Source organism: Lactuca serriola, chromosome 7 (assembly GCF_051521515.1).
Source record: "Lactuca serriola cultivar US96UC23 chromosome 7, Lser_US96UC23_V15, whole genome shotgun sequence".
NCBI lineage: Eukaryota > Viridiplantae > Streptophyta > Magnoliopsida > Asterales > Asteraceae > Lactuca > Lactuca serriola.
Genome location: NC_136414.1, coordinates 172,285,989 through 172,358,077, shown reverse-complemented (window position 1 = coordinate 172,358,077; position 72,089 = coordinate 172,285,989). Strand labels below are relative to the sequence as shown.

The window sequence follows — 72,089 nt, the reverse complement described above, 5'->3', positions numbered from 1 at the left end:
GATCATTGCATAAAATGTTAGAATCTGACATATTCTATAAGTGGTAAGAATTTGATGTTCTTTCACTTGTGAAAAGGATTAGGAGTTGTGAAATGAGTATGATTGGAAATGTATTCATTTGATCTATTTCACAAAGTAAGGACCGTAGATAGACATTGTGTGCATGTTAAGAACATGGGACAAGTGTAGTAATAATTCAAGTAAGAAGTGGATTACCCGAAACAACAAATAATGAGTAATCAATATGGTGATAGATAAAAGGTGTTTTATTTATACTCAAAAGTTTGGGGCCATATAGGATTAGTATTATTCTTGTGTTTCACTTTGCATGTTTTGACTTCCTGAATAATTTAATTGGTTCAGAACAGCCAAATTATTCGAACGGACCACAGTCGTTCATATGTTGGAAGTAGGTATGAATGAAGACTGTCGTGAATTGGTGTGTGGATTGTCTAAATTGTATTAGACATAAGCAATTATTTGCTGCAACGTTCATGAGTGCTTATGAATATGATTTGAGCATTGGATTAAACCCACGCTCACTTGGATCGCTTCATGGGTTTTATCACGAGTGATTGGTGAGACGATAACATCTTATATTCTTGAAACCGAGATGTGTGAGTTGTATCTTGCGAGTCGGTTGCACATTGATAATATGTAAACGCAATAGTAACTTGGTGTTATAAAACATATTGTTGTGTGTAATTCGGTAAGTGAGTGCAAGCGAGCATTGAGTCAAAGTTTATCCGTTCCTTTTATCCAAAGTAGGATAAAAGCTATATCTTTGGGCCCCTCAATGATTTAGTGATGGCACCTAAGCGCTTGGTCGAGCCGAGACTAATTTGATGTAATCAATTGTAGTCTGTTGTCAGTCGTCATAAATCGGAAGTCGGGAAAATAGTATAGAGAGAATGATTAGAATTCATGTCTTATATCTATACGATATCTAGAATGGAGGAATATATGATCCCTTATCTAAAGGACACGCATATCTGATAAGATCAGAGTTGACAGCGGCTTTGGAAAGCTATGATTGCAGATCAAGATTTGAAGTCATACGCAGAATAGTTATTAGACTTATCCAAGTGGTAGACTATTGGATTAATGTCTAAGTCCATAACTATTTTGGTATGTATTTGACCCGATGGTGCATGGTCATTTTGGGTTTCCTTCACCAAAGCAACTTGATAGGATGAATTATGGAGAGAAAGGATTAATTATGATTTATTAATATATCATGAGAATAATATATTAAAGGAGAAATCATATTGTTTAATTAATATTAGTCAAGAATTAATAAGAATTAAGTTTGTGGCTAAAAGACATTAATTAAACTTAAGGGACTAGAACTGTCAATTGTGTGATAGTTGAATATTGGGCTAATCGACTCCATATTAGAGGAGTGGACGAATTCTATGGGGAAACCCATTAGAAATCGTCCTAGGCCTCTAAGGAGGGAGTCCATGGGTTGCTTAGGGCCTAAGCATCCAAATTAGGGTTTCCTTGTTAGATAACCCTAGTAGCCTCACTATTTAAAGGACCTTTGAGACTCAAAAACATGCTGAACTTCTTCCTTAGGGTTTCCACATGTTTTGGGCAGCCTCCCCTCTCCTTATTCTTCATCCTCTTGCTCTTGGTGTTTGTGAGCCATTAGAGGAGTGACATTTGTGACTCTAAGCTTTCTAAAGTCATTATAAGGAGGATTTGTGATTGTTATTGCTACATAACAATCAAGGTAAGATCTAAACCTCTTTCACATGTTAATATGATTAACTGTATGCTAGAATTAGGGTTTAAAGTATTGGATGAATTGCATGTACAATAGAGAAACCTAGATCCAAGCATTAGGATTTGCATGAGCATATAGGATGTTCTTATGGCTAAAACCCATCAGAAAAGTGATAGCCTATACCTCAAGACAACTGAAAGATTATGAAAAGAATTATCCCACTCATGATCTCGAACTCGTTGTAGTGGTATTTGTCCAAAAACTTTGGAGGCATTATCTTTTTGGTACAAAGTGCCAATTATTTACCGACCACAAAAGTCTGAAGTACATATTCAGTCAACCAACTTTGAATATGAGACAACAACGAGCCATGGAGCTGATCAAAGATTATGATTGTGAAATCCAATATCATCCTGGAAAAGCTAACGTGGTTGCTGATGCACTTAGCAAAAAGGTTTATCGCAATAGTATGTGTTATGCTATTACTCATACTATAGTAAAATTCACTATTTTAGATGAATTAAAGAAATGGAAAGAAGAGGCCCTAAAGCCAGAAAATGTGAAGAAAGAAGGGATGATACATTATAATGATGCTTTACTTGATGATCTGCGAGGATTAAAAGTATTCAAGAATCGGCTGTGGATTCCAAAGATTGGTGGATTGAGACAGAAGATTTTAGATGAAGCCCATAAATCTAAACTGTCAATCCATCCTGGTATGAGTAAAATGTACTATGACGTAAGAGCTGATTATTGGTGGCCTGGATTAAAGAAAGACATTGGAAGATATGTACATGAATGTTTAGTATGCTTACAAGTCAAAGCAGAGCACCAAAACCCTTATGGAACCCCAGAAAGTCTTAGTGTTCCTGTATGGAAATGGGAAGAACTGTCCATGGATTTCATTACCAAATTGCCAAAGACTGCTAGACAGCATGATAGCATTTGGGTAATCGTCGAACGCCTGACTAAAAGCGCTCATTTTCTTGCCATGCGTGAAACGGCTCCAATGGAGAAATACGCACACGTATACTTGGATGAAATTGTGGCAAGACATGGTGTTCCACTAAAGATCATTTCTGATCGTGATACTCGCTTCACTTCTCACTTTTGGGCGAGTATGCAACGTGAATTAGGATCTCGAGTTGCTTTCATCACAACTTATCATCCCCAGACAGATGGTCAAACGGAGAGAACAATCTAAACAGTAGAAGATATGCTTCGTACATGTGTCTTGGAGTTTGATGGTAACTGGGATAAATACTTACCTCTTGTCGAATTCCCATATAATAATAGTTACCACGCTTCAATTAAAATGACACCATATGAAGCATTATATGGTCACAAGTGTCGTAATCCATTATGTTGGCGAGACATAGGACAGAAGATCCTTGGAGGCCCTAAAATGATTCAAGACACCACCGACAAAATTCAAATCGTATGAGAAAGAATGAAAGCGGCCGAGGATTGACAGAAGTCCTATACAGAAAAGAGAAGACGGCCCATAGAATTCCAAGTGGGTGATTTCGTGATGCTGAAGGTATCCCCATGGAAAGGCCTTATGAGATTTGGGAAGAAAGGAAATTTAAGTCCTAGATTTGTTGGTCCTTTCAAAATCACCCAGAGAATTGGAAAGCAAGCATTCCGCTTAGAATTGCCTGAAGATTTGGTAGGTATTCATGATGTGTTTCATGTGAGCTATCTGCGCAAATGCTTGAGCATCAATGTGTTGGAATAGTGTCTAAGGCTATAACTATATTAGGCAAGTATTTGACCCGGTTGAGCATTGTCCTTTTGGGTTGCCTTCACCATAGCAACTTGACAGGATGATTTATAATGAGAGAAGGAATATTATTAATATATTATAAGAATAATATAAGGAATAATAATATTATTATTTGATTAATATAAGTCATAAATTAATTTGGAATTAATTTGGTGACTTAAAGAGATTAATTAAATAAATGGGTATAAACTGTCAATTGTTTGATAGTTGGAATTTGGGCTATATATCCTTTATGGATAAGGGGTGGACGATTTCTAGGGCTAAGGATAGCCATAAAATCGTCCAAGGCTTATCATGGAAAGGATTTGGATTGCTTAGGGCTTAAGTTATCCAATTAGGGTTTAAGGGTGAAACCCTAGGAGCCTTACTAGTATAAATAGACCCTACGGGTTGACGGAATTCGACACACTTGTCTCTAAGGAAACCCTGGCCGAATTCTTCCTCCCCTCTCATCTCTCCTAAATCATCTTCTTTCTAGTTGGTGTTTGTAAGCCATTAGAGGAGTGACAATTATGACTCTAAAGCCTCAAGGACAAGATGATCAAGCAAGTGATTCAAGGTAAACTTCTAATCTCTGATTTCATATTGTTGTTATTGTATATTAGCCATTAGAAGTCTTGGATTCAATGTATGATCAATTAGAGAAACCTAGATCCAAGCATTAGGGTTCCATGTGCACATAGGGATGTTCATATGGCTAAAACCCATCAGTGGTATCAGAGCCTAGATTGGTTTCTATTGAATTGATACTTTGATTGCTTGTTTGTTGCTGAAAAAATCCTTTTTTTGTCCTCTGCCTGATGCACTCGGCGAGTCCTATGGTGGTACTCGGCGAGTAGGCTCAACTCGGCGACTCCATCTGAGTACTCGGCAAGTTTGAGCATCAGAAACAGCAATATTCGGGATTTCTTGCTGTTTATCTTCGAGATACTTGCCTTAATCATATTAGATCAATATAAATCTGATTTTATGATATATATATATATATATATATATATATATATATATATGAGTATATTCTTGACCTAATTGAAGATATTTATCAATTAATAAAATATTTGTTTCCTCATGTGATAATTGATTAATTATTTTATTAAATTGGTAAATTGTTTTGCAAGAAATCATTAAATAAGTCAAATATGGATAATTATGGAATTAATTGTTAATTGAGAATATTTGTTATTTGATCCTCTATGTTTTTAAAAGTTTAAAACTTGCCCTCAAATTTTGAAATTTATGTTTTGTGATTAATAGTTTAATTTAGACAATTTAAATTTCAAACCCTAGAATTTTACAAGTTTAAAACCCAACCCTATACTAATATAATATTACTAGATTAATATATATATATATATATATATATATATATATATATAATTAAAATGCTAGTCTTACCGTTAGTAGGCCTCATTCACGAAGCCGGTCTATAAGGTGGGTATAAGGTTGCTGCCTATAAAATGGCGCTTAATGGGTGTACACTCACACCCACCGCTTGTTTGATCGGTGGAGGGTCGTTAGCCGAATGGGTAGGATAGGGCAACCTCATCTCTTCATTAAAAGTATAATATGAAATACAAAGTAACTACATGTTTTCAAAATTTCCCAATCTTAGTTACTTTAGGAAAAGTGAATTGATGCAATCCAATGAAATTACACTTTGCACCCTTGCTAAGAAGTTAGCGGAGCGTGTGTGGTTTACCGGCACACTAATTGGTTCTAAGCAAAGGTGGCAAAGGGTGATTCATTGTTTATCATAGTTCGATGGAGCGTGTGTGGTTTACCGGCACATCGAATAGGTGATCGTTACAATGAAGGCACCATGTAAATTTGCATGGTAATTCACACCCACTTTGTGATCCTCGGTATCCCAGTCACAAACAAGAGGGGCATATCGAGATTTAAACATGCCATTGAAAAGTTTTCAATGAATCTCATCCAAACCTAGGAATTCTCAATACATTTAGAACTTAAAGTTATGTGGTGGAGAATTAGTGAATTGTCATTCACTTACCTTCAATTGTTTGCATGTTAGATTACAACATCCCTTTTCTAATATGTAAATATTGTTGTTGGATCCTAGCCCTAATTTTTTCTTATTGGGTGATAATTAGGGATTCATATTCTAATCTATCTTTGTCCTTTCTATTTGTAGATGTCAAACGCAAACAACGCTGCTGCTAGTTCATTCACGTTGATGAGCCTTTGTCAAAAGGTTACTTTCGATGGGACGAATTTTAGCGAATGGATAAGATACATTCGCACAATTGCTCGCTATGAGGACAAGGAGTATGTCCTAGATGAGAAGCTCGAGAAAATCAACCCAAAAATTGCTACTCCGGCTGAAATGACCGCTTTTGAAACTCACGAGCGTGATGCAACGAAGGTACATTGCATCATGATAGCCACCATGAATGCTGAATTCCAAAAGTCCTATGAGGACATGTATCCGTATGAAATGCACCAAGACTTGTTTGAGAGATACCACCTGAACGCGAGGCAAGAGCGCTACGAGATTTTCACTAACATGATTTATGCTAAAATGGGTCATGGAGAATCTCTTACCGTGCACCTGCAAAAGATGCAAAGGTGTGTCGATCGTCTTCGCAAGTTGAATGTTGAATTTAAGGAAGACTTGGCGATCGACATGGTGCTTCACTCTTTGCCTCCGTGTTACAATCAATTTAGGATAACCTACCACATGAACAAGGAAGAGGTCACCCTAAGCAAGCTCCAAGGTCTCCTTAGGGTTGCTGAAAGCAACCTAAAGGACAAGTCTGTTGCACCCACTCCCAATCAACCCATTGGCCCTGTTTTGGCCATTGGGCAAGGAAGAGGAAAGAAGAGGAAGGCTCCGTCTAAGAGCCACCGCAAGGGAAAGTCCCGAGATGGTTCCTCTTCTAGTGGGAACAAAGTTGATCCTGCTAAACCCTGTCCTAACCCTAAGGAGGCAGAGTGCCATCATTGCCATAAAATAGGGCATTGGAAAAGAAGCTGCCCAGACTACCTGCAAGCCATAAGGGATGGAAAGATCAAGCCATCTTTCGCAAGTATTTATACAATTAAATCTAATGATTCATCTCATGCTAATTCTTGGGTCCTTGATACCGGTTGTGGTTACCATATTTGTTCCGATTTGCTGGGACTAAGAACAAATAGGGATGTGGAGCATGGAAGAATAAATCTAATCATGGGGAACAGAAGATCGTCGCCTGTGACCAAGATTGGAGTGTATTCTTTAGTTCTTAGGAATGGTTTGTCTTTAGATTTGAACAATTGTTGCTATTCGCCAGAAATGGCTAGAAACATCATTTCATTTCATGGTTTGTTTAGACAAGGTTTTAGATTTTCTTTTAATAATGAGAATGGTTCTATTCTTGCTTATCTAAATGGTGTCTTATATTTTGAAGCTATACCATGTAATGGAATTTATAAAACTATTATGATTGTAGATAACTTAGGAAATGATGTTTTATGCATTGATTCTTCCAATAGTATGGATAGAGCATCCTTGTGGCATTGTCGTCTTGGACATGTCAACTAGAAGCGCATAGCCCAACTCCAAAAGGATGGAGTGTTGGAGTCATTCGACCTTAGGGAAGATGACACATGCGAGTCTTGTTTGCTTGGAAAGATGACTAAGTCACCCTTCACAAGTACGTATGAAAGGGGTGAAGGTCTATTGGACCTAATACATACCGATGTATGTGGACCGTTTAGATCAACCACGAAGGATGGAAACTGCTTCTATGTGACTTTTACCGATGACTATAGTAGATATGGGTATATCTACTTAATCAAGCAAAAGTCAGAAACCTTTGAAAAGTTCAAAGAATTCAAAAATGAAGTGGAGAATCAATTGGGCAGGAAAATCAAGATGTTTCGATCCGGTCGAGGAGGAGAGTACCTAAGTCTTGAATTCCACGATTATCTCAAGGAGTGTGGAATGGTTTCACAATTGACGCCACCTAGGACACCGTAGTGGAATGGTGTGGCAGAAAGGCGTAATTGAACCTTGTTAGACATGGTTCACTCTATGATGAGTCGTGCTTCACTACCTATCTCTTTTTGGGGGTATGACTTAGAGACTGCCGCCCATATCCTTAACCGAGTCCCTACTAAAAAGGTTGCCAAAACACCTCACGAGATGTGGACAGGGAAAGCTCCCTCGTTGGCACATATCAAGGTTTGGGGTTGCGAGGCTTTCGTAAGACGAGATACTCATGTCAAGCTTGAACCTCGTAGTGAGCGATGTATTTTCATCGGCTACCCGCAGAAATCCTTTGGATATCTCTTCTATAGATCGAAGGACAATGTTGTCTTCGTTGCGAGGAGAGGAGTTTTCCGAGAGCGAGAACTCATAGGCCAAGGAGACAGTGGGAGGCAAATCGAACTTGAAGAGATTCAAGAGTCGATAGATGAAGGAACCTCTAACACTGGCACTCAACCCGAGGAGGAAACTCCGGTTGAACCGATTGACGAGTCATTACCTCTTAGACATTCCGATAGAGTTAGAGTTCATCCCCAGTTTTATGGTTTTCATATTACTATCGAAGGGGACACGTATATTAGTGATGGTACACTAGTAAATCTTGATGAACCTAATAGCTATAAGGAAGCCATGGCAGGCCCGGAGTCTGCAAAATGGAAAGAGGCAATGGATAGCGAGATCCAATCCATGTATGACAACCATGTTTGGAATTTGGTTGATTATGTGCCCGGACGTAAGACCGTCGGGTGCAAATGGATCTTTAAGAAGAAGACCGACGTGGATGGAAATGTACACACATATAAAGCGCGACTGGTTGCGAAGGGCTTTACTCAAACTCCCGGAGTTGACTATGATGAGACCTTCTCACCAGTTGCGAAGATTAAATCTATTAGAGTGATGCTATCTATTGCCGCATTTCATGATTATGAGATTTGGCAAATGGATGTCAAAACCGCTTTCCTTAATGGGAAGTTGGCTGAGGATGTTTACATGGCTCAGTCAGAAGGTTTTGTCGATCCGAAGCATCCGAATAGAGTGTTTAAGCTTGAGAAGTCCAATTATGGACTTAAGCAAGCGTCTCGCAGATGGAATCTTTGCTTCGATGAGAAATTCAAAGAGTTTGGATTTGTACGAAGCGAAGATGAATCGTGTGTATATGTCAAAGCCAATGGGAGTACAGTAAGCTTCCTCGTTCTGTATGTCGACGACATACTACTCATAGGAAACGACGTCCCAACTCTGCAGGAGGTTAAGTCCTGGCTTGGGAAGTGCTTTTCTATGAAGGACCTCGGAGAGGCTTCCTATATTTTGGGAATAAGGATAGTGAGAGAAAGAAGTAAGAGACTAATAGGACTTAGTCTGAACACTTACTTGGATAAAGTACTGAAACGTTTTAGTATGGAAAACTCGAAGAAGGGAGAATTACCGATACAAAGTAATGCCAAGTTGAGTAAGACTCAAAGTCCGAGTACCAAAGCTGAAATAGCAGAAATGAGTCGAGTACCATACGCTTCCGCAGTTGGCTCAATCATGTATGCTATTACTTGTACTCGCCCTGATGTAGCCTTTGCTTTGAGCATGGTTAGCAGATATCAAGGGAATCCTGGTAGAGCCCATTGGATTGCGGTTAAGAATATCCTTAAGTACCTTCGGAGGATGAAGGAATGGTTCTTGGTCCTCGGAGGGAGTGATGACTTGAAGGTGCGAGGGTATATTGACGCCATCTTTGAGACCGATAGGGACGACTACTGTTCGCAGTCGGGCTGGGTCTTTACCTTGAATGGAGGAGTAGTGACTTGGAAAAGTTCCAAGCAGGAAACCGTAACTAATTCAACGTGCGAATCAGAGTACATTGCAGCGAGTGAAGCGTCAAAGGAGGCAATATGGTTAAAGAACTTCATCAGTGATCTTGGAGTTGTACCCGCCATAAAGGAGCCCATGGAGATTTTCTGTGATAATGAAGGAGCGGTTGCCTTGACCAAGGAACCGAGGGATCATGGTAGATCTTGACATATCGACAGAAAATATCACTTTATTAGTCATCGTGTAGAAGAAGGACAACTCGTAGTGAAGAGGATATCATCAGAAGATAACCCAGCAGATCCGCTTACGAAGGGATTGAGTAGGGTTAAGCACTTGCAACATGCTAGGAGTATTGGGCTGAAGGATGATATTAGTATAGATTAGATAGTAGTAGAAACGTGTAATAGATAAATGTAATTAACATTTGATGATTAAATAAAAGAGTATTATTTATAAGTAATGTTACTGTCTTGTGTTAATTGTTTAACTATTGTTTCATTTTTGCATGTTTGGACTTCTAGAATAATTGAGTTTATTAAGAATAATCAAATTATTCAAATTATCCACAATCGTTCATATGTTGGAAGTAGGTATGAATGAAGATAGTCATGAATTGGTGTGTAGATTGTCTAAATGGTATTAGACATAGCAAAAGGTTGCTGCAACGTTCATGAGAGCTTATGGACTAGTTTTGAGCATTGGAACAAACCCGCGCTTGCTGGAATCACCTTATGGAATGTGATAGAAAGGGTGAACGCAAGAAGATAATATCATATGGTCTTAAAACCAAGATATATGGTTTGTTATTTGTTAATTGTTTGTACATTGATAATGCGAAACCGCATCAGTAACTTGATGTTATAAAACGCATTGTTGTGTATAGTTGATTAAGGAATAAGTAAATGCATATAAGTCGAAGTTTATTTGTTACTTTTATCTCAAGAGGGTAAAAGCGATATCTCGGCCGCTCGATGATTTGATTTGACTTATGTGCCGGGCCCGGTCAGAACTAAATTGATGTGTTCGATTAAGTTCTATGTCAAATAAATCGGAGATCGAGAAACCAAATGCTAGACAAATTGTTCCATAGAATTGTCAGCATGATATCTAAACAGAGGAGTGTACGATCCCTTATCTGAAGGACAAGATTGATTAGATCAGAGTTTGACAGCGTCTTTGAGAGCCACAATTGCTAATCGGAATATGCTTGTATAGTTACTAGACTTATCCATGTGGGAGACTGTTGGAATAGTGTTTAAGGCTATAACTATATTAGGCAAGTATTTGACCCGGTTGAGCATGGTCCTTTTGGGTTGCCTTCACCATAGCAACTTGACAGGATGATTTATAATGAGAGAAGGAATATTATTAATATATTATAAGAATAATGTAAGCAATAATAATATTATTATTTGATTAATATAAGTCATAAATTAATTTGGAATTAATTTGGTGAGTTAAAGAGATTAATTAAATAAAGGGGTATAAACTGTCAATTGTTTGATAGTTGGACTTTGGGCTATATATCCTTTATGGATAAGGGGTGGAAGATTTCTAGGGCTAAGGATAGCCATAAAATCGTCCAAGGCTTATCATGGAAAGGATTTGGATTGCTTAGGGCTTAAGTTATCCAATTAGGGTTTAAGGGTGAAACCCTAGGAGCCTTACTAGTATAAATAGACCCTATGGGTTGAGGGAATTCGACACACTTGTCTCTAAGGAAACCCTGGCCGAATTCTTCCTCCCCTCTCCTCTCTCCTAAATCATATTCTTGCTAGTTGGTGTTTGTAAGCCATTAGAGGAGTGACAATTGTGACTCTAAAGCCTCAAGGACAAGAAGATCAAGCAAGTGATTCAAGGTAAACTTCTAATCTCTGATTTCATATTGTTGTTATTGTATATTAGCCATTAGAAGTATTGGATTCAATGTATGATCAATTAGAGAAACCTAGATCCAAGCATTAGGGTTGCATGTGCACATAGGGATGTTCATATGGCTCAAACCCATCACAATGATGAGACAATTCCATTATCCGATGTCAAATTGGATAATAAGTTAAGATATGTAGAAGAGCCGGAAGAGATTGTGAATGAAAGAACAACTAATCTATGTAATAAAGAAGTGGAGTTGGTTCTTGTCAAGTGGAAACACCATCAAGGCCCAAATTAGACTTGGGAAAATAAGAATGAAATAAGAGCAAAATATCCCCATTTATTTTAATCGATGTAATTTCGGGGACGAAATGCTTAAAAGGATGAGCTATTTGTAACATACTGTAACGCCCGCGTTTCCAGGCTAGGCATTATCATTGATGTAATAGTCTAGGTTAACCCTTGTAACTCTTTTTGGAGTATTAATGATGGAATATTTGAATATTATGTGAATTATGTGTTTATTTTCTTAATTATTATAATTTAATGAATTAAGAATAAAATAAGTGTCAAAATTAAAGTATGAGATAAGCCTGATATCTTTGCATAAAGATGTAGTGGTCGAAACAAGGATTCCGAAGATATAAAGAATGCCGAAATCCGAGTTATAACGAAGAAGTTATGACCTGTCGAAGTTTCGCGACAGAACCGGCAACGTTGAATGACGTAAAAAGTGAAATTTACGTTAGAGCGATATTTAGCCTTAGTGATCTAAACGAAAGTCGTAGAGTTCGTTAAACCGAGAGCGTGCATAAAAAGAACGCCCAAATCTGACTTCGCATGAGGAAGTTATGATTTTTCGAAGTTTCGACTTAGCGGTATGAAGCCCGAATACTCGATTTGAGACCGAGCGGTTTTGTATCCGAAACAATCTAAATGAGAATCGAAGATCTCATTAATTGTAGTAAAACGATAAAAAAAGATAGGCGAAAACGGACGTCGGATGAAGAAGTTATGATTTTATAACGGAGTTTTCTTGTCCCGGCCTACTAAAAATAAATAATAAAAATAAATTCAAAATTAGCCAACGGAGTCTAAACGAAAGTTGTAGAGCGTAGTCTCACCTACGCGGGGATATAAAGAACATCGAAAACGGATTTTGTATGAGAAAGACATGAATTTTTGATGTTTATTAAATATTTTCGATATTTAATTTAAATATAAATTCGATATTATCCGGAAGGGGGGGAGTCAGCGTTCTTATCCCCATTACAACCAGCGTAATTTAGAATTACGCCCAGCGTAATTGGGTTTCCATCCCCCTATAAAAGGGTGTCGAGGGCAGCCGAGTTCTTTGCTCATTTCTTCCCTTTCTCTCGCGTTTTTGCATCGTTTTTCGTGCAAGAATTGTCCCGAAGCCTCGGTATCATTCCCGAGCCCCGAAGAAAGTCCCGAGGTCCCAAAGATCCCGAGAAGTGCAATTGTCGAGCCGAAGCTCTGCCCGCGAGGAGTTCGGTTTTTGTGAAGATCTTCCAGATCTGCCGAAGAATATACTACTTCTACATGCCGTAGTGCTGTCCGATCATCTTCTGATCAAGTGAGTGTGTGGTTACTTTCTTGTAACGCATAATTATGAAGTATTTTCTATAAAATACGTGTTATGTGTATATTTTGTTGTTATATGTGTGAATGTGTATTCACTTTTCTTCTATCTCATGGATCTGATTTATTCTCTATGAAATACGTGTTATGTGTATGTGTCTCATCTGTTGTTTGGAATATGTATTGAATGAGAATGCTATACAGGTTTTAAACTATGTATAAAAATATATATTTTTATCTACTAATATGTTGGATAAAACATGGGTAGATAGTTGACGTGTGATAAACAGATGAGATGCCTCGATGTTGTTTTTGATTCAGTCATCTAACGGAGTTTAGATGATGACCACAGACTTTTCTGGACAGTCCTGTGGAACGCTAGCAGGTTCGCCACCTGTAGGTGTTAATGAACTTGGGTGTTCATTCGCTGTACTTCATCCCCCTCATGGTTGCCTTGTTTGACTTATATTGCTGAGGAACCCCCGAAGCATGTGTTGTCGCCCTGATGAAATATTCTTAGACTAGGTCCCTTATGTTAGTTGTCTTAGGGACGTAAAGTGAGAATAACGGGAATGAGTAATTGGGTTATTGTTGGTTGGTGGAAATTAAATATAATTATTTATTGTGGGTTGAAAACCCTATATGCTCACCAGGCTCCCAAGCCTGACCCACTCAGTTTATTTGTATTACAGGAAGTGACGCAAGGGCATAAGATGGATGAATCATCAATTTGTTTTGTTTACAAGTCTGTATATGTATATATTTGTTGAACGACTTGTAATGTTATCGTTTATGCTTTATGGTCTGTATCGGAACATGACATCCCGAGTTTTGATTATATAATGAAAATACATCTCTTTATGAAATGATTTGGTAAATATTATTTTATCATACTTTGTTTTTGGGAACAAATTCCGAAACTCTTTCAAATCAAAAGGATTTACTCTGAAATTATTTTAAAAGCATAAATGAAAATCGGTCTTTTCTGGCCGAGATTTTGGAGATGTCAGACATACACGTTTTGAAATCGTGTTTTAAGTAAATAATATTATGAAATATTATGTGAATTTGAATGTTAAGTTCTAATAGATAGTTTTTACTAGAATTGAAGTAAAACTATGCTTAGAATCATTCAGAAAGTATTGGAAGTCTTATGAGATTCCAATCAAATGTCAAATAGTGAAATTTAACGAAAATATAAATATTAGAATAAGTAAAATTTTATTATTGAAAGTTATAGATAATCTCGTTAAAAACATTTAGGCGAAAACCTCATTGAAATCCGAGTTATAACGAAGAAGTTATGACCAATCGAAGATTCGCGACAAAACTGACATGGCGCCGAATGACGTAAAAAGTGAGTTTTTGATAAACTACTTTTTAGCCTTAGTAATGTAAATGAAAGTCGTAATATTCGTTAAACCGAGAAGATCGATAAAAAGAACGCCAAATCTGACTTCGTATGAGGAAGTTATGATTTTTCGAAGTTTCAGCTTAGCAGTAGACAACTAAAAACTCGAATTTTAGATCGAGTGATTTTTAGCCGACACAACCTAAATGAGAATTGAAGGTTTCGTCATTGGTAGTACAACGGTAAAAATTCTAACGAAAACGGAGGTCGGATGAAGAAGTTATGATTTTTTAACGAATTTTCCTGTCCTGGTCTGTTCAAAATAATAATATAAAAATTAAATCAAAATTAGCCGACGAAGTATAAACGAAAGTTGTAGAGCGTAATTTTACCTACGCGTGAATATAAAGAACGTAAAAAACGGAGCCCGTATGTGAAAGTTATGAATTTTAGAAGATTTTGGCACAATTTTCGAGGAAATTCGCATGGATTGGAGCTGGTCACGTGATCCTTGCATGCCTGCCTCGTTCCGGACTCGCGTGTCGCATGCTGATTCGACCGAGGGTGTGGTCCAATGGCTATCCGACGCGCCTCACATCAGCCTCCACCCCGCGTCCGAACCGAAGACCCAGCCGCCGACGCGCTTGAAGCCGATGACTCCTCGCATCCGAGCCTGGCCGAAGCTGCCATCTGGTCCGAGCCTCGCAGCCACCTGCCCTCTTCCCTTTGCTTCAGATCCGAACGTCGGCCCTATATAAGGGGTGCGAGACCTCCCGGGTAAATGTTAGAAATTTGCCACTTTTTACCCCTAAATTTATATTTCTTCTACTTCCACTTCTACCGAAGCCCCGATACTGATTCCAAAGCCCGAAACACGCCCCGAGACTCCCTAGAAGCCCGAAAATTTATCTTTTCGGTTTTGTAGCTCTACCTTCGTAGAGCCCGGTTTTCAAGAAAACTCCCGGTTTTCAACGACGAAAGTCATATTTATAGCCGAAGTGCTGCCCAAATTAATATTTTAGCCCCCGGTTATTTCACGGTGAGTTTAATATATCGAAATAATTGTATGTTATGTGTTATATGTGCTACATACTTTTCAGTGTTATTATTCCGGGTTATTTTCCAGTGTTATTTTTATTCGCTATATTTAATAGCAAAGCAATACCTTTGACTATGTGATCAGTGAAAGGACTTAGATTCACGTTGGTACTGGTATGTAGCCTCTGGCCATGTAGATTATGTCTCCGTAAGAGAATGATTTCTATTCTATGGTATTGGCAGAAGGTTAGACAGGGCTATAAGCCTGAAATCTACCAAAATGTTAAATCCAAAGTTGTATGTTTTTGTGCGATTTGGGCCAAAGCTTTATTGATGTATATCAAGCATGGAAATGGTTATGTCTCATTGATTGTATATCTTTAAGTCAAATCAATGATTGATATGAAATGTTTGTCACATGATTGACATATGCCCTTATTGTTCCTTGTTCCCCTTTGCTTCTGCCATATTAAAGTGTATATATATATATATATATATATATATATATATATATATATGGCATAACATTATATTGTATCTATTATTGAACTCACTAAGCGTCACCGCTTACCTTCTCAATGTTTAACAAATTGCAGGAGATAAGCATCCAGTATGCTTATATACTGGTAGAAGATTTTTGAATAGTTTCAAACTATTGTATCGATAGAAGCTTTTGAATAGTTTGAAACTATTGTATATTGCACTCCCATATGTATAAAACTATAGAATCCTGGGAAGTTATGTAATATATAACACTTTAAAATAGTCGGTTTGTATCTAGTAGTTTGTAACCTCTTTATCAATGTAAAATATTGTTTTTATGAATATGCAAGTAGCATGTTTTGGAGTAACTATATTGTCGACTATGAAAGTTTGGGTCTTTTATAAATACGAAAGTTAGGGTCTTTCACCGGAAGCCGGTTGAGATTATGGATTGGATCTCCGAGATGGAGATGGTGTTTGAGAGATGCAACTGTAGTGAGAAACAGAAGACTGTCTTCGTAGTAAGACAACTGAAAACTGGAGTCTTGAGCTGGTGGAAGTTAATGGCAGCTAAGATGCCATGAGGAGAAGCCCTAAGGATGTATTGGGAAGAGTTCTTGGAACAGTTGAAAATGCAGTACTTCTCAGAGATAGATCTGATAGACCTAAACAACGAGTTTCAGAACCTAAAGAAAGGGAAGATGAGTATTGATGAGTATGCCACCACATTCACCAAGAGGATGAAGCTATTTCCCTACTTGGTTCCTACTGAAATCTCCAAGATTGATAGGTTTGCTAACGGACTGCCCAAAGACTTCGGCCCAATGGTCAAAATGGCAACTACTTTGAAAACAACTGTTAGAGCAGCTAAGAATGTAGAGACCCAGATAAGAGAAAGGGGTCTAGAAAAAGACAATGCAGGAGAAAAAAGGAAGCATGAAGGATCTTCAAAATCCAACAAAGAAAGGAAATTCTCAAAGACTGAAGAAGGAGGAGGAGGTGAAGCCAAGTGGTGCGAGAAGTGTAAAAAGAAGCACTTCGGGAAATGTAGCGAGAATGTGACTTGCTAGAAATGTGGAAAGACAGGGCATTACGCCAATAAGTGTGTGTGCAATAAGAAGGTATGTTATGGATGTAATAAAGAAGGGCATATTTCTAGGGACTGCCCAAAGAAAAACAAGGCAGCAAGGCCAAACACGCCACCAAGGCCAAGGGCATTCCACATGATCCTTGACGAAGCAGAAAACCATGCGAGGAATCAAGGATAGGAATTCATACCCGAGGATCAAGTTATGAAGTAACCAACGGGATAGAATCATATGGTGTAGCATATTAGATGCATAGTCTAGGGTGAACTTGAACACCTATGTAATAGTTTCAAGAAATAATAAAGCCTTCGTTTTGTTATTTGATGTGTTAAACTGTTATGTGGTTACCTTGTATGGTGACTTGGAAAACTATGAGACAATACTTGGGACGAGAATGAGTAGGTGTGAAATGTAGTAGATGCATATACTACCAGAAGCACAGGACTCACGCTTGGATCAGGGAAAGTCACAAGGTTACCAAGAAGCTAGTAATTGATACCGTTTTATTGAAATATGTCGTTACCATCGTTTCAGTACTGACTAAGAAGATTGTTGTTTTTCCGACCCTAGTGGTCATATTGAATTGAGTCCATCTACGATGAGTATGTTACAAGGTTCAGAGAACCAAGTTCGACGTAGCATCTGACTTAAGCCAGAAGATTGAAGTGAAAGATAATCGGAACGATCAATAGAAGTATCGCGCTCGTTGTTAAAGGAGTTGATAGCTAAAAGTGCTACATGTTGAGATGTGATTATAACACATTAGAACATGAAGGAAGGTGTATTCCATTCTGGAATTTGACTCTAAGATACCTGAGTCTCAACGAGAATTACATGATGATAGGTCATAATTTGGAGTCTAACCTGAGATAGAGAGCAGATGCACGATCAAGTACTGCTTGCAGTCAATAAGTCTAAGAAATAAACTCAAAGGAATATAGAAGTTATAATTACTACCTAGGATGAAGATATGATGTATGGAGTCATTATATGAGCCTTGTTTCGTTGATGATTCTGGGACGTAATCATCCTAAGGGGAGATAATTGTAACGCCCGTAGATCCGGACTAGTCAATTAAGAGATAATAGGGGTCGAAAACAACTTTTCGAAAAAAGATTATTTAGAATAAATAATCTTAACCAAGTGGAAGAATATGACTCAAGGGTTCTGTATATATAAAGAACGCCAAAATCCGATTTATAACGATGAAGTTATGGCCCGTCGAAGTTTTGTGACGGAACCGACACGACACCGGGAAACGTAAATAGTGAATTTACGATAGAGCGATATTCAGCCTTAGCGATCTAAATGAAAGTCATAGAATACGTTAAACCGAGAGCGTCCATAAAAAGAGCGCCCAAATCTGACTTTGTATGAGGAAGTTATGATTTTTCGAAGTTTCGGCTTAGCAGTGTAACGATAAAAAGATAGACGAAAACGGACGTCGGATAAACAAGTTATGGATTTTTTTAACGGACCAATCCTGTCCCGGCCTGTTAAAAATATAAAATTTAAAATAAAGTCAAAATTAGCAGACGGAGTCCAAACGAAAGTTGTAGAGTACATTCCCGGCTTCGCGTGGATATAAAGAACGTCAAAAACGGAGCTTGTATGAGTAAGATACAATTTTTTGAAGTTTGGAATCGAAATCATGAAGTTTGATGCAAGATGGATGATGTGGCCTCATCGCAGAGCACTCTTCGGGTCACGCCACGTCGCCTCGCTTTGCCCTACGCCCCGCGTCCGAGGTTGGTACGCCTAGCGTGCCTTCGGTACTTATCCTCTTCTGGAGTGCGAGACAGCTGGATCCGAGCTGGGCCCTATCTCAAGACTACCCCCCCCCCCCGCGTAGCCAAGGACTACGCCCAGCGTACGTCCGAGGCTCACGGCTATGAATACGTGCGAGGGCTGCCGAGCAAATCACACCAATTCTCTTTCTGTCTCTAGCTCCCCAAACCACCCCTAAACCCTGGATAAAACTCCTAGCACCCGAGGGAAGCCCCGAGGCTCTCAGAGTCCCGAGAAAAAGGGCCTTTCGGTTTCGAAACGCTGCTCCAAGCAAAGCCCGGTTTTTTTAAAACCCGCTTTAAGTGAGCTACGCCTACGCAATTTTTAATATAGCTTTTAAATAATTATAGTAAAGTTATTAGGTCCTTAAAATAATTATTTGCGCTATTATTATGAGTTATATAGAGTGTTGTTTAATGCTTATATCATAATAATAATAGCTAGACTAATAATTATTCATGCTTAACGTTAGACTAAACCCTAGTGGTAATGATACTAGGTTTTGTCGAGAACAATTGTTTTGAGATAACGAAGTGTTGTCCGAGTGTCGAGTCACCACATTATCAAGTTAGTGCATATTCCCTTTCTTCTTACACATAGATATGAAGTATTTTAATATAAATTATGTGCTATGTGTGCATATTGTCTGAATACTTGTCGTCTATGTTGGGTGAAAGATTTTATACGTGTTTTAAATGATTTAAACTGTATATGTATTATATATCTACGATAATGTTGGGGTAAAATATGGGTAGATGTAATAGATGGAATATGAGTTGGATGATAAGTTGAGAGGTGTTATAGACCACGAGGTGAGGGTGAGAGGTTGACGATGTGAGAAGCCTTTCCCCAAATGATGGCCCCGTCATTCAGCAGAGTATGGATGAAAACCACAGACTATTCTAGACAGTCCAATGGAACACTAGCAGGCTCGCAACCTGTAGGTGTTGTGAACGAAGTGTTCACCCGGTGTACTCTAAACCTTAGCGACCTTGTAGACTTGGTTCCTAAACCTTGGCGATCATCCAGACTTGATGCTTAAATCCTGGAGACTTTGTGGACTTAGTGCCAATTGTGTAAACCATGGCAACGATGGACTTCGTGCCGATTCCGTAGGATGATCCTTAGGAATGAATGAACGAGAAATAGTTGATTCATAGGGTAGATCCTTCAGAATAAAGAAGATAACGGGGATGGGTAATTGGGTTGATTGCTTGATTGTTTAAACATCATAATTATATTCTTGTGGGTTGAAAAACCTATGTACTCACCAGGTTTCCCAACCTGACCCACTCAGTTTATTTATATCACAGGTGTTGATATGAAGTCACATTACACTGATAGATTATGGAGATATAAATCACTAGTGATAATGAATATAAGTTCTGTTTATGCTTATGTTTCTGTATTGACAATGACATCCCAAATGTTTTAAAATGAATAAAAATACTTTTCTTCGGAAATACTTTGAAAACGTATTTATCATGGTTTACTGGGAATAAATTCCTCAACCATTTTATTAAAAGATATACTCTGATTTATAAAGCATAAACAAAATCAGTTTTTTCTGGCCGTGAAAATGGGGATGTTACAATAAGAAAATAGAATAAGCGACCTATTCATATCATCGAATACTTGGTAGGTGGCGATGTTTTTGTTGCTCCAAAATACAATTGTTCGTATAGGGGAACAGAGAAGCCAGATAACCTTCAGGTACCCACATATGTGGAGGAGAAGGGCCACCGGGACACTGAGCAAACTAGATAAGTTGATTTATGATCTGTGAATACAAAAACGATAAACGGAAAGAGTTCAGAAAATTGTAACGAAATCAAACCCGATTAGGTCCGATTAAGTCCGATTAGGCCCGATTAGGTCCGATTAATTCTGACTTTGACCTGTATTGACCAAACCCGATTATAGTGACCGATTAGCAATAAATCTCATCGGTTGAGGTCCGATTAGCGATTAATCGCCGATTAGGCCGATTTCTGCAACACTGATATATATATATATATATATATATAAATAGAGAGAGACAGAGAGAGAGAGAGCTAAGTTCAAATGTTTCTAGCATCTATTGTGTGCATGTATGCACCAATCAGAATTAAGCAAAAACAAATTCAGTAATAAATCATAAAAGGGTATAATGGTAATCTTGGCTACACTTAATTATGGTAAATATTTAAAACATTTAATACTATGGGAATTTGTTTGTTACCCTACAAAAACATTGATCCTTCATCACCACACACTCATCATATTCCTTGTTTCCTCTTGGAGGAAACCCTACCCCTTTCTTATGTGTACGTTTCTGAAATTTAAAGACACTTGCATCCTAATAGCAACAAGAAGGATGAGATACAATGCTCTACACTTCAAACTCAATTTGGTAAAGAAACTAATAATCCTTTTGTCTTCTTACCAAATCGAGTCTGAAGTGTAGAGCACCATAACTCTTCCTTCTTGTTCTCTCCTTGATAAAGACGAGAGATTGAAAGTGGTTGTCTGTTGCTCTTAGTATCTGCATCCTCAGGTGTCTTTAAATTTTAGAACTGTACACATAAGAAAGGGGTAGGGTTTCCTCCTAGAGGAAACAAGGAATATGATGAGTGTATGGTGATGAAGGATCGATGTTTTTGTAGGGTTAACAAACAAATTCTCCTAGTATTAAATGTTTTAAATATTTACCATAATTAAGTGTCGCCAAGATTACCATTATACCCTTTATGATTTATTATTGAATTTGTTTTTGCTTAATTCTGATTGGTGCATACATGCACACAATAGTTGCTAGAAACATTTGAACATAGCTCTGTGTGTGTGTGTGTGTGTGTGTATATATATATATATATATATATATATATACAGAGAGAGAGAGAGAGAGTCAAGATCAAATAAGAAAGAAATTTTGGTAGGAAGGTAAGAAATTTTTTATATACATATTTTCTTAAGAAAAAAATGAAATGAATCATTAGATGATTCAAAAGTAAGATGATTCATAAGAAAAAAAATTAAAAAAGAACACTTTCATGATTCATTTTTAAGTAAATCAAAAAAAAAAAAAATTCACTTTTATGACAATTTTAGTTAATATCAACAAAATCATCGTAAAAATAAATCATCGAAATGTTTTTTCGGGATTTTTTTTTGTGAATCATGTTATTATTGATTCATCTAATGATTCATTTATTTTGTTCGCTAAAAAAATAAATCGAAAAAAAATTTCTTACCGGATATATATATATTATTTTAAAGGTGGTTTTGTTTAACTTGCTAACATGAAAAACAAGATTTTAGAGGATAGCCATCCAACCCATTTATGGAGATGCTTTTTTGGTGCTTTACTTTACGTGGTTTATCATTTAGTACTTCTTAGAATCTACGTGGTTTATCATTTAGTACTTCTTAGAATCGTAACTCATATTTAAGCAATATTTTAAAAACCATTTTTTTTAGTTTAACCGGTATGGTGACCGTTTCCCGGTTCGACCGATGGGTTAACCGTTTTCTATAATTTTCATCTTTTTTCCTATACTTAGATACATATATCAATCATGAATTTGACGTTTATAAGTTTAAAAATTAAAAATACATATAAAAATAAGTTGTGGATCCATCCAAATACATTAAAATTACAAATAAGCATAAGTTTTAGTGTTTTATATCAATTCATATACGTCAAAAAAATAATAAAGTATAATATCGGAACAAAATATAGTTTTAGATGAATACAAACACATCAAAAAACTTTAAAACATTATCATATGTTTTTATTTAGAGAAAACAAAATAAACTTTATAACATAACCATGTATTTTTATTTGGTTTAACCGGTTTATTTTGACCGGTTCAACCGGGTTTTTTCTAAAAACCGGCCGGTTCAACCCGGTTAAGAAATCAACGTATAATCGGTGATAGTTGAACCGCTTCCTTCCCAGTTTCCGGTCCAACCGGTTTGACCGACCGGTTCAAACCAGTTTTTAAAACATTAGTTTTAAGTTTTCATTAATTAATTATTATTTAAAACCCGATCCAGCTTGTCATTGAGACTAGTTTTCTAAAATTTGGTGAAAAATGATCTAATAATACGATATGAAATGCTTGCCAAAAATGTTTGGTAAAAATAATGAAAAGTTAGTCCCGTAAATGAACTTGTTACCAACAACTTAGGTAATCATATCTATATAAATTCCGTAAATGATCTTGTTACCTACAACTTAGGTATATAAATTCCGTAAATGAACTTGTTCTCTACAACTTAGGTAATCGTATCTCCTATATATAAATTGTCTCCCTTGACATCTGTCATTACTTCTTTAGAGGACAGCCGAAAAATAAAGCCCACAAAGCAAATAACAAGAGCTTCAATAAAATGCATACAGAAAACTCGATCCGACAAGCAATATGTTGCTTGTTTCTTATAGCATACATTGCAAGAAGCCATGCTGCTGTTGTCAACATTAAAACCAAAGGTGCTAAGGGCGATGCCAAAACCGATGATGGCAAGGTAATAATGATATACATCAATTAACTTTATACGTTTCTTATTTGTATATATAGATCTGCAAATCGTCTTACTTCAAACTTGTGTTAGATAATATCACCGACACTTTAGTCCTTGATCATATTCAATAGTAAAGAACAATAAGAAAACGGAGTCAACACTGTAAATCCTTATAATGATAACTCTGGGCAATTTAATCTTTAGAGAGAAACACTTAAAGTGCAAGTGTTCTTTAGTGGGTTGGTTTAGTTTCCCAATTTCGGTCCATTTTATTAAACTTTCTCCGATTTTGGCCGAAATTTGTTTTGTCCGAAGGGAAAATGATTTATAGGCCCAAAGAAGTTTCCAAACCCTTCAAAAAAGACCAATTATGTTTTGTATGTCCAAGAAAACCAACGAACTTAACATTTTGTCTAAAAAACCCTAACCAACGCTTTTGTTCAACTCTTATTATGGTTAACCGGCTAATGAAAGTCAACAAAAGACATGGCTTATGACGTGATATTAAATATCAGGGAAATGACTTGTAAGACCAACAATGATCATTAGTCGGTTGACCGTAATAAGAGTTGAACAAAAGCGTAAGTTAGTTGGGCCTTTTTAGACAAATATTAAGTTTGTTGGCTTTTCTTGAACAGACAAAACATAATTGAGGTTTTTTGAATAGTTTGGAAACTTTGTTGGGCTTATAAGTCATTATCCTTTGTCTGGAAATTCTTTTCTTGAAAGACCATAAAAGAGGTTTGGTTATAAGGAATCTGAATGTATATTTTTGAAATTTTTATGCTATTAGAAGGTCCTAAAAAGATTAGTAAAAGTTTCTCTTTAACATTCAAAGCTGGCGGCAAACTCTGGTCCAGCCAGTAGCTATCCGAAGAAGACGAGCACGATATCTACAACGTTATCATCTACATCGGCAAGTTGACTACATTTTAGAAAGTTGGAGATAGTTCCTGTAGTTCTAAAACGTTGTATAATGATCCTATTCGTTTTGAAAACACCATATTGCTCTGTGAAATCTTCGATATTGGTCATTTGTGATTATTACTTATACATTGGTCCATTTGAAAATGTATAGTTTGGTACCTGTAGCTTAAAAGCTTCTGTTTTGATCCCTAAACTTCTGAAATTTCCATATTGGCTCCTGGTATTTTAAAAAATTTACGGTTTGGTCTTTGTAGTTTTGGAAAGTTACAGATGGACCTATCATTTTTCATGAAATGTTTTTTTTGACCCTTAGAGGTATCCAACAGTAGGCACGAGCCTAGTTCCAAAGCCACCCCAAAACGGACTGAGAACCGGATTAAACGATTGAATGAGAAAGGAAGAATCAGGAACTATCGTGTATAATGAAATTTGGTTTCAGTTCAACTTCGGTTTTGGTTCCATATAAATGTTCATTCTTACACTTTTTCTTTAGCGTGGTTTGAAAAGCATCGTGAAATGTACCAGGAACTGATTGAGGAACTGATTGAATGAGAGAGGAAGAATTGAGAATTGCCTTGTAGAGTGAAAATCTCGTCCCGTCCAGTGTCGTTTCCAGTTCGGTTTGTTCCGGTCAGTCCAAATGCTCATTCTATCTTACAGTCTTCGACCCTTCCGGATCCTAGCATGTGCTTAATTTTTTTTCTAATTCTTCCCCAACTTTTTGTTAGCATCCGTTTTTCATGGAATCTACATGTTCATATATGATGGTCCGACTTATGCCCACAAATTATAATATATGGAAAACAACGACGAAGACTTATTGATTCAAAAGATTTAACAGAGCTATTAGAGAAAAACATGGTAAAACTTGACACAAACACATAAAATGTTTAGAAGTGAATAAACATGAAAATTGTGGCACAAATTCAAATAAACATCAAGGCCTCTCTTGCCCTTTCTAATGTATTAAGCGAAAGAAGTGTAGCTGAAAGTCCAGTAAATTCCAATTTTAATCGATCAATATAGCTCACAACTCAACACGTAAGAATATCTATAATGGTAGATATTTATGGATATATCAACAGGGAAATTCCATTCATGTCGTAGTCTCAATCAAATAGTCAATATGACGTCTCCACTCTGTTTGACCCCGTCAATATATCTTCTGGACTGAGTTAGGCATTGATCTCTAAATTAAAGAAACTTGGCTATGGAAAACAACTCAATATTTTTAACTGAAGTGACCTCTCATAATGCTTTTTTTGGGTGACTCACCAACCTACCCCCACAAAATGATAAGAACAAATTAAAGTCACTAAATTTGGTAGTTCTTGTCACACCCCTGGACCTGACGGCGGAAACGTCCGGATCCGGGTGACATCATTGTGCAGTATCATAACAATTGAATATAAGTGAAACGGACCAATCCAAACATCATACATTCAGATAACAAACTTACATTGTTTACATATTGTATTTGTTCTTCGAGTTACACAAAAGTTACATAAGTAGAAAACTTCAACTACAGCTAAATGATCTTGCATTAGCGTCCCTTGTTTCTTGCTTACTAGATCCCTGAGAATACAAGTCGTTTTGAAAAGCGTCAACTAAAAAGTTGGTGAGTTCATAAGCGTTTTTGTAAAAAATCTTTTTCACTTGTTTAGAATCGTTCTCGTTGTACTTTTAGAAAATCAGATATTTTCTATGAAATCGTTTGGAGTCTTGCCTTGAAAATCATGGTTATATGTGTGCATGGCATTACTTTTGTTCATCCTTATACGGAGTGATTTTGAAAAGTCCGATAATAGTTCTTTTAAATAGTAACAATCAACCGTCTTAAGACAAATCCCTTATTTTCAAAAAGGAAATACGGTTGAAAAATCATGCTCCTCTTATCGAGTAAAATTGACTGTGTGCGTTCTAGTTTATCGTTATCGAAATCGTAAAAGAATCGTTTTCCCCAGAAAATCCTATATTTTCTGCTACAAAATAATCGTAAGTTCTGGTTTATCGTTATCGAAATCGTAAAAGAATCATTTTCTCCAGAAAATGCTATATTTTCTGCTATAAAATATTCGTAAGTTCTATTTTGTCGTTATCGAAATCGTAGAAATTTTTTTTCTATAGAGTCCTACGCTTTTTAATTTGTAAAATAGCAGTATTACGACTCTATACTTGTTAGGAGAAAGAATCCACATGGCTATTGTGGATATTCTACACGATGAAGAAAGACAGTCAACACAACAAATGCGGACCATCACCTATCACATGTAGGACGGTCAACACAACGTGCCAAAATTTATTTATGAGGGTTTCCTTACGTATATTTCTAGTTTATATAACATATTCTAGTGAGTCGTTATAATCATACTAATCATGACGGAGTGCCTGTTTTGGCATTTCTCTGGCGCCGTCGGTTTGGAAAAGACATTTGTCATCCTAGACTGGCCTGTCTAGCTATAGCGAACAGCGAAGGTACGGGGTGTCAACCCCGTATAGATCTACACACAATTTCCCGCTCTCCCTCCAAGAGACTCTGGCTATAACTCCTTACAGGACTTAGACGTACAATAATATTTTTATATTTAGGCACTGTTGAGATTTGTCTGAGTAGAATATTAACAATCTTTTGACAATCGTTAGAGATCCATTATTTGTTAGATAAATAATGAAACTCGTACTTATTGAATAGAAATATCGTTCTCGTTTCATATCGTTGATTGTGCTCCTTAACTGGGTGCTCGTGTTCGTTCCTTTTTGTTTATTGAAAAATGAGTCGTTTTAGTCAAGAGAAAAAGTGTCAAGTTATAATTTATATAAATTTATAACTGCCGGTTATGACACAAATTTTCTGTTTTATGACATATAGAACATTGCTTGTGTTCTCGGAGGTTTTATGACATCAGCTTATGACATGCAAATATTTCTGTCATAAAGGCTCTACTTGTATATTTTCTTGACGCAAACTTTTATGTTGAATATTTATAAAATACTCCCTGATAGTTTGCAAAATAGTCAAAAAGTTCCTATTTTCGAAAATCACTAGAAATGGTGTCCACTTAGTAAGGTCTCTTTTTATAACTTTTGTCTTTAGACATGAAAGCATAGATAAAGGGGTTAAGTTGGACACACCCAATAGTTGGGAGGCTCTTTTGTACAAAGTATCATCTGTTCTTTAGGAAATTTAGAAATCATTCGTTCATGAGTATATTACTAAATAATAATTTAATAATATTTCACACACACATACAAACATACGTATATATGCAATCATTTAAGAATCTAGGCAAGATTTGACTTGTACTCTCCCCCAAAAACATTAAAACATTGAAAAAGGTGGGTTATGAAGCTCACCTTGAGTTAGTTGAGGAGTTGTTTGCAGTTCTGGAGTGAAGATCTCAAACTTAAACTCTTGCTGAGATGAGGAACTTCCCTGGGATGGATGTTTTCCTAAGGATGATCATCACATGTTATTATGAATAAAATAATATGGATTCATCTCGAAATATAATAAAATATTAGATGAGTGGAGGAATTTTCCTAAAATTTTCTCAGGAAGAAGTTGAGAAATTTCCTTTCAGCAAGATCCTTTGTTCTTGCTTCAAGATGAGTTTTTGAGAGAAAATAGGGAAAAGTGAGAGAGAAAGTGGAGTCTAAACTCTCTCAATGTCGTTGCTTTGGAGTATAAGGAAAAGGGAGGAATCTTTGGTACATGGGTATCTGGTGGTCCATGCATGGGTATTTGATAGGTAAAGCTTGGAATACCGTGATTTGCATGGGAAATGAGGAATTACATCAAATCACAAGGTCAATCCCTTTGTCTTTTTCTTGAGTTAGGATAAGGTTTTCCTAAATCCCAAACATTTATTTTTATGAAGAATATGCTTAAAATAATTAATTTTAGCATAAAATAGGGGTCTAAGGGGTTTAGGATAGGAAAAATACAAGTTTGGTGTAATTTCCGACTTCAAAATGCCTTAAAATGGTGAAAAAGTCTGAAAATAATGAAAATCCGAAGTGGGATCATGCTCATGCGAAGGTCCGAAGGGCTTAGGAGAAGTTCCGGATTCGGCTTCTAATTTTTGGAGTCATTTGGGTCATTTCTGAAGCTGCTGAGTGAGTTCCGAAGCTCTTCTCCTGATTCCGGAGTCCACAGGCGAGATCCGGAGTAACCTTCTCGGTGCGAAGCCGACTATAGCTTCCGAAGCGAGGCGAGGCAAGAGGCTTCCTGAGCTGCGAGATTTCGGAATGGGTGGTCCGGATGATAGGTTTCCGAAGTGGTGAGTCCTCTTGGTTCCTTAAGAGGCATTCCGGACTAAGAGGGTTCCGGACCAAGAGGTTCAAGACCAAGAGGAGTCCGGACCAAGAGGTTCCGGACCAAGAGGATCCTTTTGGGGGTTTCCTCTTCCAGTTTTGAGCTGTTTTCGACTGAGGAAGGTACTTACAGAGATTTGAGATCCGTGGAGAGATTTGGGAGAGATTTCACATACTTGGTGACATTTGGGAGAGATTCACTATTCTTGTATAGATTTCACATACATAGAGAGATTTGGGAGAGATTCAATATTCTTGGAGAGATTCCGCATACTTAGAGAGATTTGGGAGGGATGCACTATTCTTGGAGAGATTTGGGAGAGATTCACTATTCTAGAAGAGATTTCGCATACTTAGAGAGATTTGGGAGAGATTTCACATACTTGGGGAGATTTGGGAGTGATTCACTATACTTGGAGAGATTTGGGAGAGATTCACTATACTTTGAGAGATTTACATTCTAACACTATATGGCTCCTTAGGAACTTATATTGAACACTTAGGTGTGTTAGCACAAGTCTCACAAGAGTCCTTGCTTACTTAAGAATGAAATTTCCTAGCCAAAAAGGCCAGTTGTGACATCATCCCCCCGTTAGAGGGAATTTCGTCCCGAAATTCTTTTGAAAGATAGGGTCATGAAAGCGAAAATAGGTAAGAGTACTTTCGAGTTATTTGGTATTTGTGTTCCCAGGTGGATACCGGCTCACGCCTACCGTTCCCTAGAACCTTCACCATTGGGATGTGGCTTTGTTTGGTGTTCTTAACTTTCCTTTTCAATGTCTCTATAGGCGGATCAATGATTAGGAGGTTCTAATTCTCCTTAGTCTTTTCCGGTGGGACTGGGAGGGTTGTCCGATAGACACTTTCTAGGTTCGATACATGGACTCTAGGGTGTGCGTTACTAAATTCGGAGGGTAATTGGAGTTGGTAGGCTATCGGCCGATCTGTGCGAGGATCTCGAAGGGTCTGGTGCATCGAGAGTTTAGTTCACTTTTCCATTTTGATTCGAGTTACTCTTCCCCGAGGGGTGTTCTTAAATTAATACCCCGATTCCCTACTTGGGACTTCAAGGTTTTAAGATGTTATCAACATAGCTCTTTCATTGGCGTTACTATAGTTGGGGTCGTGTTCGGGTTTGAACTATCTTTTTTCGTGGTTTATCGAATAATCTCGGGTCTAATGAGTGTGCTATTAGGCATTTGTCATCTTGTCGGTTGGGTATCTCCCATATCAGCCTAATAGAGGATGATCTACACCTCTGGCCACACAGGGCTTCGAAGGGTGCAACTCCTATGCTAGAGTAGTAGTTGTTGTCATATGAATACTCGATTAGAAGCAAGTGGGCATTCAAATTTGTCAATGTGTACTACACATGCTTGTCTTCGAGGTGTGGGTTTAGTTTTACCTTGACCTCGACAGGTGGAATTTCTATAGTTTCGGTGGTCTGACACTCATGAGCGCTGAGCACATGGAAGGGGAAATGTCCAAAACTAGTTCCTTATGTTAATCAGAGACTATGAGTTATCGGGCCCTTTCTTGGCGAGGCCTTTTTAATGGTCTTCTAGGGATCGGGATCCTGGTGTCCTAGAAGTAGAGTTTTCTGTGCCTTAAGAGTTGGTACTATGGTCACGAAGGTTGATTTTGCGTGATATAGTTGACCTTATGAGTCTTAGATTATCTTGGGAGTTTTCTCCTTACGGTCTTTCCAACTAATGGTAGGTCGGCCTTGGCCCTTCCTTGCCGTTGATTAATCGTGTCTCCGATTCGGGGTAGGGAGTATCGATCCTTGAGGATGGGTTTTGTTTGGCTTAATCATAGCTGGTGGTGCCTATGATGATTTCGTTTTTCTCCCCTTATGAGTTAGACAGGTGCCCCTGCGTTTAGGGACTGGGTCTAATGTTTCCTTTATATAATATGTTGATCTTATGATCAGACACTATTCATTCTTGTGACTGTGCTAAGTGGCATCGGGTGTTAGGTCATTGAAGTGATTCTAGGAGTCGAGGTGATTGTACCTCTTCTTAGCACATGGTTGAGGTTTTCTAAGAGAATTTAGGAATCTATGGAGGAATGTTGGAAGCTTTTTGGATTCCCTTTTTTATGCCCATTGCTCCTTGATTTTTAATCTTTGCTGGGGCTAGGGAAGGGCGTGGTATTCCTTACGCCAGAACTTAGGCGTCTGGTTGATAGGGATCTCGTCATTACCGACTGAACAAGTTTTGTTATTCGATTGCACAAGACAAAAGTCTATTTGCAAAGCTCGAGGTTATAAGGTGAGAATCAAGCCTATCAGTGTCAACTGATGACGTCGGACTCCTTGTTGTTACATCAATTTGAGGAGTATTGGTTGTTAGGAATGACAGGGTGTTTTATATTCAAGCTCCTGTCATTACTAGTTTTGTTTTCGTTGTTACCATTGGGTCTATCTCATTTCTGCTTGTTAGGAGTTCTAGTGTTTGTGTTCTTAACGTTACCAGATTCGTTTTCGTTGTTACCATTGGGTCTATCTCGTTTCTACTAGTTAGGTGTTCTTGGCGACACGAGGGTGCTGTTATAAGGCAATGGAATTCGTAATGTAAGTCCCTAATCTGCCTGTGTATCAATCAGATCCGTTTGATGGTGCAGAATCCTAATCAAACGGATGATGCCAGATCAAATAGAAGAGAAGGAGAAGAAGAATATGATGAATCTTGATTGTATTGATTAGAATGAAGTTCCGGATACAAGATTGACACACAACACACACTTGTTCTTCTCTCTACCGTACACTCTCTAATGTTCATCAATCTATACTCCTCACCCTAACAGCTATATATATATACAAGGGGAACATGGGCTGGAGAACATGGGACGTAAATGGGTTTACGGTCATAAACCTGTTTACGGCCATAAACACAGACCGTAAACACTCAAATGGCCGTAAACACTAAGCTATTTACGTTCCAAGACACAAAAATATATTTTTCTGGAAAAGTAAAGTATAAACCATATTTTTGACCCAACAATCTCCCCCTTGGTTTGTAACTTTCTTTTCTTAATTGACCCAACAAGCTCCCCCTAAAAAGTAGCTGGCTTTTCTTGTTAATCTTCACTGGGAGATTGGCTTCAGCATTTATCTTCAAATTCTTCACAACTTCAAGATGTACTTGATGAATCTTCAATGAATCACTTCATCTTGAGCACTTGAGCTTTTCTTCAAGATTTGACTCTGAACGCACATTGGGTGAGGAGGCTTCTTGTACTGATTCTTGAAAGATGGCGCTTTCAGCTTGAGAATCTTCAGAGAGAACATCAGAGAGAACAAATCTTTTGGATCACTTCAGCAGGTTTAAGATAGCAGCAGACTGATTGAGGAGGCTTCAATGCAACCTGTCACATAATCTTCGATTTCAGCTTCACCTTGCTTATGAGGTTGAAAGATTGAATGTTGAAAGAATAATCTTCATTTCTTGCTCCTTCGAATGAGAATTCTTTTATGCTCGGGGATGAAGCCTTGGCTCAGAAATATTCAACACAAACTCCATGAGTCTTATCTATACCTGAAATCACTTTTCAAGACAAAACAAAACTAAAAGAAAATTTAGCACACAATATTTTTGGTTTTTTTTTCATATTTTCTGAACAAAAATAAAACATAAATAACACTATTTTTTATTTTTTATTTTCTGATTTTTGTTTGTTTTTTTTAATTCTTTAATTTTTTTTTAATTTTATTTTTTTGAATTCTCCCCTAATATTTAAATTAGAAGGACACTATGAACAAACTTAACAAAAACAAAAATAATAGCTAACTTTAAGAGTGATTTGGGATCAAAGTTTTTGGACAGCCTTATTCCACTTGTCGGTACCCTTATCTTCACATCTTCGTCTGATCGATCGCCAGTATTGTGGTCCACTTAAACACGAAAAATTTGTAACAATATTTTGGACAATTTACCAATGACATGATACACATACATATAGATGATTATAATTTTATTATCATGATTGGCCCTAATTCTTAAATAAAATTTTCTTATGACCATTTAACTAACTACGACCAGGGATATTGTTGTCCACCTAAATTGAGCAACGAGATCTAAAGACAATCTGTATATGTTCTGTTTTAATTGTACTAGAACGTGTTTCCCGCTTCCTGGCATGCCCCAGCCATCAAGGACTTCCAAAATACTCCTTACACCGGGTGAGCAGACAATTATTAAGAGAAAGGTAGATTTAGAATGCATATGTTGTACATCCAGGTCGGATCTCTTCCAATCACGCAAAGGATGAAACCTATGACTAACTGAAGTTTTAAAGGGATTGAGAAGAGAACGTTGCATATACTGTGTACCAGGTCGGATTTTGAGTCATGCAAAGGAGACAATATATGGCTAACAGATGGAAAGAATTGCATAGAGAGAAGATGCAGAGAGATAGAGTTGCATATCTTACAGTCCACGTCGGATCTCTCTATCAAGCAAAGGAGGCAACATATGTCTAACAGAAAGAAATAAAGAAAATAACCTTCTACAGACCTAATTTATCGGAATTCCCCAGTCACCCCATCTAACCGGAATTAAGGATAGAATCCGCACATCGAGGAAAAGTGAATCCACAGTTCTAGATACAGGTTCTTTAGTGTGACCAGTAGATTCCCATGTATATCTCTCTGCTCAACCTATCCGAGCGTCGTGATGTCAGGCTAAACGGATCTAACTAGGTCAAAGTTTGTCAAGTCCTTAAATTCATTAAGTTCAACTCTCCTTAGTCAAGTTCATTTAAAATTTTTCATGCCTACTAGCGCATCGAGCACAGAGCGTAGACAATTCAACTTAGGTACGTTACATAGATTCAGATTGCCCGTTATCAGTTGCTAATTTCACTTCCCAAAACATCTCCTGCAAGCACATTCCATTAACACCATATTTTGATTTTCTGATTTTCTAATGTTTTTGGATTTTTTAATATTTTCTAATTTTCGTTTTGTTTTTTTTTATTTTTATTTCTCCCCCTAAATTTGTGCATAGGAGAGAAGCGAAAGTAAATGTGCAAATTTAAACTATCTTAAAACAAAAATTAGTCTTTAAAGCGAATCAACTTAAGAAAAACTCAGGAGTATAGAGAAGAAAATTCAAACTGTAAGTCAGTGATTGAATCTGCACCCAGAAGGTTTGAGAATAGCACGCGTAATCTCATAACAGATCCAAAAATTCTTCACATCGTTAAGCAATAACCCCATGAGTGATCCCTTCCTTTCTTCCCTTCCCACAAAGGACACGTACTCTCAAGCAAAGGTCAAAATGTTGCACAGTTGAGAGATGCCTCCTATCATGTGCCTGGAACAGTCACTATCAACAAACTGAAATCTGATGATATGCCTCCATAGCTGCTCCAACACAGAGCGGGATCAGTTGGTCTTTGGAACCCAGTCCATTTTGAAACTGGGTCGACCTTTGTCATGAACGCACGATACCCTCTCCCATGACATATCCTGCTTGTCACAAACAGAAGACGATGAAATATTAGAGTCATTAGATGATTTGGGAGTTTTCACCTTTGGTACCCATCTATATTCGGGTTTAACCCATTTCTTGTTCGATCCGATGGGTGCCTCGACCCTTGACTTGGAACTTAAAGCCGGCTGCTGAGATAACTTTGACCTAACCGGTCTTGGCTTCACTGGAGCATCTCTTGAACTAGACTTCTAGGCCAGCATTCCCTTCTTGTTCTTAGGAGTTGGATGCTTGGCCATGGGATTTGAATTCTTGGCCTTCATGGCATTCCAGTCGGAATTGTCTGAACATAACCTTGAGGGGTTTCCTTTGAAAAATCTCCCTCTTGGCGCGTTCTGCCAGCCTTGTGCATAGTAGGGAACGTATGCGCAATTAGGACAATTTCTGGCGATGTGTCCAGGTGTTCCACAGTGAAAACAAGTCTTTTTCGTCATTGTGAAGTTGTTTCTTCCTGCCCCTGGTGGCGTATCCTTGCCTTGTCTCTTATTGTTCCCACAAGCACAATTGTAACAAGTACTCTGTTGCGCTGGAATTGGTGGCCTATATTTCTCAACGACGGGTTTGTTAGGAGTAACAAAATTCGAAGCAACAGATTCTGAGTTCAAGGAGTCATTGGTTTGTTCAGTAGTGTTTTCCTTGTTCTCATCTTCTGCTACTTTACCCGCACATAAAGTAGAACCATTAGAATCTTCAACCTGAATACCTCCTGACACAAATCCAGCTGGTTTGCCATATTGAAGATGTGCCTCCCTGGCAATTTCTTCCCGAGTCATAGAGATGGATGTGTAGTTATGATTGAAAGGTGGAGGAACACTATCATACCCTAGACCCTTGTTTTGACTATCTTTAAATTTTAATTGGGTTTCAAATAAGGACTCGACTGTCTGACTTGACGCAGTATAATTTTTGAAACTGACATCTGTTTTTCCACACTTAATTTTCAATGTGTCAAGTTCTTCAGTTACAGCAGCAAGTTATCTCATAATATAGTCATAATTTTCACACTTGTTGCTATACTCTTCCTGAAGCTTCCTAAAGTCTTTGGTTTTTGCTTCTAATTCAACCTTCAGGGGTTTTTCTCCTTTCCTGAGTTGATATCCTTCATATCTCAGGTCCTCAACTTCTCTTTTTAATAAATCAATTTGTTCCCGAAGAAATTCAATCGTAGTTTCACAAGCTGGATTACATGTAACTTCAGTGACCGGAATGTTTTCAGAACTCATTTTTTTTTCTACACTTCAAAGCATCAAGTTCTTCAATTACATCAGCAAGACTAAGATGATTGAGATCTTTTGTGTTCTTGATGGTAGCCATGTTCATATCCCACGATTTCGGAAGTGAATTCAGTAGCTTTTTGTTTATCTCAAACTTAGACAAGAAGATCCCAGCTATATTCATCTGAGTAGTAAGTATACTAAATCGCTGCAACTGAGTTTCGAGGGTTTCTCCAGGGATATAATCAAAAATGTTGAAATTTTGTCTTAACATATCCTGACGACTATCTTTCATGTTTTCAACTCCCTCATAGACCTTCAAATCAATTAAAAAGCACAACTAGAAGCCAAAATCAAACTTAAAAGTCAAGTTTAACAAGTTAAACTCAAAAGTGAAACTTAAAAGTCAAACTGAAAAGCTAAATTTGAAAATTTAAAAGTTAAACGAAAAAGTCAAAGTTTAAAGTCAAAGATCAAACTTGAAAGTCAAAGTCAAAATTTTAAATAAAAAATCAAAAATAAAAGTCAAAAATAAAAAAAAAAATTATTATTATTTTATTATTATTATTATTATTATTATTATTATTTATTTTTATTTTTATTTTTACTTTATTTTTTTAATTTTGGATGAAAAAGGAATTTAAAATTAAAAGAAATTGAATATTGGGCTGAAAGTGTGAAATTTGCGAAACTTGGAAGTGGCAGGGAGTGGTTAAGTTTAAAATTTCCAAAGGAAATCACAAGGGTTTGGCTAGCCGAGATGGTTAGGCGCTTGGTTGAAGACTTTGAGGTCCTGGGTTTGATCCCCAGCAACCTCAAATTCGCGTGGATATTTTTTAATGCGAAGCACTGATGCGAGGCTGCTGCGATGCGAGGCCGTAAATCGAAGACCGCAAACTTGGACCGGCCATAAACTCCAAGGCCGCAAGCTCGGACCGTGAACATTGGGCCGCAACCTCCGGGCCGTGAACACCGAAACCCTAGCCGCCGGCCGCAAACTCCGCCACACCCTCGCAGGTTTCGACCAAAAACATCGATTTTTCGACTTTGAAGCTCCAAAACTTGATCAAAAACCCTTTTTTATGAAAAACACGAAGAACAAACCCCCCTTATTTTTCAGAGATCTATCCAAAAACGCAAGAATATTTCGAAAATAAGATCAAATTATGCTCCAAATCTGACAAAATTGACTGATACAACCAAGCTCTAATACCAATTGTAAGTCGCTAATTTGCATGTGTATCAATCAGATCCGTTTGATGGTGCGGAATCCCAATCAAACGGATGATTTCAGATCAAATAGAAGAGAAAGAGAAGAAGAATATGATGAATCTTGATTGTATTGATTAGAATGAAGTTCCGGATACAAGATTCACACACAACATACACTTGTTCTTCTCTCTACTGTACACTCTCTAATGTTCATCAATCTCTACTCCTCACCCTAACACCTATATATATACAAGGGGAACATGGGCCGGAGAACATGGGCCGTAAAAGGGTTTACAGTCGTAAACCTGTTTACGCCCGTAAACACAGACCGTAAACACTAAGCTGTTTACATTCCAAGACACAAAAATATATTTTTCTGGAAAAGTAAAGTATAAACCATATTTTTGACCCAACACGTAATATGAATTCTGCCAGGTCCTTCCACTGTAGATGGATGTGACCTAACCGCATCTACTTAGGATTGTAAAAGGTAATTGACTTGGGGTTCTGTAACGCCCGTAGATTAGGGCTAGTCAATTTAGAGACGATAAGCGTCAAAAATGACTTTTTTGGGAAAGGTTATTTAGAAGGAGTAATCTTAACTAAGATGTAGTTTATGTTACGGGGTTTCCGAATATATAAAGAACGTCGAAATCCGAGTTATCACGAAGAAGTTTTGACCTGTCGAAGTTTCGCGACAGAACCGGCACGACACAGCCCAACGTAAATAGTGAATTTACATTTGAGTGATATTTATCCAAAACAATCTAAATGAGAATTGAACATCTCATTGATAGTAGTGCAATGACGGAAAGACGGATGAAAACGGACGTCAAACGAAGGAGTTATGAGTTTATAACGGAGTTTTCCTGTCCCGGCCTACTAAAAATAATATATAAGTAATATAATTATAATATATTAAAAATAAAGTCAAATATAGCCAATGGAATCTAAACGAGAGTTGTAGAGCATAATCTCACCTTCGCGTCGATATAAAGAACGTCGAAAACAGAGTTCGTATGCAAAAGTTATGAATTTCTGAAGTTCGGGGCGTGAAACCCCAAAACTATTAGATACCACGACGTGGCCAGTCTTCTGACACCTCCGGGAGTCCCACAGATGCAACTTGCAATGACGCATGCAGTGACGACCAAGCCCACGACGTGGAAAAAGGTGCCACGACATGGCAAGGGCCAATTTTGCCCTATGAATAGATTTGAAGGGCCAGCCGAATTTGGTTGCTCATTCTCTCATCTCTCACCCATATTACCTCGATTTACATGTAAAGAAGTACCCCTGAAGCCCCGGTATCATCCCGAGACCCGAAGCGAGTCCTGAAGCTCGAAGATTCTGAGAAGTGCAATTCCCGAGCCGAAGCTCTGCCCGCGAGGAGCCCGGTTTTTGTGAAGATCTTCCAGATCTACCGAAGAATACTACTTCTGCAAGTCGTAGTGCTGTCTGATCATCTTCTGATCAAGTGAGTGTATAGTCCCTTTCACAAACACGTTTTTAATACAAGTATTGTTTGAATGTATTAAGTATATGTTTTGTGTGAGTGTGTAGTTACTTTCTTCTAACTCATAGATAATAGTTATTCTTTATGAGATATGTGTTATGTGTATGTGTCTCATCTATTATTTGGAATGTGTATTGGATGAACATGCTATACAGGTTTTAAACTATGTATAAAAGTGTATATTTATATCTACAAAAATGTTGGGTAGAACATGGGTAGATGGGATAGTTGGTGACTATGGAGTTAGCGCCTATTGTATAAACCTTGGTGACTATGGAGTTAGTGCCTACTATTAAGTAAACCTTGGTGACTATGGAGTTAGTGCCTACTGTTAAGTAAACCTTGGTGACTATGGAGTTAGCGCCTATTGTATAAACCTTGGTGACTATGGAGTTAGCGCCTACTGTTAAGTAAACCTTGGTGACTATGGAGTTAGCGTCTATTGTATAAACCTTGGTGACTATGGAGTTAGCGCCTATTGTATAAGCCTTGGTGACTATGGAGTTAGCGCCTACTGTATAAACCTTGGTGACTATGGAGTTAGCGCCTATTGTATAAGCCTTGGTTACTATGGAGTTAGTGCCTATTGTATAAACCTTGGTGACTATGGAGTTAGCGCCTATTGTATAAGCCTTGGTGACTATGGAGTTAGCGCCTATTGTATAAGCCTTGGTGACTATGGAGTTAGCGCCTATTGTATAAACCTTGGTGACTATGGAGTTAGCGCCTATTGAGTAAACCCTGGCAACGATGTGACTTCGTGCCTATACCTCAGGTCAATCCTTAAGAATGAAGGATAGATGATTCTTAGGGTAGATCCTTAAGATAAATGGAGATAATGAGGATGGGTAATTGGGTTGATTGTTTGATGTCTAAATATAATAAATATATTATTGTGGGTTGAAAACCCCATATGCTCACCAGGCTCCCAAGCCTGACCCACTTAGTTTTCTTTGCATTACAGGTAATGGCGCAAGAGTATAAGTTGGTGGACTTGACGAGAGATTTTGGATTATAGATCAGTATTATAAATAAATATTGTAAGGTCTATTTTATACTGTTTATGCTTTTGGTCTGTATTGGAAGATGACATCCAGATATTTTGTTATTTAATGAAAATACATTTCTTTAAAGAAATGCTTTGATAAATTTTTATCACATTTTGTTTTGGGAACAAATTCCACAACCGTTTTCTTTAAACGATTACTCTGATTTATTAAACCAAGCATAAACAAATCGGTCTTTTCTGGCCGTGAAATTGGGGATGTCACAGGTTCTGTCCTAATCAACATTCAGGCCAGGATCAGGAAAATGATGCAGGATCACACGTTCTTAGTTTATAGAATCCTAACTATATACAATACCAATGTTCATATGGAACCATTCATGGTCCATTAGTAAGGATTATCTAGCTTCTCCGCAATTTACAGATTCGCTCGAATGGGGAAATAGTTTTCGATTATGTTTTCAATTTTCAAGACCTTTCTTTGAAAATTCATTACATAAAGTTGATCGTTCGAAACGTACCAGATATCTCGGTAGGGTTTCTTGTCATCAACTCCATTCTAGTCATTGACTGCTTTGTTAGTCATCTCTATTGGACAATCTATCTTGAGATGTCCTATTGCGCCGCACTTGTGGCAAACTGGGCTTACTTCTGCGTTGAGGGTTGGGGTGACGCATGGGGCCGGGGCCTTACAATAGCGGGAGATGTACCCCATCTTGTTGCAACCTTTTGCAACCAAATGTCTGGTAGGCTCCCCAATGATCGTAATTGCACTTGTTGCAGGGTGGATTGTTCCCAAGGTATGATTGTCTCCATGGGGGAGGAGTAGGGTTAGTGGGGGTAGGGACTGGTCCCACTTGTTGCCTTTTAGTAAAAATCTGAGTCGAACTACCTCCTTTTTGGTTCCCGAACTTTTGTTTCTTGCTTTTAGGCTTAGGTTTTCGAGTGCATGGGTAAGTTGTTTTTCATTGGTTTCCTTGGTTGTTGTTACGGTTGAAGTTACCGACACTGCTTCCAACTTCGTTTGTGTCATTAGTATTGGAGTATGCCATGACGACTGCTACAGCAAATGCTACAGTGGCTTGGGAAGTGGTGGAGTTTATTCGTAGGACCGGCATGGTCAGGGTGCTAGTTACCTTCATGAGAAGACGTAACTCTGTTGCACATGAAAAGTGAGCTTGTGAGTACTCGTAGTTAGTTCCAAGTGAGTTTACTCATATAATCCTAACGTACTGGTGTTAATCGGTTCAACCTACATCCCCATGATGCAGTTATGGTGGAGGGTGGGAACATGCATTGTCTGACGTAAAGTCCGTCGTCATAGCACATAGCTAGCAATATGGTAGCAGGTTTGGTTGTATGGATTTTTGGAGGATGTACTCCTCTTGGTTCACTATTACTGGTTGCGACTAAGGGCATTATGAACCTAAGGCGAGTAGTGTGGCGATCCTCTTTTGGCGCACAAAGTGCTTGGTCATTTCACTTATATTAAGGGTGCCCTTTTTTTGTTCCTTACGCTGCTAAGGCTGTCCTAGCCTTGATTGCTATGAGTTGTGGTCTCCAAATGACCATTTTATATTTTAAGGAGTGTATATGGTCTACGTAGTTCTCTGGTCCTACTGGTGGGTTTCGTAAGGCATTTGGAATGGTGTTCTTGTTACTTGTGGGGGATCGGATTTCCACTGTTGCACACCGGGTTTTGCATATGGTCTCCATTACTCCATGACGGAGGGTTGGAAACTGGGAGTCAATTTGGGTTACTCGTGACCCAAATGGGCATCTGATTCGTGAGGGTGTTAGTTATCGGAGTTCGGTGCGCGTCAATTGTGGATCGGATTGTCTTTTGTGGAGATGCGCCCTGAACCGGGTAGGAGTCAATTGCTCAACTCATTTTTGCGTGGGTATTGTTTTGTTCTGGGTATGTCTATTCCAGGAGTACCTACATAGGATATTTAGGTATCTGGGAAGAGAAAGGTGAAAGGGTCTTTCGTCTGCTCCCAATCGGGTAAAGCTCATCGAGGGTTTCCTTGGCGCTTTCATCCTTGCTGGTTTCTTAGTCAGGATTCTCCCTTTCACAATTCATCTCTAGGTATCCCTTAGGATCCATTTTTGGATTTTCCTCTTGGTCTTCTTTTGTTCTCTCCTTGTCCTATCCACAAATCATCGTGATAGGGTTGTAGAAGTGTAGGTGAGGAATTTCAATTACGTCGTTTGTGCAAGAGTCGCGACTCGAGATATACGGGGATAATTTAGGTATGAGGGGTTTATAGTATCCTAAAATACTCCTGTAGTATTTTAAACTTCATGTTCGAATTCTAGTATTCTCTTGTGCGCATAGTTGTTAGGTTTTAGGTTTGTTGCAACACCACCATCGCTCCCAAGCACATGTTGGTCATATCTCAAATAAATATAGTTGATCAGGCTATATTGATCCCAGATATGATTACATAATTGCCCAGGTTTGACAGTAGTGTTCAACCTTTAGTTACTTTTGGTCTCTTCTCGTTATGAGACTAGGTTAGTAATTTTGTATACTTTTATAAATACTTATCTTCTTAAAGTATACTTTTAGACAGAGTTTGTTTTAGTCCTATTGTATTTATAGTTGTATATCTCGTATGGCTAGATATACCAGTTCACTATAAACAATGCTCTTATACCAATCTGTCACACCCCCGGACCAAACAGCGGAAACGTCCGGAGGCGGGTGATTTCATTGCGCAGTATCATAGCAATTGAATATAATTGAAATGAAGCAATCCAAACATCATACATTGAGATAACAAACTTACATTGTTTACATATTGTATTTGTTCTTTGAGTTACACAAAAGTTACATAAGTAGAAAACTTCAACTACAGCTAAATGATCTTGCATCAGCGTCCCTTATTTCCTGCTTACTAGATCCCTGAGAATACAAGTCGTTTTGAAAAGCATCAACTAAAAACTTGGTGAGTTCATAAGCATTTTTGTACAAAATCGTTTACACTTGTTTAGAATCATTCTCGTTGTACTTTTAGAAAATCAGATATTTTGTATGAAATCGTTTGGAGTCTTGCCTTGAAAATCATGGTTATATGTGTGCATGACATTACTTTTGTTCATCCTTATAAGGAGTGATTTTGAAAAGTAGTGTGATTTGTAAATTAAAAGCGAGCTGTGTCCGAGAATAATTCTTTTGAATAGTAACAATCAACCGTCTCAAGACAAATCCCTTATTTTCAAAAAGGATATATGGTTGAAAAATCATGTTCCTCTTATCGAGTAAAATTGAGTGTGTGCGTTCTAGTTTATCGTTATCGAAATCGTAAAAGAATCGTTTTCCCCAGAAAATCCTATATTTTCTGCTACAAAATAATCGTAAGTTCTGGTTTATCATTATCGAAATCGTGAAAGAATCGTTTTCTCCAGAAAATCCTATATTTTCTGCTATAAAATATTTGTAAGTTCTAGTTTATCGTTATCGAAATCGTAGAAATTTATTTTCTATAGAGTCCTATGCTTTTTAATTTGTAAAATAGCAGTATTACGACTCTATACTTGTTAGGAGAAAGAATCCACATGGCTATTGTGGACATTCTACACGATGAAGAAAGACAGTCAATACAACAAATGCGGACCATCACCTATCACATGTAGGACGGCCAACACAACGTGCGAAAATTTATTTATGAGGTTTTCCTTACATAAATTTCTAGTTAATATAACATATTCTAGTGGGTCGTTATAACCATACTAATCATGACAGATTGCCTGTTTTGGCGTTTCTCAAGCGCCCTCGGTTTGGAAAAGACATTTGTCATCCTAGAATGGCCTGTCTAGCTGTACCGAAAAACGAAGGTTCAGGCTGTCAACCCCGTATAGATCTACACACTATTTCCCGCTCTCCCTCCAAGAGACTCTGGCTATAACTCCTTATAGGACTTAGACGTACACTAATATTTTTATATTTAGGTACTGTTGAGATTTGTCTGACTAGAATATTAACAATCTTTTGACAATTGTTAAGATCCATTATTTGTTAGATAAATAAAGAAACTCGTACTTATTGAATAGAAATATCGTTCTCGTTTCATATCGTTGATTGTGCTCGTTAACTGGGTGCTCGTGTTCTTTCCTTTTCGTTTTTTGAAAAATGAGTTGTTTTAGAGAAGAGAAAAAGTGTCAAGTTATAATTTATATAAATTTATAACTGCCGGTTATGACACAAATTTTCTGTTTTATGACATATAGAACATTGCTTGTGTTCTCGGAGGTTTTATGACATCAGCTTATGACATGCAAATATTTCTGTCATAAAGGCTCTACTTGTATATTTTCTTGACGCAAACTTTTATGTTGAATATTTATAAAATACTCCCTGATAGTTTGCAAAATAGTCACAAAGTTCCTATTGTCGAAAATGACTAGAAATGGTGTCCACTTAGTAAGGTCTCTTTTTATAACTTTTGTCTTTAGACATGAAAGCATAGATAAAGGGGTTAAGTTGGACACACCCAATAGTTGGGAGGCTCTTTTGTACAAAGTATCATCTGTTCTTTAGGAAATTTAGAAATCATTCGTTCATGAGTATATTACTAAATAATAATTTAATAATATTTCACACACACATACAAAAATACATATATATGAAATAATTTAAGAATCTAGGGAAGATTTGACTTGTACTCTCCCCCAAAAACATTAAAACATTGAAAAAGGTGGGGTATGAAGCTCACCTTGTGTTAGTTGAGCAGTTGTTTGGAGTTATGGAGTGAAGATCTCAAGCTTAAACTCTTGCTGAGATAAGGAACTTCCATGGGAGGGATATTTTCCTAAGGATGATCATCACATATTATTATGAATAAAATAATATGGATTCATCTTGAAATATAATAAAATATTAGATGAGTGGAGGAATTTGCCTTAAATTTTCTTAGGAAGAAGTTGAGAAATTTCCTTTCAGCAAGATCCTTTGTTCTTGCTTCAAGATGAGTTTTTGAGAGAAAATGGGGAAAAGTGGAGTCTAAACTCTCTTAGTGTCGTTGCTTTGGAGTATAAGGAAAAGGGAGGAATCTTTGGTACATGGGTAGATGGTGGTCCATGCATGGGTATTTGATGGGTAAAGCTTGGAATATTGTGATTTGCATGGGAAATGAGGAATTTCATCAAATCACAAGGTTAATCCCTTTGTCATTTTCTTGAGTCTAAGGGGTTTAGGATAGGAATTTCATGAAATAGGGGTCTAAGGGGTTTAGGATAGGAATTACACCAAACCCCTTAGACCCCTATTATTTTCGAAGCTGTTGGGTGAGTTCCGAAGCTCTTCTCCTGATTCCGGAGTCCACAGGCAAGATCCGGAGTGACCTTCTCGAATCCGAAGTCGCGTGCAAGCCAATAGTCCAGACCGAGGTGTGAAGCTTGCTACAACTTCCGAAGCGAGGCGAGGCAAGAGGCTTCCTGAGCTGCGAGATTTCGGAATGGGTGGTCCGGATGAGAGGTTTCCGAAGTGGTGAGTCCTCTTGGTTCCTTAAGAGGCATTCCAGACAAAGAGGGTTCCGGACCAAGAGGTTCAGGACAAAGAGGAGTCCGGACCAAGAGGGTCCTTTTGGGGTTTTCCTCTTCCGGTTTTGAGTTGTTTTCGACTGAGGAACGTACTTAGGGAGATTTGAGAGAGATTTGAGATTTGTGGAGAGATTTGGGAGAGATTTCACATACTTGGAGAGATTTAGGAGAGATTCACTATTCTTGGAGAGATTTTGCATACTTAGAGAGATTTGGGAGAGATTCATTATTCTTGGAGAGATTTCACATACATAGAGAGATTTGGGAGAGATTCGCTATTCTTGGAGAGATTTGGGAGAGATTCACTATTCTTGGAGAGATTTTGCATATTTAGAGAGATTTGGGAGAGATTTCACATATTTAGGGAGATTTAGGAGAGTTTCAGTATACATGGAGAGATTTGGGAGAGATTCATTATACTTGGAGAGATTTGCATTCTAACACTATATGGCTCCTTAGGAACTCTTATTGAACACTTAGGTGAGTTAGCACAAGTCTCAAAAGAGTCCTTGCGTACTTAAGAATGAAATTTCCTAGCCAAAAAGGCCAGTTGTGATAGTTCTATATAGATTTCTCTCTTTATCCCTTTGTATACGTTCATAAAGGGGTGTGTACCTCTAGATAGGTAGGGGTTAGCAATCAAGAAGAGGCAAGTATAATGAAAGTATTTTCGTTGGTCAAACAAAAAGAGGTTGCGGCACAAACTTCAAATGAATTCATTGATTCAAGAATCACTAGTAAAATTTTTGATTAACTGGAGAGGTACCTCAGCTTGACGTTAACAAAAAAGAAGTCCATATAGTGGTAGTAGCTAGAACTTCTTCCTTTTAGGCTTACTAGCTCAACATATGCTAAGAGTACCTATGCTAGTTTAGAATCTAATACCAAACTCTAAAATTAAATAATAGTGACATATGAATAAGCTTATCTTGAGAGTATTGCTAGTGTAAACACCAACCCTATCATGGTAGGATACAACCATAAACATGCATGTGTTATGGTCTAAAAGAGCTTATGTGACTACTAGTGTTGGCAATGTCATGCAACCTAGGATAAATTAAAAGAAATTGATGGTTAATTGCTTTATAGGATTTAAAAATTGTTTTTCTTTCTAGTATGTGATTAAACAAATAAAAACTCGGCCTCTCTACTATCTCGTAGTTAATATGAGGTAAATATATGTATGTCATTTACACTTCAATTGTCTAGACTGCAACAAATTCTTGGGAATTTTATTTTAACAATATGTTTGTATTTGATTGAGAATTTATCTTATATTCAACCAACTGTGTGATATGAGAATATTTAGATGACTAATAGCAACTACCTAACTCATAATAAGTGTAGACGCATCCCACTGGTTAAAGCTCTTAAGCCTGAATTTTTAGGGTTGATGGACTTGACTTTCTAGTTGGAAATTATAAGTGGAAAGTGAGTAATCCTAATTAGGATAGGTAGAGCTTGACTAAAAATGTGATGAAGGGTCAAATTTGCAGGAAAGAAATTGACTAAAAATATGTCGACTTAGTAAGAGACAGATCTCCTACTTCCATTAAGGCCAGTTATATGCCTCATAATAACTACCTTATAAGTGTTTCTCAATCATATTTTCATTAGAACTAGATGCCTCTTCCAATGGTTTGTTTAGTATTGTCTTCTATAAATGGATGAAAAAATGTTGAGAAGCTTGTTGAATAGGCTAAATTTGTTCTTTAAATCATACTGGTTAATCTATGATTTCATCATGAATCTTCCTTTGTGCTGATAAACAAAGATAATTCACACTAATGTAATTCACTTAAGAACTACCTGGAATTCATTTACATTATGTATGTTTTTTCACCATTCTAGTGACATCCTTTTTCATTGTTCATGATTTGTGTGAATTTGATTATGAAACTTTCAAGTAACTATAGTTAACCCTTCCCTTTCTCTTCCTTTTTCCCTAAAGATATTGACTTATTTCACTTTCTTTAGATAAGAGTACAAGGAGTTAAATCATTTCGTATGTCATTTTTAGTTGTTTAAATATGCCTTATGGTCATATAGAGAACATTAATCTATTTGTCCTTTATTCATGATACCTACCTTTTGAATAGAAAATTTTACATAGCTGGTCCTTGTGATTTAGAAAGGTTACAACTTTAATCCCTATTAATTATTTTGAACCACATTGTCCTTGTGGTCTCTAAAAATTATATGGTTGGCCCTTAAGCCATATAAAATGACGTTTTTACCCTTTTAATTTCTTTTATCCTTTTTAATTCATTTAAGTTTTGTAAAAAAACAAATAGGTTATTAAACCCCAAACACCCCACCTCACCCCCAAATTAAAACCCAAATTCTCCCATATTCCATTTTTGTTCATTAACATAGGAAACTGAAGGGTTTTCTACGCATCTTTACACTAGAGTTAGGTAATGGAAGCATTAAATATAATCCTACGGGTACATGAATCTAGATCTACTATGATGGAAACATACTTTCGTATGTATACTAGCCTTTCATGTATAATTGTATATACTTGTGATTCCTTGAATATCTCGAACTTTTTGCAATGATTTGGAAGCACTAGCACCCAAAGTATATTACCTCTAATGGATCACACCCAAAAGTATAAGGCTTTATAAATCAAGGAGAGAAGAGAGAGCACTTTGAGAAATCTGATTTCTCTAGCTAAGTGTATGGAGAATTAGGAATTAAGGCCAAAGGGTCTATTTATAGCTGAGGTAACTTGCAAATAATGCTGATTTAAATAAGTTAAATAATCAAATTTAATTCAGATTAAAATCCTTATCCTTATCTGCTATTAAGACTGGTTCTAGAACCCTTATAGCTCCCAAAACCGTCCATCCCTTTAAGGGGTTCACAAATGTGCCTCTTGCTCAAGTATTGAAGAATTAACATTAAGTCCCTGCAGCTTTAATCAAATTTTGATTAATCTAATTAATTCCAGTTAATTTAAAATAAATTTTAACAAGTCTCTAATTAATTTATCAAGTTATGATAAATTAATAAACTATTTATCTTGCTCTCTCAAATTTATTTCTAGCTATTTTAACTCTTGAGAACAACCCAAAAAGGACTATGTTATTATTCCCAAAGTTATACCAAGTTGGTTATGACAGTGGACACCTATTTCCAACAGTCTCCTGCTTAGACAATTAATTAACTAATATTGGTAAAATAATCTTCCAATAACCAACAAAGCGTGCCTTCCACAGCAACTACTGAACTCAGATCTTATCAAGTATCAACCCTTAGATAAGTGATCAATGATTCCTCTTTTCCTACATTATATCATTGTGAACTGATTCATGGATTATGAATCAAACTAACAATACAATATTATTGTTCTTAATTTTTGATTTATTATGATCAAATCAGACTACTAATTGTACTCATCAATTTAGTCCAGACCTGGCTAGGCACATTAGATATCAATGCAAAATCATCAAGGGGCCCATGGATATCAATTCTCATGTTAAGGTAAAAGGAAAAGATAAACTTTGACTACGTAGTTTTTGTGTACTTGTCAAATCATACATGGACTTACTCGTTATGACCACTAGTTACGGATAACGTTAGAGCAAGACCAATGCATAACCAACTTGTATGAAAAGAACTCAATGTCTTTCCATTTTAAGAATAAAATATATTATCATCTTAAAATTACTAGTGATTGAATATGAGCGTGGGTTGTTCTAATACTTAAAATCACCATTTCAAATACTTATGAGTGTAAACACAATCTCCATTATATGTCTAATATCAATGGACAATCCACCAAACCCATAACAGTCTTAATTCCTATACCCATTATATGTCTAGTATCAATGGACAATCCACCAACCCCATAACAGTCTTAATTCCTATACCCATTCCCAAACTATGAGCTTATATGGAGTTTTGAATAAATTAATATTCCAGAAGTGGGTTCTAAACATGAAAATGGAGAGCACAATGCTAAACTAATTGAAATGACTTATCCCCATCATATATTAAGACCACTACTTAATAACTGTCATATCAAATTAAGACTTTATACTACTTAGGTTACCAAATTTAAAATAAACTATTCAAAGTGGGTATAAATCAAATCATTTGCAAATAAAATGCCTCGTGGAAAAGTTTTACTGTCAGACTTGTTACCTTAGCGAATGGATCAACAAGATATCTATCGGTATGAATCTATTGACTATGATGTTTTCACATTTCAACAACTATCAAACACGATAGTACTTACCGAGTATACACTTTGTGTGATTGCATGACATTGGGATCCACACTCGAGGTAAATTTACCCTTTGAATAGCAAGAATTTTTCATAAGGATCATCATTGATTGAACTTCAACAAAGGTGCCGCTAATGAATCTCTTTCAGTCACATATCTTCCTTTTCAATTTAACTAATTACAATATACTCTAAGTTTATTGTTAAATCTATTATGCTATATTACTTATTATTCTCAAAGAAAATAACCATTCAGTAAAAGATATGAATTCCGATTATAAACTTAATCATCTTTATTAATATTGAACTCAATGTAACTTTTACAATGATCTCTTCCATACCATCAACATATCCTTTTTTTCTTTTAGGACACTAAGGAATGAACTTGATTTTGATTCATTTATTTTCGATAAATTGATCTTATTTGACATGTCATGCTCGAGAGGCTTTCGAATAATCAGATCTTGTATATGTCATGTCTCACATGATCCATTAAATAAACAAAATCATGTAGGACACAAATAATTTTGTCTAGCTTAATACTAGAACTAGGACATTAGCTCAATGTCTTGCGACACATTTTGCACTATTTTGAATTACTTTTAGACTTCATGGACTTTAACTTATCCTAATGAATTACCTAGATCTATTTCCATAGATCAGTATATTCAGTATGTCTACTTTTTCTCCCACTAACATTGGCATACACATGGCTCATCTTTGTTTCTCCAAAATTCAAAACTCTTTGAATTTTTTAATTGAAACAAAGATCCTTGTTTTACCCACTAGCTTAGATTATCATCGCTTTCCTAAAATTCAAACTCTTGGAACTTTCTCAATGGAAAAAAGAATCCTAATTGCTCCCACTATCATTAACATAAATGTATATGACTTATTTTCATATCTTAAAATTCAAACTCCTTAAATTTTCTCATTAAAACAAGAATCCCACTAACTCCAACTGTCTTCATCATACCTTATGATCCATATTTCTTTCTTGGAATTCAAAATCCTTGAATTTTGTCATTGAAGTAATGACCTGCATAAGCTTACACATTCTTCACAACCTATCTTGGTTTGACTATGTGTTATTCTCTTCCATGTTTGTCATTTTTCTTGAAGATTCACTAACACTTAGAATTTTAATGTGAATTGTTTAGTCAATAAACTTTTCAAAATTTCATGGGTTAAATCTTGCTATCCATGTTCTTCTCCTATTTAGTAGCATTATAGGGTATGCTATAGCTTTCGATAACTGGCATGCTCTGATTATTGTCTTCAAGTAAACTCATATTATCTCAATCTTTATGATTAGGTATATGATGTTCTCTATAAAGTCTATTAGGAAGAGTTGGAAGTATGTCATTTCCAGAATACCTCTACAATATCGAATTGAATGTCAGGACCAACTTTAGGTTCTTTGTTAGTTACCTCTTGAATCTTATCAAGATCAATGTGACTCCCACTAACTCTTTTGGATGTCATCTCCCACTCTTGGAAGACTACTCTTCGAGTAATAAACATTTTATTATTAGAATTTGTGTTAAAAATTATCCAAAGTGCTTGTTGGGATGTCCAATGACATAACACATCTTTAATCCAAGTATTAGATTGTCGAGCACTTCATGAAGAACATGAACCTCATAATCATAGAACTCTAAATGTACTTAGTGAGGGATGAACCCTTACTCCACATCTAAGAGAGTGTTTCAAAACCTACTTGGTTGGTATAATACCAAGGACTCTTGAAACACTATTCATGGTACAATCCATGAACTATTCTGTTAAGCACAATATGACCCATCAAGCAACAACTCAAACGATGTTTTATTTCTCTTCTCCAGCAACACTCACCGTGACATTATTTTGGGTAGAGACAACTTATGGAAAACTTTTCATAATTCTTTAGATTATCGATATGGTTTTTGACTAAGATGCTCACAAATCTTATTGGATCTGAGTATCTTATCCTTTTGTCCAGTTAATTGACAACCTTGTTTTATAAAAAACTATGAATACCTAGAAGGTTCCAATCTTAATGTTTATTCAGAGAAACATTTTCACACGAAGTCAATTTTACTATGTATTGTAGTTTATCCAAATGGCCAATTAGTCCAAACTAATTCCAACATATACATTCATCACCCAATGACGCAAATTTCATCTATCTAGACAAACAAGATCTGCATTTATCATAAGATTTATAATCTAATGATATCCATCCAACATGATACTTGTTAATGCATTTTATGTTTACATTTTCAAGACAACAATTCGACAAATGCATTTTATCCAAACTTTTGGATGTATTCGAGTAAGTACATCTTTTTGATAGTCTAAATGGGTTGTTAGTTAAAACTAATTCCAAAAGATATTCACACTATCACATAGATCTTTTATCATTTTTCTTGATAAATAAGACTTTCATTTATCGTAAGACTTATGGTCAAACGAATACCAAAGTCCTATCTAACTAGATCTTTGACAATGTAATTCTTATTCAAGAAAATGATTCCACAATATTACATCCTGTTCAAATATTTGAATCAATGTTTTGAATTGTTCCTTACATATCAGTTTCATATATTTCATGACTTTTCTGTTAAATACAGAGCATATTAAATGTTCTACATTTAAACGAGTCAGAATGATCTCATAAAATTTGTATAAACAGTTTTAAACCATAAGACCATATACGAAACATTTATGAGTGATGTCTTTTGATCCAATGAATAGTTGCAGGTGCCCGATATTCATGATATATTTTACTTCTCCTAGTTTTAATCATCTTTACTCCTTTACAGTCACTACACTTTCATATGAATGTCAGCACAATATCCGTAGTTAAAATTAAGGTTCTAAAAGGCGTGAGGTGTAGCGTGTCGATAAGGCCAAGCCTCAAGGCTTACGAGCCATGTTGAGCCATTTTTTTTCGAAGCATGATATCAGATGGGTATTCTGTATTATTTATAATTATTTTACCATATAAATATGGCTTTATGTCAAATATTGCCACTTTTTAGAAGTGTTATATTAATAACTAATAACAAAAAGTAAAAAAAAAAAAAAACACAATACTTGTGTGTCTGATCAGAAAAGGCATAAGAAAGAGCAAAAAAATGTGCCTCAACCGAAAAAACTCATGCCATAACATGCATAATGCACCATGCCAAACAGGAATGCCATGGGGCTTTTCGTACGATGGAGTCACGCCTTGGCGTGCGCCATTGCGCGCCTTTTAGAACACTGGTTAAAAATACTTAAGTATTAGAAGTAATGTTCCAATAATATTACGAATTATCATATTTGAAAATAAACTAAATGTTCACGAGTTGCCGTTTGATCCTAAGGATAGTAGCATGGGCTTGTAATCTATGATCAAATTATCATTTCTATGTTTCAATCTTATCCATCGGACATATTAGGCTAGAATGCTTTTAAAATCCTTTTTTTTATTTCGGAAATGATAGTTTATCAGAACAAGTCTCAAAATAAGCCATCCTATTTTCCTTGGTGTGTTGGGGACAAATTAGGTATTTCAACATTAATCACCTTTTACGTACGACGACTTTCTTCTTCTTGAAACTTCTACTTATAATAGGAAATATGAGATTATTTAAAGTGCGTGTTTCTATAATTAGCTATGTTAGTCACAAAGGGTCTCCACATCCATTCAACTCCTTAATAGGTATTTCTAAGTTGTTCATATCAAAAACAGAGTGAACTGATTATATGTACATGGTTAGCTTAGTTGATAACCATAGAGAACTCCTAACTAAATGAAATTCCATTTCACTTCAATATGTTTATTTAATAACTTTTCTTAATAGTTTTGGAATGTAATGGGCAGAGAAAACTTAGGAAGAGCTTTAAGAAAGACATGATCTTTCTATTCATAAATGAGAATTATTCCCAAAATACAAATTTGATCATCCTTCAAGCTAATCATTATGAGAGGTTTTTATTGAAGTAGATTTTAGTGGATTATCATATAGACAACATCCAATTTTAATTCCATTCTTGTTTGTATTATTGATCCTTTAAATAAAATTTCAATCCAAATTATTATTTACAAAGGCTAGGATCCATACTTGGCTTTGCGATGTGTAACAGATGTCATAAACACACTGTTAAGTTATTTAGGCAGGTAATGCTCTTTACCAATTTGAATCATGATTAAATGTCTAGATCTTTTGAGATTCATTAAAACTACTCAATGAAATATTAATATCAGATTTTCACATCCTCTATTTGTGTCAGTAATAACGTGGTCTCTCAATAAGATGGTGAACCAACCATGCAAAACCGTGTCATCCTTGATTATGTCATGGCTCTCAAAATTGACTTGTTGATTAACCATATACACTTCGCCAACAATCCATAACCATAAGTACCACATCACTTCTTTTTATGTCTAACATTTATGTGTCGATTAACCACACACGCTCAATAAGTAGACAATAAGCAATAATGTGTGTTATTCATGGGTTAGAAGCTTTTCACATTTTCTAATATAACTAAGAAAGTGAATTTTGTTTTTAGGACTTTATATGCTATACTTTTAACGAGACGTCGTCCTATCAAACCCTTTCAACTAACGGCTATAAACCATACAAAGAAGTGGCGAGTGAAGAGGATACTCATTCAACGGTCATTTTATAGATCGTTTCCTTATATATCTCACGTATAGCATGGTCTCATAAACGAGGCCTACTCTTGATTTGACTAACGATATTTAATTAAACATGCGAGGACACATGTTGTATTATTATTTACATATAGTAATCGTATTACATATAAAAATGTGTTTGGTATTTACATATTTTTTATAAATTTTTATAATTATATGAAAGGTATATTTTAAACAATTTAAAATTATATGATTTAAACAAATTATCTTTAATTAAATTTTAATTAATTAATTTAAAATCATTATCTATAATTTCAAATTACTTAGGCATATTTCTCTTTTTAGTTTAATTATCCAATTTTAACAGATTAAAATAATATTTAAAACTAAAGATAAACCATAAAATTCGAAATTATGGCAAAAATTTTGAAATCTACTAATTAGCAGAAAGCACACCGCGCCCTGTGACCAACAACCTTCTTGTGTTTTTCTCAGATTTTTTTTCAAATAGTGTATAATTAAAATCTAATCGCTTTGATACCACTGAAGGGTTTTCTATGATTTTACACTAGATTTAGGCTAGATAAGCATTTAAATATAATCGTAAGTATACATGTACCATAGATCTATATTTTACTATCATTGCAACCTACTTTCGAAACTATAGAATTAAACTAACAAGAGAGATAGGTTTACTAACCTTTTAGGTATAATCATATGTACTTGTGATTCATTAAAGATCTCAAACTCTTTTTCAATCACTTGGAAGGACTAGCACCCAAAATCGAATGTCCCTAAGGACTCACGCCAACAAGACTAAAACTCTACAAATCATGGAAAGCGGAGAGACTACTTCGAAAAATTGGATTATCTAAGGGTGTGGGGAATTAGCAATGATAATTATGAAAGCCAAAGGGTATATTTATAGTTGAGGTAACTTGTAGCTAAAGCTTATTTGAACCAATTAAATAATTATTGTTTATCCATATTCAAATCCTTATCTTTTTAAACCATTAGGATCGATTCTAGAACTCTTCTAGAGCTCCCAAAACCGTCCATCCCCATAAAGGGTTCCATAATGTTCCTCTTGCTCAACTATTGAACAATTAACATTAAGTCGCTGCACTTTTAATCAATTCTTGATTAATTCTAATTAATTCCAATTAATTCCAAATTAATTCTAAATTAATTTTAACAAGTTTCTAATTAATTTTTAAAGCTATGAGAAATTAATAAACTAGTTATCTTACTCTCTCAACTTTATTTCTAGCTATTTTAGCTCTTGAGGGTAACATAAAAAGGACTTTGTTATTGTTCTCGAAGTTATCCAATTTTGTTATGACATTAGACACCTATTTCCAACAACTACCTCCTTAGTTCTTTGTTTCCATCTTGTTCCAAACTAAGATTTGTGATTTGTCGATCATCCTTAGTTCTTCACTTCCATCTTGTTCCAAACGAAGATTTGTGATTTATCGATCAGGAAAAGTCAAGTATTGAAGGTTGTTGGTTTTTTCCAACACATTGAACTGGAAGTCTAAGCATCAGGTTCACTGTTGATTGTTGGTTTGTCATCATGTTGTCAGATTGGTTTCCAAGGTTCAAGCCACCGGCTCTCTGGTTCTCTAGCATTGACATGGACAGTGACCTTATTTAAATTGGGGATGAGCTTCTACAAGGCCTTCTTCTTCTCATTTATCTTTCTTCTCCTCTTCTGTCTTAAACAAAATTTGATTATCAAGGTCGACAATCACATAGAGGACCAACAATCTATGGCTGATTATAGATTTATGATCAATGGTTGTTACATTTTCGGATAAATTATGAACAAAATATGCTAAGGGGGAATGCGATTTGAGGAGAGAGAAGAGGGAAACCATACTTTCAACATTTTATTCTTTCACCTGTAAGGATGTTGTCCATCTATAAAGTTACGGATCATGAAAATTTCTAGTTGAAAATTCCAATAGTCACTTGCGATTTCTGAATTTCTCACCGGATAAGAGCGGGGTCAATGGTTAATTTGATTCTTTTGATTGAACTCCACAAGACATCGACATCATCAAGAAAAAGACAAACCTAATTCAGTTTCTTGTATTTATGTTTTTGTATCTTGAATCCCCCTTAAAGCAAATTGGAATTTTTTATTTTGATTTCTAGAACAAGGATCGACCCCCCTTGGATCCTTATTAGTGTGTTTGTGTGTTTCTTTGTATCTTGAATCGATTAGCATCAAGGAAATGATTCTTAAATTTCTTAAATTTATCTTTGGTATTAAGTTTTGCTTTAAGTATTTAGGCCTTTTAGATAGGGATGAGCATCGAAACTGGGTACCCGTTTTCAGAACCAGAACCACCTCAGAACTGCTGGTTCTGGAACAGGAACCGCCTTAAGCGGTTGTGGTTCCGGTTCCGGTTCTCATTTTTTAGGAACTGCTACCCGCTTGGTACCCGTCGGAATCGATATATATATATATATATATATATATATATATATATATATATATATATATATATATGTGTGTGTGTGTGTGTGTGTGTGTGTGCGTGTGTGTGTGTGTGTGTATTAGTATTTGGTGTGAATATGTGTATGTTATTTAGACTGGTTTAGAATTTATTGGGTTGATTTTTTCCGTCTTTGGTCCGAATTGATTCCATTTGGATCAAACTTAATTGCAATTTTATTGACAAACGTTAATAAAATTGATCTAACCGGGTTACCCGCTCTTGGAACCGAAACCGCCGGTTTCAAAATTGGTTCCAAAAAATTAAGAACTGCTTAGAACGGTTCCGGTTGCAGTTCTAATTTTCTAGGAACCGCAGGTTCCGGTTCCGGTTCTCGCCAAATGAGGCGGGTACCCGCCTATGCTCATCCCTACTTTTAGAGCCCCTGTTCTCCAATTTTTATGGAAAAACTCAACGACACTTTGAACCTTATTATTATGTTTGTGTGTTACTTTAATGGACATCAAGTATTTTGAAGATATTGAAATAAATTTTCATTAGCGTACATCACTCAATCCCACAAAAATCTTTTGGTTGGCTTCGAAAAACATTTTGTCACCCATTAATCCAGCTGGCCTTGGAATTGGTAGGTTGCACACCTCGAATCTATTGTTGCTAGACAAATGGCAATGGAGATACAAAATGGAAAAGAAGTCTATTATTTTTAAAATTTTAGAGGTATTCATAGTAGTAGCGATACATTTTTCTTATTTGGGGTGCGTGCACATTATGTGAAATAGACCTTATCTTAAACAAATATGATAAAAGGGTTTAATAATATTTATTAACCATTTACATAAATCCTTATTGATTACATTTATAAGTTATTTGACATTTTATATATATAGATAATATAAATGTTTAGAGTCTTTTATTTATTGTCTTGTGGTCCATAAGGCCGCAAGGAGTGGTTCCATGCTTGTCATGATCACCTAAGCTACACATAATCTATATTTGTATTTACCATTGTAAGGAAAAAGAAATGGAGTGGTGTCATGACAATGGAGAACATCAGAATACCCCACCAGGTTCGTGAGTTGGGGCTTGGAAAACGTGAGTACAAAGGAAAGAGTGCCTTTGAGTTATCGAATAAGACGTTTGATGGCCTGGTAGTGATGAACCGCTGAAGCTTGCAAGAACTGACTGACTTGATTAATTGCATAGGAGATATTCGGTTGAGTGATGGTCAAATACTGAAGCGCCCCAACAAGAGATCGATAATGAGTGGGATCCCCATAAAGCTCCCCAAAAGCAAAAAACGAGGTGTTGGCCGCAAGGGGCGTTGAGACCGGCTTAGAATCAATAAGTCCAACACGATCAACAATGGAGTGAGCATATTTGGATTGACTACGAAAAAGCCCAGAGGGGAGATGCTTGGCCTCAAGACCGAGGAAGTAGTTGAGTTGCCCTAGATCCTTGATCTTGAATTCTGCGTAGAGCTTGTGAATAAACGAATGAATGACCGACGAATCCAAGCCAGTAAGGATGAGATCATCAACGAAAACAAGCAGGTACAAGACGCAGGCACCCCGTTTGAAAATAAACAATGAGGGATCAACGCGACTACAAACAAATCCATTAGCCACAAAAAAAGAATTTAGCCAATGAAACCACGCCCGAGGGACCTATTTGTGACCATAGATGGCCTTATGGAGTTTGCAAATGTGATCGGGGTAGCGAGGATCAATAAAACCAGGCAGTTGCTTCATATACACAGTGTCCGTAAGATTTCCATGTAAGAAGGCATTATTGACATCTAACTGATGTAGCTTCCATTTGTTAATAACCACAAGAGTCTTGACGATGCGAATGATGGACGCTTTCACCACCGGGCTAAATGTATTAGAACAATCCAGCCGAGGAACTTGACTGAATCCCTGAGCAACAAGTCGAGCTTTGTGCCGATCAATAGAGCCATCAGCAAGGTACTTGGTGGGAAAACGCCAATGACACCCAACAACATTAGTGTTGAGGGGACATGGAACCAAAGACCAAGTAGCATTATGAGAGAGAGCATGCATTTCAGAGCGCATGGCGGCCACCCACTTTGGATATTGAAGAGCATCATGATGAGTAGATGGATCAGTCGAGGCAAACAATGCATAGTACAACCCATGGTTCGACGTATGCGCCAAATCATCCTGATGACGGGGCTTAAAAATCCTTGCTTTTGCCCTAGTAATCATGGGGTGACCGGCGGGAGATGGATTAAGGGGCGTAGGGATCGAAACACTAGGTGCATGGTTTGGTGATGTGGGTGGATCATCATCACTATCCGATCCAGCTGCCGAGCCAACGGGATCGGATGAGGCGTCAGAATCAAAGGGTATAGGGTCAACAGGTGCAGCAGTCGGAGTGTCAGTTGCAGGAGTGGTCACCGGAGCGGGGCAAGAGCTGGGTTCAACACATACACCACAGGAGAAGGGATGCGACTGACAACGAGATAAGGCAGGAGGTTTTGAACAGGCCCTGGAGACAGGCATAGATTGAGAGGTATCTTCAAAAAATGAATGTAAAGGCAAATCATCCAACGAGACCTGCGAAGTGGCACCGTCAAAGGGAAAACACATCTCGACAAAACGAGCATGACGTGTAATGTAAACACGAGCTATGCATGGGTCAAGACAAAGATAGCCCTTGTATTCTAAGTGATAACCAAGAAACACACAGAATGCTCGCGAAGATAGCTTATGTGCCGAATAATCAAGTAGATAAGGATAGAACCGGCACCCAAATGGGCGAAAATTATCATATGACGGAACTTGCTCTAGTAGTAACTCGAACGGCAATTTGGAGGTAAGAACCTTTGAAGGTAAGCGATTAATAATATAAACCGCATAGCTAAAATCATGGACTCAAAATTTAGCGGGAACATGACCATGAAACATCATAGCAAGCCTAGTTTCAATGATGTGACGGTGCTTACGCTCGGCCCAACCATTTTGTTGCGGGGTGTAGGGACACGACACCCGATGAAATATGCCATGCAAATTTAGCAAACTTTTGACCCAATTATTCAGAAACTCCGATCCACCATCACTTTGGAGAACCTTAAGTTTGGTAGAAAACTGGTTTTCCATAAATTTAATAAAGGATAAAAAAAACGTCAAAAAAGTCTGATTTAGCCTGCATAGGATAAAGCTAAGTGAAACGAGAGTAGTCATCCACAAATGACACATAATATCGAAATCCATCAACCGAGGCAACTGGCGAGGATCCCCAAAGATCATAGTGCACCAAATCCAATACATGTAAAGCACGCTTATTATTAATAGAAAACGACAACCTTCGAGACTTAGCAAGTTCACAAGAAGCACACAAAACTGGTTTCGGCAAAACACTAGAAACCATTAATAGTCCAAGTTTATTTAACATAAAAATTGTGTTAAATGACACATGTCCCAAACAGCAATGCCAAAGTTCAAATGAAGCATGCAGCTTGGCCCAGACAACAAACGCATAAGCTTTAGGAGTGGTGTCCGACATGTAAAGGCCGTGGTCACATTTTCCTTGTGCTAGAGCTTTCCTCGTTGTTCGATCCTGAATAAAAAATACGGATTTGTAAAAAAGAACATCCACAAGATTGTCCCGAGTCACTTTGCTAATAGATAATAAGTTGTTGGTGAGGCATGGAACCACCAACACATCATGTAAGTGAATATTCGGAGCAATTTTTGATGAACCAATGGAAGAAATTTTAAGAGTGTTACCATTGCCAAATTTAATGGAAGTATCACCACCATAGGGCTCGGAATTAGTGACCGAACCAATCGAGGATACCATGTGATCGGAGGCCCCGGAATCAACAAACCAATCCGTGCCGTCGGTGGAAATATTGCACTTGGCTAAGAAAGCCTTGGCGAGATGGACTTCATTGGAAGACCCCGACGAGTCAAGAGGCATGTTGGGGACAATGGTTAGCAAAATGACCATTTTGCCTACAAAGTTGACAGTGAGGTGACCGGTGACCACGACCTCGACCACCACCATGGGCCGCACGACCGTTGCGACCACGTCCAGATGCCAACCCAGCAGAAGCTGCTCTAGCAGAAAACGCAACAGTAGGGGGTGAAGAAGCTTCGCCATGTATAGCCTTCAAGAAAAATTCATGACCTTCGGCCTTGGCCAGAAGATCACGCAACTAGTAGGAGGCACCGAAGGTCCGAACGGCTGTGGAAATGGTTTCAAACCACGCACCGAGGCCACACAAGAACCAATAGGTCTTATCAGAATCATCGACAACTTGGCCGATAGCAGCAATTTGATCACACAACAACTTAAATTTGCGACCAAAGTCAGAGAAGGAGTCGCTGCCTTTGGTAAGATGGCGAAGGTGGTCACAAAGGTTTTGAGCATGCTCCAATGAGAAGTTACCGTAGCCAGCCTCCAGAGCATTCCAAATCTCATGAGCGGTGGAGAGTCCCACGATCTCAGAAAAAGCCTCTTCAGTAAGCGAAGCTTGAAGGAGAATGGAAGCCTTTTGATTGGATGAGACCCACTGAGAAAAGGCGGGGTTAACAGTGGGCTTATTGTCTACCAGAATAGACGACGATAGGCACGGATTGGAGCCGTCAACATGGTCGTAAAGTTGTTGATAGTTCAAGAGAGGAATCATTTGATTTCGCCATAAAAGATAATTTGAGGAGGACAACCGAATGGTGATTAGATGGAGGATTGTGTTCATTGATAAAGAGGAGGAGTCGGCTGCCATGGAGGGGTGGTGAAAAAATGGACGAAATCCGATGGGTGGGGGTTAAGGGAAGGAGAAGAGGAAAAAAAGGAGGTTATGGGAGGGAAAGGGATGGGATTTAATGGCTCTATGATACCATGAGTGAATGTAAAACTCAATGCCAACAATGACACAAGTAACTCTATATATAGGGAAAAGAATTACATTTACAACCCCTCAAATAATATATGATTATACAGTAAACACAAAATTTACATAAGTCTAATAGAAGATATGAAGAAGAGAGTGAAAAAGTAGGATTTAATACAACCACATATAAATGGAAAATGGGTTTCTCTTTTTGACAATGCAATGACAAGAATGATTAATTTTCACAACATGTTGAGGTGGAAGGGCATTCTACCCACAAGGTGTTGAGCTCCACATTAGTTTTGTCTAAGACTTTTGCTATCCTATCCCTAATGATATCTCAAGTAGCCACATTAGGAATGAAATCTTCATCATGATACATGATAACACTAGCAAGAAATATAAATTGGGTTCTTCACAAAAACAAATTCTTTGCAGATGAGATGTCATAAAGAAAAAAAAAATATTTATCATGAGTTCAAACAACTCGCGTATCTCTTCTGGGGCGGATGCAGGTAATGGTGAGGGGTGGCAGGTGCCCCCAAGGGTTGGGATTTTTTTGCATGTGATACATATGAAACTAAATATATATATAAAAAAAATTTAATTGGTTAGGCCCAAACAATTTAGGCTATGTCTACTTGATTATTTGGAAAAAAAAAATTTGAAGCGTGCGAAATGGACAGCAAACAAAACAATAAAGAATAGAGTAAATTACAAATATGGTCTTTATATTCTACTCATAGTTGCAACTTTAGTCCGTTTTTGGAAATTTCGATAATCATCCCTAACTTTGGTTTTATTTGGCCATTGCCCCAACTCAAATAAAACGATTTTTGTACCTTTATCTAAAACTTGCAATTTGATAACAAGTGATTAAATATGGCTAATATGTCGTGAACCATTTGACCCGACCCATTTTTCTTATTAAATATATTTTTGTGCACCCAACCATTATAAATCCTAAATCCGCGGTTGATCTCATCAATTATACTTTATTGGGAACATAAAATTAAACCCATAGTTAACTAGTGATTTATGTTATTATGACTTTGTTATATCTCTTTTAAATAGATAAGATAGTTCCAATAAGGTGAAGAAATGATTCATCTACACTATGTGCTTAATATAACTTTACCAAAGGTTGTGACAAGTTGACCTTAAATTGTTTGTTTATATTGTAGGCGATAATGAGTGCTTGGAAAGAAGCCTGTGGAATGGCACCACCAAGCTCGATGTTGATTCCACCAGGGACCTATATGGTATTTCCTCCTATTGATCTCATTGGCCCATGCAAGGGTCCAATTGAGATCAAAGCCACCGGAGCCATCATCAAGGCCCCACCCGAGCTTAAAAAGTTCACAACCGCGTATTGGATCTCCATAAGGAATGTTAATAAGTTGACTATGATCGGTGGTACGTACAACGGCCAAGGCGAACAAACTTGGAAGCAAAATTTATGCCCCGACGGGGGGCCAGGACCTTGCCCACTTCCAGTCGTATGTGTTTTCTTTTCTAACTAAAAACTTGGTTAATCATTTCAATATTATCATATGCCATCTTTAACCAATATTCTCCTCTCCCTTTTCTCAGAATCTTCAATTCAATAATGTCACAAATTCAATGTTGCAACACATAACATCTACCGATAGCAAATTCTTTCACATGTATATAACTTCATGTAACAATACAAGACTTGATAATATCACCATTTTATCACCAGCAAACAGTGTCAACACAGATGGAATTCAAATCGGGCGCTTAAGTGGTGTCAACATCACAAACTCAGTAATGAGAACGAACGATGATTGCATTTCTATTGGTCAAGGATCCAAGAACATCCATATTAACAATATTATGTGTGGACCTGGAGATGGCATAGGTATTGGGAGTTTGGGAAGACGCGAAAAGGAAGAACCTGTACAAGGAATCTGGATCAAGAATGTCACCATGAAAGGCACAGAAAATGGACTCAGGATAAAGACTTGGCCTACATCTTTCCCAGGAAGTGTTAGTGACTTGCATTATGAAGATATCATCATGGACAATGTGTCATTTCCCATATTCATCGATCAACAATTTTGCCCTATGAATAACTGCAAGGTATCATGCATAAATTAGATAATTTAGTGTTTGAACTTAAATGAATTAGTACAAAGTAGAAAATTTAATATAGTTTTTTTTTTGTTTACGAGTACTAGAATGGAACTCCATCAAAGGTGCAGATATCGAATGTGAGCTATAGGAATATTAGGGGAACATCAGCAACTAAGGTGGCATTGAAGTTTGTTTGCAGCGCAGGTGTACCATGCAAGGACGTAAATGTGGCTGATATTAATTTGACATTAAAAGGACCTAAAGGAGGACCTGCCACCTCTGAGTGTGCTAACATTAAACCCAAAGTAGTCGGTAAAGTTGTCCCTTCGGCTTGTCCAGGGTTAAAAATAATATGATTTTCTCCATCGACCGGCAAAGCATATATATGGGCGGGTAATGGTTGTGGAATTCTCTGTGGAAATAAGTAAATGAAATTTTTTCACACAATTCCGACGACATTTCTACATAGATGTAACATTACATCTGCTGGATTTTTCGTATTCTATATTACTAGCTATTCATTGGTTATTAAATGATTGTTAAATGGGATTTGCAAATTCTTGAAAACTTCATCCATAAAAGTTACTTTTATTTATAGAGGATTTTAATTGATGTTTCTTGTTTTAGAGTATATGCTAGGGTGTAGAAAGAAAAAAGTGAAACCGAATAAAAGGTCGGAACCAAATAAGATTTGGTTTATTTAATTTGATTCAACTTAATTGGTTTCTGGTTTGATTTGGATTTGGGTTTAATAGATTAAATCAAATCTTAATTGGTTTAGCTTTTTCGGATATATATTTATCATAATTTGTGTTTCAATTTTGGTTTTATAATGCTAATTGTCATTTGGTTAACGTTCTTAGTTATACCATTCATTTTTACGTTTTAATTCGACATTTGCTAATGCGAATAATTGCTATATGATAAATGTTTTAGAGTTCTTTGTTTTCTTTGATTAACAATAAAACGTTTTTTGTATTGACTAATTATTTACAATTTGTTTTAGAGAAAAGACCAATGGAAGTGATAGTTGAGAAACTTCAAATCTTGAAACGAGTTCTACTTTTCTAGATCTCCAAATATTGTTGAATAATATAGGAGTACCCCGAACATTAAGGGCTCAACCCAAGTAAGAGATTAAAGAGCCATTCAATCCAGATATGAAGTTTTAGTTCCTTAATTCATTAAAAAAACTAAGTACTTCTATATTCAATGGAATAGAAGGGGTGCTAGAAACACAACAAAACAAAGGATATGAACAACTTACCAACATCGAAAAAAAATCCTTAATGAGTCAATTGGGGCGTTTTTGAGCCAATCAATTCAAGTAGAATTAAACTTGAAAGAATCCACTTAAAATCACTACAAGAAAAATGGACAGCTAAAAAGGCTAAAGGACTAAAGAATAGAGAGAGAACAATGCTCCCAAACTCTAGGGATTGGACTGAAGTCCGACGGAAGAAAACAAAGGTGACCCACCAAGGGAACAACGGGCTAACTACTTTATATGTGGCTAGATTTCCAGGAGGAACCAAGAAGTCTGAACTATGGAAAATCTTTTCAAAATTTTGGACAGGAAGCAAATGTATATTTTGGATGGAACAAAGACTCCAGGAAGATGAACTTTGCCTTCGTAAGAGATACGGGGGAGTAGAAGATGAAAAATCTTTGGAAGATAGAGTGCAGGGTACCAGAGATGTCACACTGCATATCAACCTGACATTACACAAAAGGAAACCAAATCGAACCATAAACCAATCTGTTCATCAACAAAGGATCATACCGCCCCCACCGCCCCCAAACTCAAACAAAAGATCGACTAACCATGTTAGTGAAGGAAAGAGAGATCAACATTCTTTCGCTCAAGTATTGGGTGAACTTAGAGGGACCCCGACATCCGACATCCTCACTATACCCCTAAATCCCAGAACATATATGAAGGACTGAATTTTTAAAAGAACCTTGACCGGTGAACCCTAGAGCGTTGACCATATTAGGAACCTTCCGACCATGGAAAAGACTTATAAGTCCAACGATGTTTCCAAACCGTTCAAAAAAAGTCAATTATATTTTCTTTGTTCAAGAAAACCTAATGAACTTAACATTTTGTCTAAAAAATCCCAAGTAACTTATACTTTTGTTCAACTTTAAGATCATACGGCTAATGAAAGTCAACGAATGACATGGCTTATGACTTGGAATTAAATATTGGGAAATGACTTGTAAGACCAACGAAGTTTCAAAACCATTCAAAAGACCCCAATTCTACGGTTTTGAACAAACAAAACATAATTGAAGTTCTTTTGAACATTTTCAAAACTTCGTAGGCCTTACAAGTCATTTTTCTGATATTTAATTCCACTTCATAAGCCATATCATTCGATGACTTTCATTAGTCAGTTGACCATAATGAGAGTTGAACAAAAGTGTAAGTTAGTTGGGCTTTGTTAGACAAAAGGTTAAGTTCGTTGGCTTTTCTTGAACATACAAAACATAATTGAGGTTTTTTTGAACAGTTTGAAAACTTGTTGAGCTTACACGTCATTTTCGCTTCCATCTACTACGCTAATGAACGAGGATATCAAAGACTTAGGTGGCATGAACATAGCTTTAGGTTTTGGCAATTCGGTGCTAGCAAGAGAATTCCACGAGGATAACAATAGGTGGAAGGATTGGGTTCACTGGATGACTGTTGCGAAATATAATGAGTTACCATACGAAAGTGTTGGATTAGGTGTCTAAGCCCATAACTATAATTGGTATGTCCCTAAATTGATAGTAGCATAGTCCTTTTGGGTTGCCTTCACACTAACAGCTAGACAGTATGATTTATTGAGGAAGATGTTGAATTTAATATTTAGAATAATAAAGCCGTATATAAAATCATTTATTAATATGTTATGAAACAAATATATTAATTAGAAATCATGTTGTTTAATTAATATTTAATCAGAAATTAATTTGGAATTAATTTTGGGATTAAAGGGATTAATTAAAAGTTCAGGGGCTGTTTTGCAATTAATTAATAGTTGTGGTTTGGGCTCTTGGATCAACCTAAGAAGGGTTGGCTGAAAATCTTAGGCAGGCTTTAAGGATTTTCGTCCATTGCCTAAGGAAGGGAGATCCATGGGCTGCTTAGGCCTTAAGTTGGAAATTAGGGTTTCTACCTTAAAACCCTAGCTTTGGGACTAAGCAACCTTGACTATAAAAGGAGCATCACCCCTTTAGATTTCGGCCATCCTAAGAAACCCTAGAAGAGCCAAAATTTTCAGCAACTATCTCCTCTCTCCTCTCTCTCATAATCATCCTCTTGCTTTGGTGTGTTTGTGAGCCATTAGAGGTGTTATATTTATGGCACTTCTTCTCAAAGTCAAGATCTTGAAGGAAATCATTGTTATTACTACATAACAATAAAGGTGTGTATCTAAACCCTAGTTTTATGTTAATTTCAATAATCATACATTCCTCTAAGGGTTTCTAGTTTTTTATGTTCAATGCTTGTATGTCTAATAGAGAAAACATAGATCCAACAATTAGGGTTGCATGCACACATATGATTGTTTGTTATGTATAAAACCCATCAATGGTATCAGATCGTATTGTTTTTGTTTTCAATTATATTCGATACAATTGATCGAACTTGAAAAAATTAGGGTTTATGGCAATTAAACCCTAGGCCTTGGATTTATCACAAATTAGGGTTTCATAACCCTTTTTTCCCGAAATTGCTAAGGGTTTTTTAAACCCTTTCCTTTGGCCTCCATATTTTCGAGATCTCGAGTTCCTAACCATTGGGTTTTCGAAAATTAGGCAAGGTTAAAAGCCTTGCCTTCCACTCCATGTCATGGATTTCGAAATCTATGGTTTTTGGATAGGGTAGTTATATTTGGTAATTATCTTTAAATTGTTAACTAGATAATCATAGAATCTTTTAATTATCTCTCCTCATTTTTGAAATCTAGGAGGTAAGAGATTAGGTTAAATTAATTTGTTTAATTTAATGGATAACCCTTAGTTGATTTAATAATTTAACTAAAGGTTTAATTAAAGGATAATTTTAAATCAAAGTTTTTAAATTTTTAAAATTTAAATTAAAATTGTATTTAATTTTGAAATTTTAAATGAATTTAAAAACACTAGTATTTTGAAATGTTTAAAATACACTCTTATACTATATGTAATATTAAAAGTTTAAATATATACTACACGTATAAAACAAGTCATTCGAACCCCTAATATGCCTCATTCACGAAGCCAATCTATAACAGGGTATAAGGAATCTACGTATAAAATGATAGCTGAATGTGTGTCCACTCTCACCCACCGCTTCCTTGGTTGGTGGAGGGTCGTTAGCCAAACTAGTTTGATAGGACACTAAATTATCATTAATAAGTATAACTGAATAAATAAAGTAACTTAACGTTTTTATCAAATTCCCAATCTCAGTTACTTTAGGAAAATGTGAATTTGATGCTAATCCATGAAATTGCACATTACACTTTATAAAAGTCGTTAGTGGAGTGTGTCTGCTTAACCGGCATACTAATATGGACTAATAAAAGGTGGAAATGAGTGTCTAGTACATTATCATTGATTGATAGAGGGTATGTGGTTAACCGACACATTATTTAGGGGATAAATGACATCAAGAGTACCAAGCTAATTTGCATGGTTATTCACACCTATTTTGTGATCCTCGGTATCCCAATAACAAATGGAAAAGGCATAATCGAGATTAAACATGTCATTAAATAGTTCAATGAATCTCAAAAGATCTAGGAATTTCATTTAAAACCTAATTTGTTTAAATTTCATTTTTCGTGGTGAAATTAGTAAATCGTCATTTACCTATCCTTAAATAATTTGCAATTAGATTACGGCATCCCTCTTCTGAATTGTGAATTATTTAGTTGGTTCCTAGCCTTAATATTTCATTTGGGTGTCATATTAAGGATTTTATTATCTAATCAAAACTTGTCTTTCTTCTTTTGTACATGTCAACTTCCAACAAAGCTTTTGGTTCCTCCAACAACAACTCCAACCACTTCTCGCTCTTGAGCATGTGCTCAAAAATCACTTTTGATGGATCCAATTATAATGATTGGATTCACAACATCAAGATGGCTTTATGCTTCGAGGACAAGGAATATGTTTTCGAAAAAGAGCATAACGAGATTGATGAAACAAAAGCTACTCCTGAAGAAATAGTTGAGTATAGGAGACACTGCAATGATGCGATCAAAGTGTCTTGCATCATGTTGGCTACTATGACTCCTGAGTTACAAAGGTTCTATGAGGACTTCTGGCCATATGAGATGAAACAGGTGTAATGCCCCGAACCTAGCAGGTGTATTTTGAAACCCGCCTTCTTTTGATTATTCTCTTTGACAACCTTGAAGAAGTTATGTTGAGTCCTGGGGAGTTTAAGGGCTAAAGTTGAAACTTTGGGCCAAAGAGGGAGTACGCTAAGCATACATAAGAGTACGCTGGGTGTAAGCTTATGTATGTTGGGCGTACTCGCGTCAGCTAAAAACCCTAATGTTTGAGGTTGGGACTATATAAACACCCTTATCGCTCATTATTTTTCCTTACCTTAGCCTCCACACCTCAGAGAACGCCCCAAAACCCTAGTTTGTGGGTGTATAGTGTGTTAGTGTGCATTTTGAGCCTTGGAGAGTGGAGTTATTGCACCAAGAAGCTAGAGGAGGAAAGCAAGGCCTTAGATCTGAAGTTGGGTTCCACCATTTGAGCTCCAGAAGGTAAAAAGATTGAAACTTTATGCTTATTTACTATAGATCTAGACATTTTAGCTTTTTGAAGGTCTTATGGACCCTAGATTCCCCAAGATGATGCATGTGAGGTTCTAGACGAAATAAATTGTCCTTTCAGACGTTTTGAGAGGCCTTAAGTGATAAAAATCAGTCCTTTTTAGCTAGACTTGATCCATGCATGTGCTAAGAAAGTCTTAATGAGTTAAGACTATGAGTTAAGGACTTTTTGGACGTCCAAAGTGATAAAGTCCGAAAATTTATGATTCTACGGCATATTTGGTCGATGGATTTGGAATATGGGTTCAAGAGCTCAAACCATTAAGAACTTATTAAGATCTTAGTAAAGCCCGCGTACGCCCCGCGTAATATTTGTACGCCCAACATACGTGGTCAGCAGTCCCAATGATAGTCAACGAAGAACTACGCTACGCCCAACGTAACTGGGAGGTACGCCCCGCGTATGCTCCCTGTTGGACTTTTAGCTTGTGGGATTTATGTTTTGGGCCGGTTATGGGTCATTTGGGCTAATCACTTAATGGAGTTCAGTCAAAGGGTATGCATAGCGAGAACTGGAAACCTGAGAAGATAAAGGGTGAAAATGCCTGGTTTGAGAATTATATTCGGGGATTGATGACCCATCATGGTCGGGTCTGGGTTCCGATGACGGGTGGATTCAGGCAGATTATATTGGATGAGGCTCATAAGTCTCGTTTCTCCATTCACCCGGGGGCAACCAAGATGTACCGCGATTTATGATTGAGCTATTAGTGGCCGTGCATGAAGCGAGAAATCACTGAGTACGTGGAGATATGTCTGACCTGTATAATGATCAAGGCTGAGCATCACAGGCCACAAGGGAAGTTGCAGCCTCTTGAGGTTCCTATGTGGAAATGGGAGTAGATCACGATGGATTTCATCACCAAGCTGCCGAGGACGGCAAGGGGTTTCGACACTATAGGGGTCATCATAGATCGATTGACCAAGAGTGCTCACTTTCTCGCCATTCGGAAGCGATCTTCAGCCAAGAATTTAGCTGAGTTATACGTCCGCGAGATTGTCGCGCGGCATGGAGTTTCGGTCTCTATTGTCTCGGATCGTGATGTACATTTCACCTCCCGATTTTGGCAGAAGTTCCATGAGGAACTGGGCACACGACTGCACTGTTGAGTTTTGAGCATTCTAACACTCCTATGGTGTACATGCAACCCTATAAACCTTGGATCTATGTTTTCTCTATCATACATGCAAATAAGAACTTTCCAAGGCTTTAACCCTAACTAGCATATTATGAAGCTCCTATACTACAAAGTACTAGTTAGATGACATACCTTTTTTATTGAGGTTGTTTCGTTAGTGCTTTAAGAGCTTAGCCCCAATAGTGTGGAAGTCTCAAGTGGAATCACAAATCACCACAAACCTTGGAAACTTGAGAGAATAGTAACATATTAGTAGAAATCGGCCACACCTTGTATTACACATACACTAGTGCCATTTTAGGTGCCAAGTACTCCTTTATATAGTGTGGTGGATTAGGGTTACATCCGTGTAAGCCCTAATACCCATGTCTTTTCGTTTCCATGAGATCCATGGGTTAAGCTCCATGGACTATCCATAGACTTACTATGCAAGACTAGCCCATTCTAAATAAGCATTAGCCCACACTATATAAATACTTGAGCCCATATTTAGTTAGTCATACTTATGATCACTAAATTAATTCCAAATTAATTTAAGATCATTACTAATTAAATAATATGATTTCATATTAATATATTAGAACTTATAATATATTAATGAATCATAACTTATACTATTCTTACAATATTATCCATATAAATTGTTCGGGTGAAGTGCAATCCAAATGGACCATGCCGGGTCGGGTTAAGTACATACCAAATATAGTTATGGACTTTGACATTAATCCAACATGCACCTCAGTACATCTTACCATCCGCAGACAGACGACCAGAGTGATCGGACCATACAGACACTTGAGGAAATGCTGAGGGTTTGTATTATCGATTTTGCTGGGAGCTGGGACTCCTACCTACCTCTCGTAGAATTCTCATACAATAACAGCTTTCATTCCAGTATAGGTGCCCCGCCTTATGAGCTCTTGTATGGGAGGAGATGTCGCACCCCGGTCTGTTGGGGTGAAGTGGGTCATAAGGTTATGGGTCAGACCGAGGTAGTTCTGCAAACTACCGAGAGGATTCAGCAGATCAGACATAGACTTCAGACTGCTCAGAGTCAGCAAAAGAGTTATGCTGACCGACGCCGATCGTAACTGGTGTTCCAGGTCGGAGATATGGTGCTCCTAAAGGTCTCACCCTGGAAGGGTGTGATCTGTTTCAGGAAGATGGGAAAATTGGGCCCCCGGTTTATTGGACCCTTTCGAGTGATAGCCAGAGTTGGCAAGGTATCCTATAGACTGGATCTCTTGGAGGAGCTCAGTCAAATACACAACACTTTTCACGTTTCCCAGTTGCGGAAGTGCATTTTGGATGAGGATGCAGTGTTATCTCTGGATGATGTTCAGGTTGATGAGCACCTGAACTACGTGGACCGGTTGATGGCAATTTTGGAAAGAAAATGAAAATTTTGTGTAGCAAGGAAATACCGTTGGTCAAGGTGCAGTGGCGGCATCGTAAGGGATCCGAGTGGACATGGTAGCTAGAGTTTGAAATGAGGGAGCACTACCCAGATCTTTTCGCAACATCCGACTTCGGGGACAAAGTCTAGATCATGTCGGGGAGAGTTGTAACGCTCCGAACCTAGCAGGTATATTTCGAAACCCGCCTTCTTTTGATTATTATCTTTGACAGCCTTCAAGAAGTTCTGTTGAGTCCCGGGGATTTTAGGGGCTAAAGTTGAAACTTTGGGCCAAAGAGGGACTATGCTAAGTGTACATAAGAGTACGTTGGGCGTACTAGTCGTGCCCTAGTACGCTGGGTGTAAGCTTATGTACGCTGGGCATACTCGCGTCAGCTAAAACCCTAATGTTCGAGGTTGGGACTATATAAACACGCTTATGGCTCATTCTTTTTCCTTACCTCAGCCTCCATACCTCAGAGAATGCCCCAAAACCCTAGTTTGTGTGTGTAGAGTGTGTTAGTGTGCATCTTGAGCCTTGGAGAGTGGAGTTATTGCACCAAGAAGCTAGAGGAGGAAAGCAAGGCCTTAGATCTGAAGTTAGGTTACACCATTTGAGCTCCAGAAGGTAAAAAGATTGAAACTTTATGCTTATTTACTTTAGATCTAGACATTTTAGTTTTTTGAAGGTCTTATGGACCCTAGATTTCCCAAGATAATGCATGTGAAGTTCTAGACGAAATAAGTTGTCCTTTCAGACGTTTTGGGAGGCCTTAAGTGATAAAAATCAGTCCTTTTTAGCTAGACTTGATCCATGCATGTGATAAGAAGGTCTTAATGAGTTAAGACTATGATTTAAGGACTTTTTAGACGTCCAAAGTGATAAAGTCCGAAACTTTATAATTCTATGGCATATTTGGTCGATAGATCTGGAATATGGGTTCAAGTGCTCAAACCATTTAGCAGTTATTAAGATCTTAGTAAAGCCCGTGTATGCCCCACGTAATATCTGTATGCCCGGCGTACGTGGTCAGCGGTCCCGATGATGGTCAACGAAGAACTACGCTACGCCCAGCGTACCTGGGAGGTACCCCCCGCGTATGCTCCCTGTTGGACTTTTAGCGTGTGGGCTTTATGCTTTGGGCCGGTTATGGGCCATTTGGGTTAATCCCTTAATGGA

At 37.1% G+C, this 72,089-nt stretch overlaps 1 protein-coding gene across 1 annotated transcript; it reads left to right on the top strand.

Moving 5' to 3' along the window:
- Nucleotides 1-22,800: 22,800 nt before the first annotated feature.
- On the top strand, nucleotides 22,801-63,208 carry LOC145062335 (exopolygalacturonase-like). The gene is made up of 4 exons (XM_079009953.1): nucleotides 22,801-23,037; nucleotides 61,634-61,948; nucleotides 62,043-62,552; nucleotides 62,651-63,208. Exons 1-4 carry the CDS (start codon nucleotides 22,903-22,905, stop codon nucleotides 62,900-62,902), a joined length of 1,212 nt encoding a protein of 403 aa, XP_078866079.1. The 5' UTR covers nucleotides 22,801-22,902; the 3' UTR covers nucleotides 62,903-63,208.
- The last annotated feature ends 8,881 nt before the right edge of the window (nucleotides 63,209-72,089 follow it).

Coding starts and splice junctions, on each gene's coding strand:
- LOC145062335 (XM_079009953.1), top strand. CDS start 22,903: ATGCATACAGAAAACTCGATCCGACAAGCAATATGTTGCTTGTTTCTT. Junction 61,949..62,042: donor GACCTTGCCCACTTCCAGTC/GTATGTGTTTTC, acceptor CCCTTTTCTCAG/AATCTTCAATTCAATAATGT. Junction 62,553..62,650: donor GCCCTATGAATAACTGCAAG/GTATCATGCATA, acceptor TACGAGTACTAG/AATGGAACTCCATCAAAGGT.